The sequence below is a fragment of the Erpetoichthys calabaricus genome, chromosome 12 (genome assembly GCF_900747795.2).
Source record: "Erpetoichthys calabaricus chromosome 12, fErpCal1.3, whole genome shotgun sequence".
NCBI classification, from domain to species: domain Eukaryota; kingdom Metazoa; phylum Chordata; class Cladistia; order Polypteriformes; family Polypteridae; genus Erpetoichthys; species Erpetoichthys calabaricus.
In genome coordinates this window covers 144393967-144458313 of record NC_041405.2, presented here as the reverse complement: position 1 = coordinate 144458313, position 64347 = coordinate 144393967, and the positions used below count along the sequence as shown (strand labels likewise).

Here is a 64347-nt window from a genome sequence, read left to right as displayed (position 1 = left end):
CAGTGGAGACTTAAAAGGAGATAAAGGAATAAGAAAAAGAGAGATGAACTAAAGAAAGTGCAAGGAAATGTCATTCAATCCAGGAGATGTTGAGGAGCAGGTCAGAAATCTAAAAAAGAGGGGGGTTGAGGAGGAAGAGCTGGTCAATTGCAGTTTAAAGGAAGTCTGCAGAGTCTTGAACTGTTTATTGGTATCATGAATCTTGAAAGAGAGGTGAAGTCCACAGGTAGAATGGATTATGGGATAGGAGCAGCAGGAGGGTCCAAGAAAGTCTTGAAGAGAAGATGACTCCATTCTGAAAATTAAATGATGTTTTGAACAAGTGGTATCTTTGTTGTCAGGAGAGATGAGAAGAATGAATAAAGATGGGAGCTGTACTTTTCCAAAAGTGATACAGTCTATTTACACACACCTTAATAACCTGGTTATTCACAGAAACCTGATTTCTAAAATACCATGTAAACCTTTACTCCCATTTGAGAAACAAGGTTATTAGTCATTGAGAAACATGATTAACAAATATAGATTTTTCAGTTATGTGGCCATGTGAATCCTTAACCGGGGTACAGTTAAGGATTTTGTAGTGCGCACATGTCCGTTGTGTAGCATATGGTAGCTTAGCACATGCTTTTAGAGGCCACAAGTACAAGCGTGCACAAAGATCAATTTCCTGAGGCAAATGTTTGGGCAATCACATTATTCCTCCTCCTGGTTGAAAAACTCTGTCTCAATATTTCAGAAATTGTGCAGTGCTAAGTTCAGCAGCACAATCTCAGGAACAATAATGCGTTAAAAGAAACATGCATTAATGTAGTTCAAATACTTTTTAAAGTAATGAGTAACCTAATGCAATACTTATTTTACTGAAGTAAAAGTACATATGTTATAATTATTGCAGCAGCACTGGACGTATGACAAGAAACACATACACTGGGTCCTTTGCGGGGCTCAATAGCACAGCCAGGCAGAAAACAGTGAGCTGCATGTAATCCAGTAACAAAAAAAAAAAAAAAAAGTGTCAGATTATTTTTCAACGAGTCATTTGCTATAGATATGTTGAAACAGTGCAATCAGGTTACGTAGCAGCCAGTGTCCATTACCACAAATCATCAGGGGCTCAGGTCAGAGATGTAAAATTATTAGATGGACTGGTGGCTCTGATGCTAAGGAGCTGTGTTAGTATCTGGAAGGTTGCCGGTTCAAATGGCATTACTGTCAGAAGAGATCCTATTCTGATGGGTCTTTGAATAAAGGTCCTTAACCTGAAAATCACTCCGGGGATGCTACAAAATGGCTGACATTGCACTCTGACACCCAAAGGTAATGCAAAAAGACAATTTCCCCTCGGGGATTAATACAGTGTACCAAAAAAATTAGATAGGTGTTATGTACATAACAGCACATGAAGGACTACATCTGTCTATATATATAAAAGTCAATGTATGTTTGTATGTATGTATGTATGTACAGTATGTATGTTCCAGGATCATTTCCAAATGGCTGGAGTGATTTTCATGAAACTTGGTACACATGTTTCTCATTGGTCAACTGAAAATACTGTAAGGTGAAATTAACCCTAACCCACCCCCTTCTGGGTAGGGTGGGGGATGATCTTGCCATCTTGTATGCATGTACATATCCTCTTAACATTCGGAACGACCACCAGAGAGGGAACTGGAGGTGACTGCCAGCATTCTTTATGTTTGAGCACCACCGCGCACCAGTTGCTTTTGAAATTAAATAGAGTTGGCTAGGTTGGCATTCCAGCTATTTTTGGGACTCATTCTGTATTTGTGACTCAAATAGCCATATATATATATATATATATATATATATATATATATATATATATATATATATATATATATATATATATATATATATATATATGTATATATATATATATATATATATATATATATATATATATATATATATATATATATACACAGTATATCTTATATATAAAGCAGACTGTAACAATCTTGCGGTCTTGTATGTATGTTATCATCCAGTTGATGTTCGGAACATTTCTGGTGTGCTCCGTAAGAGCATCCAACAGTTCCATCATGAAAAATCCATCACAATACGAGGCAACACGATCAATTTGTTTCATCATTTAAATCAGAACACAAAACTCTGTATGATGAGTGCAAAGCCAGGTCTGAATGTCGTCCAAAGCAAAGAACTATTTTGGACACGTTTGCCAGTGTTACACCATACGAGAGGGGTCTCAAATGGCAGAGAGAAATCATTGATGCAGTAATATTTCACATCACGAAAAGACATGGTGCCAATTAGCACAGTTAACAAAAGGGTTTAAAAAGATGATCCAGTCACTTGACGAGTGATATGTATACCATCATGCAACTTGTTTTCTTGTGTCGCTATTCCAGAGCTTTATGAGAAATGCAAGAACCACCTGCAGTCAGTCAGTCAGTCACTCATTGTCCAACCCATTATATCCTAACACAGGGTTATGGGGGTCTGCTGGAGCCAATCCCAGCCAACACAGGGCATAAGGCAGGAACAAATCCCGGGCAGGGCGCCAGCACACCGCAGCACCTGCAGTCAGTACTATCAAAATTGGAATATTTTGCAGCAGCAACGGATTTGTGCTCCATCTGCACCACGCCAGAGCCCCACATAAGTCTGACCATCCACTTTATCAATGAGGACTTCCAACTATAAAGTTGCTGTTTACAAACAGCATTTTCCCTGAAGAATCATACAAGCGAAAACATCGCAACAGATTTCAGAGAAGTATTGACCACTAGGAGTCTAGTAGAAAGAAGTCTAATCTGAATAACAACAGACCACGTAGCAAACATGGTGAAAGTTGCATCCCTTAACAGGTGGACCAGGGTGCAGTTCTTTGGCCACAGACTGCATCTCGCAGTTGGTAAGTTTGCTGTATTTACTAAGCTGTTTTACTAAACAACATGTCCTAAAATTAAACACAATAAAATTGTTGTATCAGATTCATCTCATTTATATATGTACAGTATTATACATCTACTACTGCTAATTGCACATACTGTCTTAGCCATACTGTAAAAAATGTTTTATTTACAATGACACTGTCTTCTAGCTTATTGTTTTAATACCCTCATTATTTTAATAAAACAGTTTTTTACTAGTCCTCTCTTTTAATTAGCACGATCTGGAGCTAATCAGACCTGCATTTCACTGCATGTACCACCTGTAAGTCTGTATGTGAAAATTGTTGAATCTTGAATTGAATTTTAAAATATTAGTTTCATAAACAATTTTTAGAGACAAATTAAACTGAAACTGGATGGCACACCACTAATGTAAAACTAACAAGACAGTAAAATTCTTTGAGTATAATTTAGGTTCTCATAGATTCTTGTAAAAAACATGTAAAGAAATCAGGCAAAAACTATATAGTTCATCTTTAAATAATCCATAGTTTATTCTATTGCAAAAACATAGTTATTTGTATGTATAAGCACTTTAGTTTTAAAATGATAAATATAAATGTTTCTTCTATTTACTCTGTATTTTGTCCCCTTAGAAAATGCATTGAAAAAAGATGAATACACCAACTGTGTAACAGGGGTCTGGAAGAAGCTGGTGGGGCACTTCTGTCACAGCTGGAAGGCCAGATGTTCTTAAGAAAAAGCCCAGAAGGAACTCAATCTATCATTAAATTCACTCATATTAGAATGCCAAACAAGATGGGGTCCAGACAGATGATGATCAGCTGGATTCTAGAGCAGCAGAAAGCTTTAACTCAGGTCCTGTCTGTAGACAAGAAGGTGCAACATCTAATTCTAACCTGGCAAGATATAGATGTCTTGGATGCCATCAACAAGTCACTCGGTCCACTGTTGGACTTCACAGATGCACTTTCAGGAGAAGACTATGTTAGTGTCACCTATGTGAAGTCTGTTGTTCACCTCTTTAACACTTCGTTGTTATTAATGCAAAAGGAAGACACAGACCAAGAAGATGAAGGCTACCTTAATGATAAATATAAAGAGGAAGCTACTCAGGAGCTGCTAGATAAGACATCTTCTTAGGACTCCTGGTTCAAAATGAACTTCATCAGTGAAGATGGCAAGATCAAAGTCAAGGCCAGAGTGACATCAGAGATGATTGAATTCCAAGAGACCTCAAGCTGCAGTGCTGAAATTGAGCTCATAGTCACTCTCATGTCCCAGGGGAAAAAAAGCCAAGAGATCCTTGGGAACTTTCTTTAAACAAAGTGGAGCTGCAGCAGAGGGTGATTCCTCTCTGACTCTTAGGGAAGCTGAATTCAACAAGTACCTGCTAACCCCTCCCATTGACAAAGAAGAAGCTCCACTTTCGTGGTGGAAATCACACAAGATGAACTTTTCACAATTTGCAAAGCTTGCCTACAAATATCTGTGTATTCTGGCTACAAGCTCCCCATCAGAGTCAATGTTCTTGTCTTAAGCCAGCAGTGGTAGATAGACTGGTATTCTTAGCAAAAAACCTCTAAGCTAAGTAGTCTGTTAAAAAATAAACCAGATGTTATACAACAGAAAAGTTTCATTTCATCTTGTTTAGCTAAGATGACCAACACTTTGTTTTACTTTGGCACAGTTGCTAATGAGAAGTTAAATTTAAAAACAGTTAATATGACAAAATGGTTCTGTGTCGATATTTGTTATTTATTACAGATTGATGTTGTTATTTTTAGTTCAGTTTAATCTTTTAAAAAATTTTTTATAAGTCATATTTTAAGTTGTTTTTTTAAAAACTACTCAGAGGACTAGTGTATAGCTGCTACTGTATTTTTATAATTTTGTTTAAAATGTTTACTATTTTGCTGTTTCCCAAAAAAGAGGTTTAATTTTGAAATAAAATGGTAAATGGCATATTTTATTACTCATGTTAATTTGCTATGTGAAAATGAAGTTTCCTTACTCCTTAGTTTAATGCTCTGTTTTAACCAGGAGTACAGATATATAGCCTCCTGTAATCTTCTTTATCCCTTCTATACAGCATCCTGCTTCATTGACAGATGGGTAGTGACTGACAAATGAAGCTTCATGAAGCATTTGCTCTATTTTCTGACTCCACTAAATATACACGTTATATAGCATTACAGATAAAGACAGGAAGGTCACACAATCAAAAGTCTTTAAGAGTCATTTTTCATTTTTTAAATTCTTTTTATTTTCTATACAGCAGATGCACTCACCTTCCAAGATCACCCCAAACATTTCTAGTATGATTTCTCTCTATTATATAAAAAAAACCTAGGGACAAGACAAGACTTTTTCAGAGAGACAAGACGAGATATTTTCAGAGAGATAATTTCATGTCCCGCAAGACAAGACTTTGTGCCAAGAGATGAACTGAAAACCTAACAGGTTCAGGCAGGAGCGGAAATAAAAGACAAACAGTAGAAATGAAAAGACAAAGAATAGAAGACAAAGTAGAACGTCGTAAAGAGATTCAAAAACATTGGCGCGATACACATGCAGAGCAGGTTAAAGACTATGAAAGTACTAAAATTCAAAAGTATCAAAAAACTGATACTAAAGATCGCATTAGCGCTAACAAATGGAAATTATTACTCGGTGAAATAACGGAACAGCGAAAAGAGATTGAATATATGGACATAGGTGATATGACAGAAGTATGTAGATATTGTTTGGCTTTAAACTTTAAGTCAGAGACTTGTAGATCGTCTAATTCATGTTGCCATCAGGGAAAAGTAGTATTTCTTCCCAATGAAGAGGCGTATCCAAATTAAGAATTAAAAGATTTTATTTGGTGAAAGTGAAATCCACAAACACTACTGGCAAAATATCTGAAACTACAATAATCTGTTTGCATTCACATCATTCAATGCTCAAAACGTAGATTTACACAATAATAGACCATATGCTATGGGAATCTGTGGTCCCGTAACAATTAAAGCTCCTACAAGTTTTACTTCAAAGAAACCACAATTCGGTCAGGTTTATATTTATAATCACTGAGAAGCGATGCAGCACAGAATCGAAAGAGTTAAACAATTGGACATTTTAGAAATTCTACAGCCAATAATGGATACAAATCCATACATCTAACACTTTACACGAAATTTATCTGAAAAACACGGACAAATAAGTTTTCTTGGATTTCTATATGAATCCGAAAGATCACGCTCGCATTTATAATAAACCAACATGTGACAAATTGTCAGCGATAATAGTTTAGAAAGATGGAAATATCAAAGAAAGAGTTGATATTCATGTTTATCCAAAAGCACAGCACGATTCGTCGCAAGTGGCAGATCCGGGAAATGACAAGCGCGTAGGGCCCAAACGGGGGTTGACGAGCAAAGTGAGCAGGGGGCACAGCCCCCTAGTATTCTTTGAAAATTAAGCTATTCAGATCATCTGGTGAAAGTTTCTGGAATTTTTTATGACACAATAAATATCACAGAAAAGAAAATATTATAATGTCAGTTTTTTTTTCAATATTGTCCAGCCCTACTCCACAGCATTCATCTGCAGCAAAAAAAGGAGTTTAGCAGGCAGTTGAACAGCAGAGTAAGACCAGAAGGTGAAATTGATATTGAAAACTCAAGTGGTGGTCAACACCAGAAGGGCAGAATGATTATACATCAAAATCTGATAAATAATGCAAATTCAAATTATCAAGAAAGTAACTAGAATTCTGAAAAAGCATAGAATGACATAATTTCTCTCCAAAGTATCTGAGCATCCAGAGACACACACGCAATGCTGGCTTAAATATTTTTGCACTAATAATGTCACATGATGCAATGTCTTCGGCCAAGCCACTGGACCATGAGCCATTGTATCATAGTAACAGATACTAAAAGTTGTAGCTCCCACTAAAAAACAAGATGCCATCATGTAAAACCCAAACAAAATTAAAGTAAGAAATGAAAATGAAAACTAATGAGGCACTCAGAATGAGGAGTTACTTCAACGAATGAGGACACCCTTCTCATGTTGTGGACACGGCCATCAATCAAGCCAGCAGAAGACTTTGTAACTAGTGTTCCCTCCCAATAATGAAACTTGCACCCCACTGGTCCTCTCATTCCACCCTAACACTCTATCTCTCTTTCTCTCAGGTTATCAAACAACATTTCCCAATTTTGCAGACTAATCCTCACAATTTAATCTTTTTTCAAACACTCCATTGATCTCCTTTTGTTGAACCACCTACACAGACTTCTTGTTCTCAGTTCACTCCGTAGACAGCCACATTTCTCACTAGGCACATTTTCTGCTGTAACAATATCCACTGTGTTACTTGTAAATATGTCAGCAACAATACTCTTGTATCTGGCCCCTCTGTAATTTCAATATTAAACAATTGGCCCCCTGCAAGACGGAAAATCTTATTTACTGCATTTCTTTCAGGAAGTGTTCAGTCTTCTACAGTGAAGAAAAGGGGACACAGTCAGCAGAACATTTCAGGGAGCACTGATTGAATAAATTCACAAAGACTATTGAAGGACTCTTCACCTGTCTGGATCATGGCCATGCTAATCACTCTGTTTATGTTCTTTCACAGGGCTTCCAAGACACTTTGTAATATTTCTCTCTTCATCTTTTCTAATGGAAGCTTTTTCACACCTACTTTCATGTTTTCTCCTTCCATCTGCCTTGGTTTTGCTTAATTTTTTCCCCTTCTGTATATATTACCTGTTTTTTCCTTGCACATCTGATGAAAACTATACAGCTGAAATGTTGTGCCTTTAACAGTCTTTCCTTTTCAGTGTGGAAACAGCCTTTAACTTAGGTTCCAACAAGTCCAAAAGAAAATGTAAATATAAACTAAGCCCTAGAAAAATAAAAAGTAATACTGCTATTCTTTACAAATGTGAGCAGTTCTAAAAAGAACAGATCCTATTAAAGTATAAGAATATCCTATTATTAAGAATAAATCCTAAGTTGCTTTGTAAGTCACCTTGGATAAAGGCATCCACTTAATAAATAATTATAATAATAAAGATTGTGTATTCCTAATCCAAAATGCCTGGGACCAGAAGTATTTTGGATTTCAGATAATTTTGGATTTTAGAATATTTGCATATACATAATGAGATATCTTGGCAACACACAAAATCAAGTAGGGAAATGAAGCTAAATTAGCAAAATGACAATTCACATGTATAATAATTCAAATCACCAAGCCGTTATTATAATGTGCGGTGACACAACAAACACATTAATCTCCCAAATGTGATGAATATGATATACAGACTCTACTTTAGTTCCCTTATAATGCGCATTTGCACTGAAGAACTTTTCAGCTTTCTCATCGGTTTACTGTATATTGGCTACCTATTGTCACTTCTCAGGGAACCGGCCAACAGGTAATGAATATCTAAGCCAACCTCCACACCAACATATCCACTGTGCTTAAAGTCATTAACCGACCAAGAAGGCACTACATTCAGTTTTCGTATGCTGCACTTATATTGTAATAAGGGTACCTAGTGAGTACAAAGCTGCTTTTGTTAAATGTAAGCAGTGATATTTCATTAAGTTGTAAGTAATCTTTGATGTCAATATGAATTTTGAGGCACATTCACATATGCAAATTTAAAAGATGATTGTGATGTATAAAAGTAAATTGTGTACAAATGTGCTCACACCAGGTTTTACAACTCATTTTTTTATGCTGTGGACATTTGCCTGTTTTTTTTTTTTTGCCAAACACATATTTTCACACTTGTATCCAAGCAGTTTTATACATGATACACCTGGTGTGGAATTTTCCACTTGTGTCCTATTGAACTGCTGTGCAAGTATAATCATCTCCCTGAAGTGCAGCATCAGACCCATGTCAATGTGTTTCACAGGTGAACACTGAGAAATCAAGTGATGGTGCTTTGTGGCTCTCACTGCTTCATGGGAGACCCTAATCCTGATCATGAGTCCTAGCTTTGTGGCACTTCACTGGGGACCACCATCTGCCTACAAACCCTCCTTCTAGCAAATGTTCCAAATGCCGGTTCCAAATGCACTTGCAAAGTATATTCAGATGCAATTTCTGTCTATAGGTTGTAAGATTATTGAACAACTAGTTATAATGACAAATACTACACCAACATCTATCTATCTATCAACATGTGTCATGTACATATACAGTATATCTATATATATAACATATGTTACATATTACCTGCCAAATAATACAAAGAGTACACAACACATATATATATATATATTGGTCTGGACCCTAGATGGATGCACATTCCCAGGTAGCCCCCTGAGAAGCACTTAAAAAGATGCAGACACAGCAGTTGCAAAAGCCAATTGGCCTGGATGCATGGCTGCTGGCAAGCCTCAGGTGTACATCCTGGGTTTGTGTTGAATAGTATGTGGTATATAGGTTAGCTCTGTCCCTAGGTGAACAAAGTGAGGAAGAGCCGGACGGCATGTATGAGCAGACAAAGGGACAAAACAGCTGGGAGTGCATAGTGCCACGGAAGACCTAAGTACAGTGGCACAGAAGATGACACTGGTAATTTTTAGGGCCACTTACCAGTAATTGATGTAAAGAGGCTTGGGAGACAACTTCAGGGCTTGCCTAAATGTAATTTCACCCCTTGTTGGGAGTTGGCACTGTCATCTAATGCCCCTCCTCTTTTTTTACTACCAGACCAACATAACAACAACATAAATCACCATGTTATGGGAGTAGATAGGACTCGCTGACATTCTTATTAATAAAGTTTTTTTCTTCAATCAATTATATGGGCTTCATCTTCAGGTGCCCCAAAAATGTATTTTCTCTCATGTGTTCTACTTACTATATATATATATATATATATATATATATATATATATATATATATATATATATATATATATATACAGTATATATATATATATATATATATATATATATATATATATATATATATATATTTGCCGTTGGAGATCCATGAAGGGAGAAAAAAAAAATCACATATCATCAAATAGTTTTATTCCTGAGCTTTCAACCCCTATCAGGGGTCTTCATCAGAGGATAATGCTTAGACTTACAAGAATCAAAGGCAATATATAGCAACACATTCAGTGGGGGGAGTGGGTGGAGGTGACACCGTCTGTATGATCAAGGGGGGGGTTGTATAGTTTAATTATTGTGTACATGTCCTTCTTAAGTTGGCATATGCTGGATTTATGTCCAAGTGTCTGTTGATGGCGTTTTCATCTGATAGCCAAGACTCGGCCAACTCTCTGGCACTTTTAGTACTGACCTTAAATTTTACTTTTACGTTGTCCCAATTGAATGTGTGTCCTGTTGATTTGGTATGTGCATATATCAAAGATAGTGCGTCCTTTCTTCTGACGGCGTTGCGATGTTCCTGTACACGTGTTGAGATTCTTTTTGACGTTTGTCCTATGTATACCGCTGAGCAAGAATTGCATGGAATACTATAAACTGCGTTTCGTGTTTCGGCTGTCGATTTCTTGTTTTTAGCATTAAACAGGACCATGCGCAGATTGTTCGTGGGTTTATATACATATATATACACACAAGGGGGCTCCGCCCCCTGCTCGCTTCGCTCGCCTACCCCCCGGGGTTGGGTAACTCGAAATACATTGATGAATGTATGAGATATATTGGAGTGTAAAGGTGTAGATGATGAACAAAGGACGTAAAGAACCCATAGCATGGCACATTAGAAGGATCTATTGGAATACTTCTTTATACACAACATTTGTAGTAAAATCGTTGATAGATTGCGTCATCTGGATCTAACATGCAGATCTGTGCATATTTGCGTTCGTGATTTGGCTCAGGGTGCACTGTTCCAATCCGATGTAATATTTGTCCACATACGCGAAAGCAGTATGGGCCATTGCCAGCTGGTGGCCTGATATTTACCCCGGTAGATGCAAAAGCAAATGAACTATTGTAGGATCTAATGCAGTCCATAATGTTTTTACTTTCGGGTACATTGTTAGTTAGAAACATCCGTAGATATTCAGGATATTCATCTAAAGGAGTCAGTCTAACCTGACCCTTTTGACAACAACGTGTAAACTCATTAGTTGTATTGCCAGTTGTTTCTTCAGGGAAGTTAAGTGAATGACAATGCCAGCAAATGATATTCATTAATCCTAATGAATGTTCATTAATAGTGGACGCATTACAGAATGCGTTGTCAGCTAATTGGCGGAATTGTTTAGCAGCTGTTTGTCGTTCCTTTCTTTGCCGTTTATCTATTGCCTCTGCTGTTTGAGAGGCGCGTTGTAGGCTCCTGTGTTCATTAATTGTATTCAGGCGGGCTCGTTTCTGTATGTCCGTTAGTTGAAAGTTTTGTTTTGGAGCCGGAGCCGTGACCGTGACTCCATTAGTTATCCGTTGTCTACCATTATTAATATGGATAATTGCACTTACAGTTAATACGGAGCGTTTTATGTGGTTGTACTGTTAATAATGCATCACTGTAATGTGATTCACATATGCTATATGGTTTGGATGTGTGAGGATGCCATATGTTTAATACGGAGAGTTCGTTTATTCTCATTACCCGGACCATGCTGTGTAGTGTGGACGTTTCGCCTTTCGTACTTTCACGCGCCTTCCGTACTATCTTTTTGGACCTGTGGGGCCTCCGTAGCCTCTTCCATTCGACTCTGGGGTGCAGCGCAGAATCCTCTTTTTTGTGTGGCTGTGTCGTTAGTCGTTAGCTATGGGCGCGTTGTTGCTTCATTTCTCATTCACATTAGTTGAGCTCTTTCGTTTTTGGGCCGTGACTCCTTTGTTCGCGGTGGATCACACTTCGCTTGCGGTTTATGAAACGCACGCTGTGCACTATGTCTCATGGTCCCATCGCCGTGTACCTGCGTCCATGCCTTCCGGTTTACCATTCTCAGTTAGTAATATGGATATCTATATATATATATTTATATATCTATATATATATATATATATATATATATATATATATATATATATATATATCTATATACTGTATCTATCTATCTATCTATCTATCTATATATATATATATATATATATATGTATATACTGTATATATATGACATGCCCATAAGAATATCATTATGCAATGTACACATGGCAAAATTTTTTTTACTGGAATATGTTCCATAGAATTAAATGCTGTCATTATTGTTGAAATAGATTTTGCACATTTTGCACGTCTGCATGGGTTTTCCTGTAACATTCCAAAAACATTTCTATTAGGGTAATTAACTACTCCACACTGGCACAGTGTAAGTGAATGTTGGTGTGTGCATGCATGTGCTGTGCAATGGTATAATGTGACCTCTCTATAATCCTTGATTACACTAAACAGGTATGAAAACAGATGTCTTAATTAATTCCCATTTTTGATGTTATATGTAAAATAACTAGGTGGACAATCTGTTACTGGAACTGAAAAAATGAATTTTACTTTTTCCCATTTCACAAACAACACAGTGTATTTTGAGTGATTGTAGGTAAAAGACTACTCCAACACAAATTTTCATGTCTGGTGTGCTACGCATTTCCTTATTGAAACTAAATCATCTTAACTGTCATTTACAAACAATAGAGATCCGCTCCAGCTACTGTCTGTTTCCAGTCATTCACTCTTACCATATACAATCCTTCCAGTGTGACTTATGCTTACCCTCCCTTTTTTTAAGCAGTATCCTGTAATCATATCAGCACGTTAGGTTTTAGAAGGTTCTAGACAAAGCAAGTTCATTGTTTGCCAAACCTTTAAGTTTGAAGGTCTTATTTAACATACTCCGTCTTGTTTTACGCAGTGGTTGCTAGTAAAACCCGGATTGTGGTCCGGCCTGTAAGGATTGATCTTTTCCTGCCTCTCTTAAAGTTTGCACTGTAGCACTTCAGGACTATCAATAATATCTCAAATTCCATGCAGTTTCTGCCTCTGCTCAATGTTATCGTGAGAAGTCGGTACAGATTCCACGATGCCGTGCTTGTTTCTGGGGAGTTCTGAACCCCGAGGCCTGTTCCATCGCGGGGTGCCTCAGCTAGTAGCGTCAATTTTTTGAAGGCGCTCTGTACCTTTAAGACTTCAAGACCCATCTTGTCCACGCCCTTTTAGGAATACCTCTTCTTGATTGGCTGAGTGTGGCCAGCATCACGTGATCTAGTCGTCTGTCATTGGATGTTGGTTCCATCCTCCCGGCTGTGGCTCTCGCGCGGTTGCAGCGGGAAGATGGCGGGGGAGCTGGTGGAGGCGATGGCAAGTGGGGCCGGAGGGAATGGGGGACCGAGCCGGGGACAACGGGTTCGGCGGGTTGGGGGAGAAGCTGGGCCACGACATACAATGGTAGCGGAGGAGGGACTTGTCAGCTGCGGGTTGCCAGAAAGTGTCTTCTACCGGAGATGTACACGCTGCATCTTGCATAGGGACACGAATCAAAACATTGAGCAAAATCGAGCGAGTGAAGCTGCCCCCCTTCTTCCCCTCCTCCGTGCTCTCGCTGGAGGCCAGCTTCCCCTGAGACGGGAGGGGGGCATTAACGGCCTTGATAAAAAAAGAAAAATGCCGGGAAGAGGCCTGCGGGAGACCACGGTTCTAGTGACTTTACCGCAGGCCGCCCCCGAGAAGCTTCGGTCTGTGTTGCGAGGACCGGGGAAACAATAGGCCATTAGACGCAGTGCATCTGGGCTGGTGACATGCAAGAGAAATGCAATTTGGGTATCCTGCTCTGTTATAGATGGAAGTGGATAAAAGAGTACAGAAAGGAATATACTTGACTTGGTCCGGCTGCCGCTCTCTACGGGTGTCAACAGTCAGATTAGTTCGAGCGTGCGGACCGGTCTTCTGGATAACTGGTGCAAAGCGCAGCAACGCTGCCCTGCCTGGCTGGTTATACAGGTGACAGATGTGCTTAAGTGTGCCAACAGCTGGATTAGCGGATTTGCCAGGAGTGAGGTGTACACGGTAACAAAACTAACTGAATTTCAACAGCTTGAAGTGCAGAAGTGTCTGGTATGCAAACGGTGCAAGGATCTGATTGTAAAGCTTGCTAAGAAACTATGCAAGCCATTAAACTTGGCAGAGTGGACGATGAACTCGGAGATTCAATGTTTGTTTATTGAAATGCATGGAAAAGCAGCTCGTGCGGAGGTAGAGTAATAATACTGATGTTGATGAATGTAGAGGTAGGCGTGTTTTAATGAATGATCTGCTACATAATTGTAAATAATAGAGGATCGTTTGTTCCTTAAGTTGTGAAATCTTAGAAGTCGAGGTACTTGTTTTGGTCCAAAGTCTGGCTTATTTTTACTTTGTGGAGTGCAGCTTTAGTCGTTGGTTTAAAATCATACCATACCATTTTCAAAGCCCACTGTAGATGCTGAATATAAAGTGATGCCATTGTTGGAATAACAGTTAATTATGCTTGGTGTGTGGATTTTGCATCTTTTAAAAAGCGTGTGGTCTTCAGTGTTGGTTGGAGGGTTTCTGTTACTTAGGACAGAGGTTCTCAAGTTCAATCCAGGGCACCCCCTGTTGCTGTAGTTTTTTTGTTCCAACCAGTCTAACACTGAGGAAGTCGTGTTTACTGTTAATTGATCTCATTCTTTAATTCACCGTCCATTTTATTTATCTTATTTTACATTCAGAAAATGTATTAGTATAAGATTTGCATTAATATGAAATTAAGAAATATTTCTAATTTTGCCATGTCTTTCAATGTTTAAAATTTTCTTTTTACTTCACTCTTATTTTGTAGGCAGCATGTGGCACAGTGGTAGCAGAAAGGAGACCATGAAGCATCTCTGAATTACTCCTAGGAATTGCACTAAATATCAGACTAGGATGATGATGATGATAATAATAATCATTTTATTTACAAGCACCTTTCATGACACTCAAGAGACTATAAATAAATATGGCTTAAAGCAAGCAATTCAAGAAGACTGTCTTAAGATATAAAGGCAGAGTCTTCCATCATCTGGGCCTTTCAGTAATAAAATCTCAGTCACCCAGAGATTTGAATTTAGTGTGTGGGACAAGAAGAAATTCAACATCAGATGTCAAAATGCAACTGGTGTCTATAGTATATTAACATGTTTGAAATATAGATAGGACCATTCCCATGAGGAACCTTATATATTAGCAGAAGTATCTTGTAAGACATCTCATATTTAACAGACAGTCAGTGCAGGGAAATTTGACCTACCCACAGAGCATGACATGAGAAGTTGTTATGAAATGTCCTCCACGACTGAGAATAAGTCACTTTACAGCCCCTGTTACCACAAAGTGATACTCATTATATCATTTTCTGATACCAACACTCAGGCTTCACCTCAAAGATAATAATTGTTATAATAACAATAATATTGATAAGCAAAGAAGGAAAACATAATGTAGGATAGTGCATTAAGCTGCCCGTAATTGTTGCCTCTGTGCATTATCATGAGTAACATTGTGATGTATTGTAAGATAGAAAAAACCAAGACACACACACACCGAATAAGAGTTAAGACCTTTAACAGGCACATTTATTTAACAATGAATGATCCATACCTGCAAGACATTTCTCTGTCAATCCCCAGTCCAACCCTGTCTGTCTGCAGGGTAATAGTTTTCATCCTTGACCACCTGTGTGTTAATATCACTTGCAATTCACATATGTGTGCTCATCCACACTTGGGGCAATGATCTTTATGTGTGTGCTGATTTGCATTGACTTCAGCTTGCTGTAAGAGTATCACATTTTGAGTTGTGGACAAATATATAATTTATGTATTACCTTGCATGTCTACGTTTGGTGTAAAGTTCAAGAAGTTCTTGGTTGTGACTTATCCAAATCATCTTTATTGCAGCTCTTTCCCTGTGACCAAAAAGCATTACATCACCAACATTTTTTTTCGACTGGCATGGCTTCTCCAAGTAGATGGATTTATCATGTAGTGTACAAGATTTGTAGTGAATATTAATCTGTCTTTGTCATATCAATATCTTGCTGCGAGTTCATGGTTGTCGAGTGTTTCTAAAACATTAAGCCTTTCCTGGGATGTCTGTGCAAATCTCTGCCTGAACATCATATTCTGACAGCTCCTAACAAATTCCTGGTGACGTTAGGAGTACTTTTCCAAATTAGGAAAACTGGTAAAATTCTTTTACTGCTAAGAACAGAATAAAATTTGGAGTCAGTTTGTGACCATTTTCCTACTACGAGACTGTTGATAAATAAGAGCACAGGGTTCATGTCCCAGGTCCTCCTTGCGTGGAGTTTGTGTGTACTCCTTGTGTCTGCATGCATTTCCTGCAGGTGCACCTGTTTCCTCTAACATTTTAAAGACATGCAGGCTTGGTGGGTTGTTGATGCTAAATTGGCCCTAGTGTGTGTCCGTGTATTCACCCTGCAGTGGACTGCCAGCCTGTCCAGGTTTGTTCCCACCTTGTGTCTAAAGCTTGCTGGGATAGGCTTCAGCTTGCTTATAGCCTTATAAACCAGCTCAGGATAAAATGGCTTTAGAAAATGAATGTTTTCTATGGAATTTGCTGTTTTAATTATAACAGAATACTGACAATAAATGACAAGCATAGGAGTCATAGCAAGGTAAGTAACATTCCCTGCCAAAGGGCAGCTAATTAGGTGTTACATATTTTGTAAAACCGAAAACCTGCAGTTTTTGGGGAGTTTTCCCCAAGACTGGACTTGAGAACCACTGCCTTGGAGCACCAGTGACTAAAGTGTATATTGTAAGCCTCCTAATGTGTATTTATTTAATACAGTCAGATATGTTCTGTGGTTCAGGCTGTTGGTTGGTTGGTGATCAGTTAATCAGGTCAAGGCCACTTCAGTGTACCACTAATATGCACAAGCTATCGGCAGTTAACTTTGGATGGTCCTGGCTTTTAACCTTTCTTTAACAAGTAGAATTTTGAATCATGATAGGGAATTCATAAGTTTTGGAACAAGTATAAGGTGTGCTGTTTTTGGTGAGTCTTTCTCCATTGTGTGTACCTGAAACATTACAGTAAGACTTGGAAAAATTTTCTTTTCTTTTCTTTAGAACATGGTGAAAAGTTTCCGTGTATCGGACCTCCAGATGTTACTGTCTTCAGTTGGCCGCAGCAAGAGTGGCCTAAAGCAGGACCTTGTAAGCCGTGCGCTGCGTCTGGTGCAGAGTGAGTGCAGCCCAGACCTGCTAAAGAAAATACGTCAATTGTATGAATCACGATTTCCTAAGAAGGTGCCCACAGTGCCAGCGGCAGTTGTGGTTGGTGGGCAAGGTGGGCTGGCCCCAAGGCGGGTGACTGAACTGCAGGCAACTGGTAGGGGGGTCCCTACTCTTGGAGTTTCCCTACCACCAGTGCCTGGAGGTCCAGATTTTATTTTGTCCTACCCTTCCTCCACTACTTCAGCGCCTGCTGTGCAGCGCAGTGGGGCACGCACTCCAGCTGCCCCCTACATCAACGGTCTGGACAAGACTACCCAGAACAGACAGCCTACGCCTGTGGTTCGTTTCGTCAATTTACCTTTCTACCATACATTAGAGGTGTTGCTGTCTCCCACAGAATTAGGTGAGTAGTAGCAGTGATGTCTGTGTAGAGCATATGACACACACTTTATGGGTTGGATTTGACACTGTTATTTTTATTGTTTATTGGTATTGAAATAGTGAATGTTTAGTTATTGTACTGTTTTCTCAGACTTGGTTCTGTAGGAACCATGATGTTTTCCTACTAAGAATTCAGATCACAAATTTAACTTATTTTTGATCAATAATACCCTTTTTTATTTTTTAAGATTGTGGCTGCAATAATAAATGTTGCATAGTGGACTGGAATGGTCCCGTTGATCTTAAGAGTTTGCTTTGAGAAATTTGATTAGATTAGAATTAGAAGTGTTTATTGTCATTATATCATGTATATTGAAATTACAGAGCACCTAATCCTTCAGATGCAATGGGGAAAAAAGAAAACAATCATTTTTACAGTAACAATAATGTACTACATATAAAACTGCTAAATAAAAAGAATATTAAAAAAAAAAAAAAAAGCTAAGAGGTAATAATGTAGAATTGCTAAGCAAAACATTTGGTATTACTAAACAAGAAATATTACTGATCGTGCAAGTATTGCACAATGAATTACCAATGATATGAATATTACTCAAAAAATACTAATGAAATAAATGTTGCACATGGAATAAATGGAGTAATATTGCACTCGACTGTGTTTATCACACAGAGGATTATTGCACATCTTTCTATATAATACGCTACCGTGGCTGTTTGTTTGTCCAGGATTTTATACCACCTGTAGCTCGCAAACCATTTGACCTGTTGACCTGAATTTGGTACTCATATATTACGTGATGTCTACTATGCCCTTTCAGGGTGATGATTGACCTCCAAGGTTAGTCCTCTATTTTTATTTTATTTTATTGTAGAATTAACTCTCGGCAGCAGCCAGCAGGGCGGCCGTTCTCACCCTACCTCCTTCGCTGTCACTTCCCCTACCTCTTCATATCTTAAGTTATTCTTGAGGCAGATTGAAGACTTAAGTGCCAGCTTAAGTGAAAAATTAAAGAAAATGTACTAAGTAATTGCAACACAAACACAGATTTAATCAGTTTTAACGCGAAAAGGTGCAGACGAAAGAAGAGAAGAAGCGGGACGCAAGGGTGGAGAAAAGAAGAGTTGCTCAGGAAGCAGCAAGTGTATCAACCTCTGAGCAAATGAATGCTAAATGTACAGAGAAAGAGGATGAAACTATGAATACTCAAGTCAAGGGTATTCACTGCATGTTATCGTGCAGTGTGCCATTACTGGTCCAAAATAATAGGTGAATGTGAGAGAGACAGAGGCACAGAGAGAGATGCTCAGTGTATCTTGAGATTCAATGTAGTTACTGTATGGCTGTGGGAAAGAAACTCCATCAGTCTATTTGTTCTTGATTTGATAGACCTGTAGTATCTACCAGAGGGCAACAGGTTAAAGAGGTTAATACCTGGATGTGAGGGGGCCTTCAAAATGTTTTTTGCCCCACTAAGGCAGCGGGAAGTATACAAGTCTTGTAGGGAGGACAGTGAGCAGCTGACGGTCTTCTGAGCTACATTGATGACATGCTGAAGCTCCCTCCTGTCTGCTGCAGCACAGCTTCCGTACCACACTATGATGCAGTATAATAATAATAATAATTCATTACATTTATATAGCGCTTTTCTCAGTACTCAAAGCGCTATCCACACAGGGAGGAACCGGGAATCGAACCCACAATCTTCCACAGTCTCCTTAATGCAAAGCAGCAGCACTACCACTGCGCCACATGTGAGGACGTCAGCACGCTTTCTATGGAGGAGCACTGAAAGTTCACCAAGAGCTTTTGATCCAGATTATTCTTCCTAAGAAGTCTCGGGAAGTGAAGTCGTTGTCGTGCCGATTTAATGATCGCTTTGGTGTTTGCAATCCAAGACAGGTCAACAAAGATGAATGCACCCAAGAATTTGAAGGCTGGAACCCTCTCCACAAAATCACCATTGATGTAGAGAGGGGCCAGGCCTGTGGTGTTTTTTGTGAAGTCAAGGATGATTTCCTTTGTTTCCATGGTGTTCAGTGTCAAGTTATTTGCTCAGCTCCAAGCTGGCAAATTCAGGATCTCCTCTGTTTGTAGGCAGACTGGTGATGATGATCTTATTAAAGTGGGCTGGACTGCAGTCATGAGTGTAGAGGGCAAACAGTAATGCACTCTGCACACAGCCTTGTGGAGAACCGGTGCTGAGTGAGTGAATTGATGAAAAATGGAGGTGATTGATAAGAAAGTCCTTTATCCAGGCTTAGAGGAATTGGTGGGGGTTTAGACAGTTTACTGACTAGAATATCTGGAAGAATAATATTAAAAGCTGAGCTATAGTCAATAAAAACATCCTCACATAGCTCCCCTGGTGCTCCATATACCTCAGTGCAGTGAGGTGAGCTAAAGTTGTGATATCCTCAGTGGACAAGTTGATGTATGTCGAAAGCAGGAGGGAGACACGCTCTTCTGTATTGTGAAGCCAACCTCTAGAAGCACTTCATGATGTGAGATGCAAGTCCTCTTAGGTGATATTCATTGAGACTGTCAGTGGCTGATTTCTTGGGTGCAGGAATAATGGTGGCTGACTTCACACAGGGTGGAATGAAGGCTTGTTTCAGGGAGTGATTGAACATGCTGGTTAAAATGATTGAGAGCTGGTTAGCACATGCTTTTAGCACCTTCTCAGGTATTCTGTTTGGGATCTGCAGCCTTCCTTGAGTTCACTGGCTTTAACACCCGCCTCACTTGATGCTCCTGTAAAGTAATTTTCTGGGCCCTAGAGTCAATGAGGAGCAGCAGATGTACCATCTCAAATCACACAAAGAAGCAGTTCACTTCCTGTGCCAGCGAGGCCCCCCCAGGTCTACAGAATTTGTATTTCAGCCCCTCTAGTTCGTGATGTCTTCTGTCTCCTGCCATGCACGCTGAAGGTCTTTTTCTGTGTCTTATAAATTACTTTAGCTTTTTTAATTCTTCTCTCCAGCTTGGCTCTGGCAGCACTATACAGAACACTGTTGCCTGATCTGTAGGCTGTTTCACAGTCTTACTGATGTATTTTAAAGTGGCCCTTTGACTGATGACGTTAATCTACTGAATTTGAAAATAAGAGAGAATTGGATACCTGTTAATTTTAATGTGTGGAGCTTTAACCAGAAAGAAAATTAAATACATTATACATTTGGCTTCCATGTATTTTTCTGTACTCTTACCAAACTGTCTCATAGATTATGACAACATGCACAAGGCAAGAGTTGAGACAGAGAGGTTAGGAGCAGGTGCTGATACAGCGCATTGCTGCACCCACCACATGACATATCAACTCAGGATCCCAAATTAGGACCCAAGTGCAGCCATGCAACGGGCGACACCTCAGCACCACACTAGTTCAGATGGAATGGAACACTGGGAGTTTTTTTTTATGGTGGCTGGAGTGCCAATTCTGTCACCAACCCCCAGGTTTTGTCCCTGCAGGTTGGAGGAATGCAGATTAATGTCATCCCCAGGACAGAGCATTTGCAGATTAAGGGCCTTGCTTAATGGCCCAACGAAGTAGAGATGTTTGGCGTTTACAGGATTTGAACCAGCAACCTTCCGATTGCCAGTGCAGATCCCTAGCCTCAGAGCCACCACTCTGCCTCAGTCCTGAATGTTGGCCACCTTTTAAAAAACAGTTACACTCACAGCGGAGAAGTTTGGAACATCTGTTATCTAACAGCATGTCTTTGGGCATAGAGTGGTTCAAGCTAAAGTCACTTCAAACAAAACAACTCCAACAATGAGAATATGTAATCGTCTTGTGGAAGGCACATGTTGAACTTTCACAACACCTAAAAGGAGCTTATAGTGGTGTTTAATATAGCAGTGCTGTCATTTTTCATCTCTTTAATCAATCGATTTTGTCCTTTTTATCCTTGATGGTGTCATGGCTTTTTTACTAAATCCTTAGTTTCCCCAAAAATTAGACCACAAGATATGATGTAATTCCAAGTATTGAGTGTAGGATTAGTGATGTTAGTTTTAAAAAATTGTGTTAAAGTGATCCAGTTCCTCAGGTGATGCTGGTAAATTTGCTAGTTACTGGTTTAGACCTAACGATGAATCCATATTAAAAAATGTAGATGGGACCTTCTTATCCTCAGTGCATGATTTTAGAATATTGGTATCTGCCAAATTGGCCTTTAAAATAGGAGAAAAAGAGGCTTCTGCAGGTTGGAATGAAATAATGTTAAGCTTACACACTCACAAGAGTTTTGTAAAATGCATAAACATCATTTACTGATGCTCAAGGGCAACATTACTTTTTCGTCTTTGCGTTAAAAGTATTTGTGGCAGTCAATCAATAATTTAATTTTGTTTTTAAATTAAGTGCCATTTCTATGTGTTGTAGACTCCAAGATAAGATACATAATGTTATTCTCGAGTACCTTTTTTGCTCACTTACAATAGTTTTGCATGCAAGTGACAGTTGATAATTAAGGGCCTAGGGCCTGGTGTCACAGGTGGTTTTTAGAAGAAGCCTGTCTGACCACCAGCCATTTCATTACATCTTTTGTAACGATAAGTAAATACAGTGCCCTCCAAAATGTTTGGAAGAGAGGCACTTTTTTTTTTTTTTTCTTTTTGCTTGATTTACCCCTCTACTTCACGGTTTAAAATTACAAATCAAACATTCTTGAAGTGATTAAAGAGCACATTGCAGACTTAAGTTTTTTAAAAGGGTATTTGCGTACATTTCAGTCACACCATATGGGAATTACAACACTTTTTCTACTTGGTCCCCCCATTTCAGGACTGCATAGTGTTTTGGACTATTCATGTCACAGGTGTTTGTGATTCCTCAGTGGTATTTCATTGCTTCATAAGATACCTCAGTTTGCTTCTACCCTTTGGAGTCTGCAGTTGCCATTTTTCAGTATGAGAAAAGGAGTTATTCCAGTGAAAGTCAAAGAAGCCATAATGAGGCTGAAAAAGACGAATAAAACCATTTGAGACGTCTGTAAAATCTTGAAGATGACCTAAATCAACTGTCTGGAATATCCTTGAGAAGAAAGAACACACAGTTGAGCTCAGTAATCACAAAAGGACTACTAGGCCAAGGAAGACCCCTACTGCGGATGACAGAAGAATTCTCACTGTGGTAAAGAAAAAGGCCCAAAAGCCTTTCCTACAGATCATACACAGTCCTCTGGAAGCAGATGTGGATGTGTCAGAGACGACTATCGCAGAAGACTTCATGAACAGAAATACAGATGCCGCACTGCAAGATGCAGACCACTAGTTAACCGCAAAAACTTGAAGACCAGATTACAGTTTTCGAAAATGTACTTAAAAGAGCCTGAAGAAATCTGGTAAAAGGTCTTGTGGACTGACGTGGCAATGATTAACTTGATCAAAGTGATGGCAAGAGCAACGTATGGAGACGAAAAGGAACTGCGCAAGATCCAAAGAAGACCACCTCATCTGTTAAATATGGCGGTGGGGGTATTCAGGCTTGGGCATGTCCAGCTGCCACAGGTACTGGCAACCGTCTCTTCATTGATGATGGAACTGCTGACAGCAGTTGCACAATGAATTCTTAGGTGCATAGAAAGATCTTATCTCTTCATGTTCCAGTAAATGCCTCCTAACAGATTGGATGGCACTTCATCCTATAATAATATAATGACCAAATATATTGCTAAGGCACCACAGGAGTTTTTCAAAGTTAAGAGTGGAAAATTCTTGAATGGCCAAGCCAGTCACTCAATTTAAATCCAATCGAGCATGACTTACAAGGAAACGTAACACAATAATACAATACAATTAATTTTTGTATATTAATATATAATTTTTGCCCAATATCACACTAGGAGTACCGCAATGAGCTTTAACAGGTCTTGCCTTTTGACAGCCCCTAGGCTTGACTCTCTAAGAAGGTAAGGAAAAACTTCCAAAACTACCCTTTTAGGGAAAAAATAGAAGAAACCTTGGGAAGGGGGTCAAACTTTAAAGGGGACAAGCTCCAGAAACAAGCAGGAGTTGAAGATGGCAGCATTGGAGGCTTGGCAGAGAATCACAAAAGATACTCTACACCTGGTGATGTCTATGAATCGCAGACTTCAAGCAGTCATTGCATGATATAATGAATTATGAAAGAGCTAAAGTGAGATTTTATTTTGGACGATATCTCTCTATTATAATAAAAAAATCTTGGGTAGAGACGTGGTTTTCTCGGAGACACTTTGGCGAGACAAGAAAGTGAGACAAAAGGACAGCTGCTGTACAGGCTTTTAAATGATCGACATGCTGATCACGCAGCACGGCACAAGCAGCAGCAAGCCAGCTGATCGAGCATAGAGGAGGTTAAAAAAAAAAAAATTTGTTTCCCATTGTATCACCGTTTTAAGAGGGGGTTTCGGAGGAGTGATCACATCTTAGCGTGCATTCAGCTCCCCTCTTCACAACGCGAAAGGCAGAGATGCGAAGTGGCTGGCGCATAGCGCACCCTGGGGGCAATAACTCATTCACTACAGCTTTATTACTGCCAAATATCAAGAAAAAAAAATGAATGAAATGAAAATAACAATCTCTTTAAATTGTATATCCGGTTAACCAAACCCGGGGGTTGGCGAGCGAAGCGAGCAGGGGGCAGAGCCTCCTAGTTCTACAAAATTTTCAGTAGTTGGATATGTTTAATGATTTCAGTTTTCTCAAATAAAGCATTCAGCAGTATATATTTAATTGTATTTTTATTTTTGCAAAAAATGACTTATTTTTTCCTGCTTAACACCTCACATGAAATTGTAAACCTGATTTTACTGGTAGAGTGCTTTGTGAGTTGTCCTGGAAAACCTAACAATTGTTACTTGGTGCTGCTTTTGTTTCATCAACAGTTTTGCTAATTAGACTGTAAACAGTATGAAGTTGAGCCATACATTTTGAAGAAATGTATAAAATTAACCTATGGTAGATAAATGTTAGTTGTGCAGCTAATTGCAGTCAGTCAAGTTTGTAAATATATTTTATGATGCCAGAATTATTTTCATGTTTTCCTTTTCATATTTTTCTTTAGTAATCAGAACAATTACTAAAGTAATTTAGAATCTGTGTGATTGGTTTGAGCCCTGTATTTGATAACCTTCTGAGCTAGGCTGGTGAACAAAGCGCTGAGAAGTCTGTTTTTCCATATCTGTCCAGCACTAGATGATCTTCATCTGTGCTCAGGAAACTGCTGAGTAGCCCATACATTTTAGCCATTAAGTGTGGGATTAAAAAATAACAACATTGAGGGTATAATACACAAGAGGTCACCAGCTTAAATCGGCACTGTTTTGGTAATTGTTATGAAAAGTTGCTCACAAGAGAGATTTGTGTTGATACAGACTATGGTGTATATAACTGGGATGTCTGTGCTGTTTCACACTTTCGAAATTGCCAAAAACAGAATAAATATTCACACATGTATGCAAGAAACCTTATATAATTGGTTGGCATGAAACAACAGTTATTTAAAAAGGCAAAGAAAAATGAATTCACTGTTTAGCTCCTGTTTAGCTCCTGTTTACTTTGTGCAGATCCATTTTTACATTTAGCATTGTTTGAAATACAAATGTACTGCATTGCATTGTCATTGTTTGATATCCTTATTTATTGTTTAAGTAATATTAGGCCATCCCGGAATTCTCACTTGTTAAGTGAACCACATGCTTAGACAGCAATTAAAGGGGATTACATTTACTGTAAGGTGGAAAATGGGAAGTTCTTTGTTAAACACAAGGAGGTGGAAAATTGAAACAATATTTTAGAGTCACATAGTTGAACTAGAAACCTTAACAATTTAAAAAAAAAAATATATCTAAATGTAGTGCTGGAAAAATACTCACTAACCAAAGAAGTGACATGACTGACCTTGGTTGTCAAACCTCTTTTAGTTTATATGAAGCTTGACTAGTCGAGAGGGTTGAAGTCAGTTGTTTTTTCTGTTATTCATACCAGTTAGTTAAAGGAATACTCCCCCTAATTTTGTAGTTTAGTGATGGTTGAAAATGTTTTAATCTCCTGTGTTCACGTTGAATAGAGAGTAAGAAGTTTGACAGAATAGATGCCAATACTGACCAAAGCTGTACAACAGCAAATGATGTGAGATGCATCCTTGAAAAAGAGCAATAAAGAAGGAAAAAATAAAAGCATTGCAGTAGAATATTAACATTATTTTTCATTTTGCAATTGTGGAGTTTTAACTGGATTTTAAGGTCATTAAAGTAAAAATGTGCAGTAGTTGGTGAGATGGCTGATGTTTATTGTGCGCACTTTAATAAAGACATGGAGAGAAATGGGCTTTCTTTGTGATGGGTAAGCAGCTTGTTGTTCAACAACCTTTTGGGAGTCTGCTGCTTGTTACAGTAATTCAAGAGAATAAGTTTGTGTTAGAAATATTTGAAACCCGTGAGGTGTCTGTTACAGCAGGTGGAATTCTCAATGTGATCTTACCAATAAGTACTATACAATATGTTAATTTACTGATTTGATATGAAAGCAAAGCACTTAGTGTTGGAATTTAAAAAGAAAACAAACTACTACAAAAGTATTAGCAGTTTGTTGGTGTTCAGTTGAAATACTTAATGGAAATCATGCTATATACAGTAAACACAAAATACAGGTGAGATTCACCAGGAGCGTTTCTTTAAAAATAGACTGATTATGCATATTACTTTATGTTGAATACTGGAACACTCATATTTTTAAATTTAAATTTTCTTTACAAATTAACAAATTTAATTTGTTTTCTTCACATGTAAGTCACTTAAAATGTAAAATAGTGAGGCATACCTAAAAGTTAAGGTTGCTTATGGATGCTAATAGTGACTGAGCATTTTCTTAGATTTAGAGAAGGATTGCTCAAGTTTGTCATTAAATGACTACACTTCTGACGGGTAATTTAATTTGCAGTATTTCAGCACTTTCTCTCTTTTTCACTGTCCAGTACCACAAAATAATGAGAAGCTGCAGGACAGCCCTTGCACATTTGAGTTGACCCAGAGTCAAGTGGACCAAATCAGGAACTCTAGGTAAGTGGGGTCTTAGTCCATAATAAGAGGTCAGAGATGTGAATAAGCAGCTGTGTTTTTAATCCAACTCATTATACTCAGTTAAATGTCAAAATAAAGATCTCGATTTAAAGGCTATTTTTTGGATTTTCCAGGTTAATTGTGTCCTCACCCCTCCCCCAGATAATTTTTCTCCACTCGCCATGATCCTATGCATTCTTTCGGCTAAGAACTATTCTTTTCATTTCGCTTGACCTCCACCCTCCAAACATTTTTGGTTGGCCTCTCTGTAGGCCTTGTATCCTCCATCTTTGTGTACCTTTCTGTCATTCCTTGTCTGCCATTCACCCCATATTTCCAAAACACTTTAGTCTGTTTATCCTCAGCATAACACCTATAACCACCATGACCAGTATTTCTGTTAACTTGGCATTAGTTCTCTTCTTGTTCTGACACTCCAAACAAATAATAAAGTTCTACCTAAGCAATTGGGGATCCCCTGGTATTCAGATATACTTTAAGGCTTTGTGCTTAGAAAATATGTATTGTTTCTATCTAATCTTTTTTGCCTGATTTTCCCCCCAGTGTTAAATTGATTTTTCCTTTGTTCGCTGCAGCTGCATAAGACAGAACACTGGAGGTCACTGTTTCATAATTAGTTCATATGTTCAATTTTACTGTACTGTTGCCTCTGCTGATTTCTTAATAGAAGAACCCTGAATCATTTTAGTAGTTTGTCTACTTGCAGAAACACTTTACTAAAAGGAAGTTAAGCTGTCTGATTTTTTTTTCTTTTCAGTTAACCAAATATCTGGGTTTCTCTTTCAGAGATCTGCGGCCTGGAGTTAAGTCTGTTCAGGTGGTGCTTAGGTAAGCATGTTTTTGTGTGTTTGTGATCCTTTGTGCCTAATGAGGAGAGATCAGTGCCAACTATAATTAATTCATGATACCAATGATTGCAATATTGTCTGCCTGCTATGTCTACTACATTTACATGAAACTTGAATTCTTCCAGCATTTTGTTGGAATCATTTCATCAGAATACATAAGGTAAAATTGAGGTTGTATACTATGTCTTCAGCATTGTTCCTAAGTACTGCCCAAACCATGTGTGCCACAGTTGGCCTGTTGGGAACTTTCTTTTGTCCCACAAGACAACTTCTAAAAATAAGATTATTTTATATGGTATAAATGTAAGCCATCTTTTCTGCTTTATTCTTTAAATCTTGACTGCTAGTGACTTTTTAGTCTTTTCCTGTGTGCAGACATACAATTTAGGTGTCACTTTTTATTCTTAAAAATTCTTGATTTCTCCATATTTTACACTCGACTAATTTCTCAGTTCAGTAGTTTAAACAGACATTTGACTATGTCTTAAACTGCTCAAAAAAATTTAAGGGAACACTTAAATCACACATCGATCTCAATGAACGAAGTATTCAAGTGGACAGTTTTTACTGAGTAATACTCTGTAATTTATTGAGAACAAAATTATGTAGCAACAGTCAATGAAAGCCAAAATCTACAACCCACTGAAGGCTGAATTCAACATCACAACGAAAATCAGGAAAAATCAGGAAAAATTAATCACCGGCTGATCCAACTTGCATGAGTTTCATCACAGCAAGTCATAATGTGACCCAGTAGTGTGCATGGCCTTCTGTATGCACTCGCAGCAATGCCTGGGCATGATCCTGATGAGACAGTAGATTGTGTCGTTTTAGATCTCCTCCAAGACCTGGGTCAGAGCCTGGACAGGCTGTTGCGCTACTTGGTGGCATCGGTTGCACTGATACATAACGTCCTAGAGGTTCTCAGTTGGATTCAGGTCTGTGGAACGTCTGCCTACACACTCTGGCAACATGAGGCAGGCATTGTCCTACACCAGGAGGAACTCAGGGCCCACTACACCAGCATAAGGTCTGACAATGGATCTCGCGTACCTAACGGCATTGCCTAGCACTGTCTGGCTCCCCGTCAAACCGGTCATGCTGGATGATGGTGCAGGCTGCATAATCTCCAGACTCTCATGTCTGTCACATGTGCTCAGTGTGACCCTGCTCTCCTCTCTGGATAGAACTGGGCACCAGTGACAGAGCTAGCAATTATGTATTCTCTGGTGAATGCCAATCAAGCTGCATGATGATGGGCTGTGAGCACAGGTCCTACAAGAGGACGTCGGGAACTCATTCCACCCTCATGGTCTTGTTTCTGGCAGTTTTGTCAGAAAAATGCGCACTAGTAGCCTGTTGGTGGTCAGTTTTTAAGGTTCTGGCTATGCTCCTCCTGTTCCCTCTTGCATAAAGAAACAAATGGTGGTACTGCTGCTGGGTTAATGCTTTTCTATGGCCCTGTCCAACTCTCCACCCCTTGGTAACTCCTCCATGCTCTTGAGACTGTGCTGAGAGACATAGCAAACCTTCTTGCGACTATACATATGGATGTGCCATCCAAGAGGAGCTGGACTACCTGTTCAACCTGAATCGGCTGCAGGAACCACCTTATGCTACCAGTAGTGACAAGGACACTAACAAAATGGAGAAGAATCAGCCAGGAGTAATAAGGAAAGAGCAATTGTATGTGGGTCACCACCTGCAAAACCATTCCCTTTTGGAGGGCTGTCTTGCTGTTGCCTCTCCAGTGCTCCTGTTGTCACTTTTCATTTGCACCAAAGCAGATGAAGTTGATTCATAATCCATTATGCTTCCTAACTGGACAGATTGATATCCCTGAAGCTTAATTGAGTTGGTGTTAGATTGGGATGATTAAGTGTTCTCTTCATTTTTGTTGAATAATCAGTCATATCAGTTCCACTTAAAACAGCTAAGATGTGATCAGTTGAATATCACATAACTAATATGCTCATGCTTAAGTGAATTACAAGTATGAACCCTAATAAAGGTTAAAAATATCTTTCTCAGATAGAGATGGAACAGCTGAAAACCTCACAACTAAGAAGCTGTTCTGTTTTTGGAAGCTATAGTCCAGTTGTCAGTGATGCCATGGGTAACATTGCTGACTGATGAAATAAAACTTTTTACCCTTTGTGTGTAGTGGTCTACATCCTTTTCTCAGTGTCTGTGTCATATTTGATTTAACACTAGAATTGCCAATGCCTACGAAAAAACTCGTAGATCCGTCCCACCTTAAATCGCTTTGCACCTCTCCATCAGTGTCTTTTGTCCTGTCCAGATCTAAACAATAGCGTGGAGAGTCGCTTGCGTACTGAAGAGTCTACAGCTGCAGGTGGAAGCTGCCGTCACTGTACTTTGTATGTAAGAACCTGATCGAATGTTATTTACTTATTTACCTTTATTTATTTACTTGCTTCGTACAGCATAAAGTCACAAGTAGACTGCAGAGCTTCCCGCGTACATATACAAAGTACAGCGATGGCAAAAGTGCGACGTGCATTCTTGCTCCGATGTAGAACTGTCGTCATCATCTGAGTTCAACTCTGTTTATGTGAAAACAGCAGTGTCAAATGCTTGAATGCAACTGAGAGAATAAAACTGAATAAAAAAAAAATAAAAAAAAAGCTAACCTTAACAAGTATCATAAATGTACACCGGCTGTTATAGACTGAAATCAAATGTATGTTTTTATTCTAAGATAGTAAGAATAAGAGTAGCTCACTTCTCAAAACGGACTTGTCCAGGGTCGAACCCGTGAAGTTTTGATTACCATTCAACAGCTGATACTGTTGCACCACCGAAGCAGTAGTAGCAAATGCATGTCAATGTCGCACCCTGACGCGGGTTTTTTTTTCTGCAGTTATATTCTTGAATAGAAGCGCACTTGTTCTGTTATATTTGTACCCTTTGTGAAAGTGTTTATTTGATATTTGGAATTCAGGCTTCACACAGTATACACTTCATGTCTACATTTTGTCAATTAGATAGATAGATACTTTATTAATCCCAAGGGGAAATTCACATACTCCAGCAGCAGCATACTGATACAAAAAACAATATTAAATTAAAGAGTAATAAAAATGCAGGTAAAAACACAATAATTTTGAATAATGTTAACGTTTACCCCCCCCCGGGTGGAATTGAAGTGTCGCATAGTTTGGGGGGAGGAACGATCTCCTCAGTCTGTCAGTGGAGCAGGACAGTGACAGCAGTCTGTCACTGAAGCTGCTCCTCTGTCTGGAGATAACACTATTTAGTGGATGCAGTGGATTCTCCATAATTGATAGGAGCCTGCTGAGCGCCCGTCGCTCCGCCACAGATGTCAAACTGTCCAGCTCCATGCCTACAATAGAGCCTGCTTTCCTCACCAGTTTGTCCAGGCGTGAGGCGTCCTTGTTCTTAATGCTGCCTCCCCAGCACACTACTGCGTAGAAGATGGCGCTCGCCACAACCGTCTGATAGAACATCTGCAGCATCTTATTGCAGATGTTGAAGGACGCCAGTCTTCTAAGGAGGTATAGCCGGCTCTGTCCTCTCTTGCACAGAGAATCAGTATTGGCAATCCAGTCCAATTTATCCTCCAGCTGCACTCCCAGGTATTTGTAGGTCTGCACCCTCTGCACAAAGTCACCTCTGACAATCATGGGGTCCATGAGGGGCCTGGGCCTCCTAAAATCCACCACCATCGCCTTGATTTTGCTGGTGTTCAGGTGTAGGTTATTACTAAAACATGAAAAACGTTTCTGTTTTAACAATGTGTTTACATAGATTGTTGTACACACGGAACACACATGAAATGCATGTGTTCTTAATAACCATATAGTATTTATAAAAGGTGTCATTTTGCTTGACTTCACTCTATACAACTCTAAGCAACTAACGCGCAGGTAAACAGACTTGAGCTGAGAAAACTGTGTGGCGGTGGGGGGATGTGATAGCAGGCTGCTTGCTGCTTATTGCTTATCGTCACATTTACAGGACAAAAGACGCTGATGGAGAGGTGTGAAGCGATTTAAGGTGGGACGGATCTACAAGTTTTTTCGTAGGCTTTGGTAATTCTAGTGTTAATGTGTTTGGCACGTTGTCTGTAGTGCAGTAATAATGTAGGTAAATTTAAGATATGTTTTTGACCTTCTATTGCCGGAGTTATGAAATCGGTAGCAGAGTATTGTAATACATAAGACAAAATCTAATCTTATGTATAAGCCACCCAACTGCAGGCACAACTCCCTCCCCCCTAATTTAAAATTTAAGTTATAAATCCAACAAAATACTTTTTCACAGATATAGGAAAGTGCTACAGCAATGAGGAAGAATAAAACGACAGTGACAGCAAAAAGTGGAGAACATATTGCTGAAGATGTGCCTGTTGCAAAACATGATAGTTTACTGCATTGATGATCTGCCACTAAACATTGTAAGGCAGAAAAAACAGAACAATGTGTAAGATTGATAGTAAAAGTGAGAGATACCTAGGCTTTATGAATTTTTTTCAGTTAAACAAATCTGTGGTTATCCAGTCTGCTAAATGCATTTTGTTTAAACAAGACAGATACAGTGTACTAGTAACATTTGACAATTTACTCCCAAACAATTTTTGATATCCATGCACATGTGAATAAACAGAACCATTATTATAAGCAGCATTCCAATTGTAAGCTTGGTCACAATTATGAAGTGCACATTGGCCCGCTGTTTTAGAAGCTTCAGGTGCTTCTGCTCTACAGAGTTCCCAACTGGTTACTTACTGATACTATGGATAGTAATTATCTATAAACCAATAACAGCGCACTGCATGATAACGTGCAGTGCATACACTTGACTTGAGCGTTAATAGTTTTCATACTCTTTCTCTGTACATTTAGCATTTCTTTTCTCCACCCTAGCTGCCTGCTTCTTCTCTTCTTTCGTCGGCATCTTTTCACGTTAAAACTGATTTAAATCAGTGTTTGTGTTGCAATTACTTAGTGTGTTTTCTTTAATTTTTCACTTAAGCTGGCACTTAAGTCTTCAATCTGCCTCAAGAATGATTTAAGATATGAAGAGGTAGGGGAAGTGACGGTGAAGGTGGTAGGAATGAGAACGGCCCCCGTACACATGCGTCGCATGGCCGCCCTGCTGGCCACTGCCGAGCGTTGATTAAAAATAAAAAAGGAATAACCTTGCCTGTCAATCATCACCCTGAAAGCAGATAGTAGACGTCACGTAGTATGTGTGTACCAAATTTCAGGTCAAACTGTTTGCAAGCTACAGGTGATTTAAAATCCTGGACAGACAAACGAACAGCCGTGGTGGCGTATTATATAAGAAGATTATACTAAGACAAGTGTGCCATTTCGTTTGACTCTTTAGTAGCAGGTAGAATTATATTTTAAATTCTGTTTTGCAGATTTGTTTATCCATTGTATTTTATATAAGCAAACAGTTGTATACCTCATAACATGTAAATGTTGGGAAAGTTCAAAATTACTAAACTGTAAAGAAAAAAAAATTCAAAGTAGAGCACTTGAACTTTAGTAGTAGAATATTAGAATACTGAATGAGTGGAAAAAAAGAGAACTTTAAAGAAGCTTTGCTTGTTGGTTGGTTCAATCGTGCAGCATGTAATCAAGTGAAAATAACTAAACAGAAGTTATAAGTATATGTTTAATACTGATGTTGACAATAAATCAATATAGCTCCTTAAAGATATAACTGTAACTTAGGTCGCTTAAATAAGTTGAATGCCCCAATACAATAACAAAATTTGATGCAATCAAAATCAGTTAATATTTAAATTTACATATACTGCAATTTTTGTTTATTATGTCCATGCCATCACACACAAAAAATGCAAATCATCACCTACTCAGTATATAAATTGTCAGAGTTTCTCAAAAGAGAAGCTGACTATAGAAAACATTTTATTGAACCAGATATGAAAGTGAAAAGTGTCATCAATCAAATCATAGATGGTAATGAACAACAAAGAATTTTTGCCAATTTTATGTGCAAATTTTATTGTAAGCCCATTTGGGATACTTTTATTTTTTTGACTTTGAATTAAATTAGGCTTTAGCAATTAATTCAAAGCCTAGTTTTACAGTCATGTGGATCATTTAGTTATATTTCGCTTTGTCGGCCTCTCTATTGATACTTCAGATGGAGTATTTTTATAATTGTTGTTGTTAATTGTTGTGGTTGTTTTCATTGTAAGAAAAATTAATATACTGCAAATGCAAGTTTTAGGCAAGAAATTTACCCTTTTTATTCCAGATGTTTCCAGTTAATTGAATATGAAAAATGAAAATCTAAAAGTAACCTACAATGTAGTGCTTGACAGTACTTTGACAACAATAGAATACTGAGAATGAATCTAAACAGCAAGAAGTTGCACTTTTCGTTTAGTGTGTGTGGGGGAGACCCTCTGAAAGCAGGAACTGACTAATTAGACTTGTGTTTTTCCTTTTTAGAATTTGTTACACTGACTCCAGTTGTCCTCAGGAAGACCAGTACCCCCCTAACATTGCTGTGAAAGTGAATCACAGTTATTGCCATGTCCCGGTGAGCATGTTTTCAATGCCTGTCTACTTGCTAACTAACTTTTCATTGAAAGAAGCTGGTTTTTTTAATTTTTTTTTTCCCCCCCCCCCCCCCCCCCAGGGATACTACCCTTCCAACAAACCAGGAGTGGAACCACGGCGCCCCTGCCGCCCCATCAATATCACACCTTACTTGTATCTTTCAACGAGCACAAATCGCATCACTGTTACCTGGGGTAATTTTGGCAAGGTAATTTCCAGATTAGCTGCCAAGCTCTATGATTAACCTATCATTTTTATTTCTTGTCTGACTGACCATTATCTGCCACATGTCTTGCTTGCAGAGATACTGTGTTGCCCTCTACCTTGTCCAGGTATTTACTTCAGCAGAGCTATTCAGCAAACTGAAACGCTTCTCAGTGGAGAGTTCTGAACGATGCCGGGAACTAAGTAAGTAGGAGGATAGACTTCCTAAAACTGAACTGGGTTGCATTTTTCTTGAAGTAATACACCTGCTTGCTTTCTTGATTATTTACTTAGCCTACAAAGAACAGGGAGAAAGTTATAAAAGAAAATGGTAGATGGTGAGGATGGGTGATGCTCAAGATGAGTTGAGTGAGCAGCAGAGTAAATTATTGAGCTCATGCCTAAGGAGTTCTTTTTTCCCTCCTCAGTCCAAGACAAACTACGATATGACCCTGATAGTGAAATAGCAACAACAGGTCTTCGAGTGTCTCTTATTTGCCCGGTAGGTGGTTCATTAGTTTGGAGTGAATTAGAGCATCCTAGACTTATTTTATTTTTCTTTTTTATAGCTGTCTTCTTTTTGCTTCTCTCTCTCCATGTCTACAGCTGGTAAAAATGAGATTGAATGTGCCGTGCCGTGCTCTTACTTGTGCCCACCTGCAGTGCTTCGATGCAGTCTTTTTCTTACAGATGAATGAAAAGAAACCTACATGGACATGCCCTGTGTGTGACAAGCCTGCACCCTTTGAACTTCTCATTATTGACGGGTAAGTGTTTATCCCTCCCATTCCATTGTGGTGTTCATTTACTGTGAGAAGCGTAGAGTGTAACCATTGAAGAACTGTTAAGATTTATTATTATGCTTGCTTTACTTCATAACGTTAATTACATGCAGTCTGATTTGATGAAAACATCAACTGTATAACATAGATCACTTTTGCTGGGGGCTACTCCAGAAATTCACTTAATCCTCTGTTGTGTTCTCATGTATTTTTTGTGTGTTATTTCAAATTAAACTGTAGGGATCACACCTGTAAGATATATTTTGACACACTTGACATTGGATTTTGTTAGGCAGTTGTCTTAACATAATTTAGTCTCCTTTTCATTGTCTGTGTCTGGACTTGTGGGAATCTACATGCAGCCTGACATCAGTTGGAGTTTTATTTTTATACCTTTTTCTCCATGAAGGGACTTGCATGTACAGTGCATCCGGAAAGTATTCACAGCGCTTCACTTTTTCCACATTTTGTTATATTTACAGCCTTATTCCAAAATGGATTAAATTCATTTTTTTCCTCAGAATTCTACACACAACACCCCATAATGACAATGTGAAAAAAGTTTACTTGAGGTTTTTGCAAATTTATTAAAAATAAAAAAATTGAGAAAGCACATGTACATAAGTATTCACAGCCTTTGCCGTGAAGCTCAAAATTGAGCTCAGGTGCATCCTGTTTCCCCTGATCATCCTTGAGATGTTTCTGCAGCTTAATTGGAGTCCACCTGTGGTAAATTCAGTTGATTGGACATGATTTGGAAAGGCACACACCTGTCTATATAAGGTCCCACAGTTGACAGTTCATGTCAGAGCACAAACCAAGCATGAAGTCAAAGGAATTGTCTGTAGACCTCCGAGACAGGATTGTCTCGAGGCACAAATCTGGGGAAGGTTACAGAAAAATTTCTGCTGCTTTGGATGTCCCAATGAGCACAGAGGCCTCCATCATTCATAAGTGGAAGAAGTTCGAAACCACCAGGACTCTTCCTAGAGCTAGCCGGCCATCTAAACTGAGCAATCGGGGCAGAAGGGCCTTAGTCAGGGAGGTGACCAAGAACCCGATGGTCACTCTGTCAGAGCTCCAGAGGTCCTCTATGTAGAGATGAGAACCTTCCAGAAGGACAACCATCTCTGCAGCAATCCACCAATCAGGCCTGTATGGTAGAGTGGCCAGACGGAAGCCACTCCTTAGTAAAAGGCACATGGCAGCCCATGTGGAGTTTGCCAAAAGGCACCTGAAGGACACTCAGACCATGAGAGAGAAAATTCTCTGGTCTGATGAGACAAAGATTGAACTCTTTGGTGTGAATGCCAGGCGTCACGTTTGGAGGAAACCAGGCACTGCTCATCACCAGGCCAATACCATCCCTACAGTGAAGCATGGTGGTGGCAGCATCATGCTGTGGGGATGTTTTACAGCGGCAGGGACTGGGAGACTAGTCAGGATAAATGGAAAGATGACTGCAGCAATGTACAGAGACATCCTGGATGAAAACCTGCTCCAGAGCGCTCTTGACCTCAGACTGGGGCGACGGTTCATCTTTCGGCAGGACAACGACCCTAAGCACACAGCCAAGACATCAAAGGAGTGGCTTCAGGACAACTCTGTGAATGTCCTTGAGTGGCCCAGCCAGAGCCCAGACTTGAATCCGATTGAACATCGCTGGAGAGATCTTAAAATGGCTGTGCACCGACACTTCCCATCCAACCTGATGCAGCTTGAGAGGTGCTGCAAAGAGGAATGGGCGAAACTGGCCAAGGATAGGTGTGCCAAGCTTGTGGCATCATATTCAAAAAGACTTGAGGCTGTAATTGCTGCCAAAGGTGCATCGACAAAGTATTGAGCAAAGGCTGTGAATACTTATGTACATGTGATTTCTCAGTTTTTTTATTTTTAATAAATTTGCAAAAACCTCAAGTAAATTTTTTTCACGTTGTCATTATGGGGTGTTGTGTGTAGAATTCTGAGGAAAAAAAAGAATTTAATCCATTTTGGAATAAAGCTGTAACATAAAATGTGGAAAAAGTGACGCGCTGTGAATACTTTCCGGATGCACTGTATATAAGTGAGTGTGTGTGGGAGGGGCTCTTAAGGGGTGACTAGAATTAAAATAATTTCTGGGCTTTTGATAAAATCTTGTCTTATGTAGTAATTGTATTTGCCAGTGACCCTACAGTGCAGTATTGTTGCAGTATTTTAAATATTGCATTTATTCTTCCTTTGACTGATGTTTAGCTAGAAATGTTATCCCTTTGGGAAAAATGTTAATTTATAGCACATAATAAAAAAAAAACATCTGTCCATTTATCTCACTTAAATGTTTTTATTACTGGAAAGGGACTTCAAGTGTGACAGCAGTCTCAAGAATAAGACTCCATTTTACCATATATATCACACATATTGGTACATTGTCCAAATTAAGTTTTGAGGTGATGCTTCTGTGATGACCCCTTATGCTAGTAGTGGGGGGATTAATTAATAATTAGTTGGTAATGTAGTGTATACAAATATGTTTAAAATTCTGGAGTGTGCATTCTTGTACATAGCTATATGAGATACTTGTTGGTAGGAATCTATTACCGTGCAATTTTTGCTTAATAGTTTATTACTTTCAAACACTCATCTGTTCGTGACACATATGTCAAACAAGGTGTTGAACACTCCTCAATCCCATATTAATTAATCATTTGAGGAAGAAAAAAAATCCTCTGATACTCTGCATTCCCTTTTCTTTCTTAGTTTGCAGAGCTTTATTACAGGCTAGATTTACATTTTACATGGAGGCAAAAGATAAACGCAGCAGAACGACATAGGTTTTCCTCCTGTGACTTGCTCAAAATCAATGGAATAACTCCTTTCATGCTAGCACTTGTAGTCCACAAATGCTCACTTTTACATTGTTAATGGTATAATAAAGAGTCTAGAGGTTGTGTTAATACATTTTTAAATAGACACTCCTTTCTTTATCATAAATGAATTACAATTTTTCTTCTGTACTGTACATGTAGCACAGACTTTGATTCATTATAATAAATATATGTCAACAACCTCTTTATATGGGTCATCAAAAAAGTCTGAGCTTGTTCTTTTAAGAGAAACACCAATAAAACCAAACGGGCTTTAATACTTACTAGCATTCCTGGGCACACCCATACACGTTATAACAGTCACACCACACATTTTCTCCTGCTTCTACAGCCACTTTTGTGAATACTTGATATCTTCATTGTTGGCATAGCATATTCCATTGGATGTTATCCTTCAGATTGGAGACCTAGTAGTGATAGGCACACAGGGCCAACTCTACAGAATAGGGTGGGACTAGCATCTCTTCAAACTCAGTTTTGCAGATAAACGTTTGCAGTCTGTACAAAATGGTACATTGTCATGAAGTAAGATGGGGTAGTGATAGAAAACATTCCTCACTGCCTTTTTCCAATTTTTTTTTTCACATGACAAATCAGTGTGATTTCAAATAATGTTATGGGGCTTTCGAGGCAGATAATCAACACAGACTACGTCCATAGCAAAGTTGTACGCATGATCTTATTGGCACTGGCTTGCATCTTGAATTTCTTTGGTGCTGGTGAAGCACTGTGCCTTTGTTTGGACTCTGGGTCATAATAATCATATTTCACCCTAAGTTATAAATCTCTTCTTCAATTTCCCATAATTCAAATTCATTAGCATAAGGTTCTCCTTGGAGCACTGGATGTGGTGGTACTTCATTTCATGGTATCCAGCATATACAGAACTTGCTCTCATTGAATTGTTAATAAACAATGGATTCAGTTGACTCATAACTAATCTCTGTTATATCGGGCACCTTTACGACTTGCTCCGTAGTGGAAAAATGTCATTTTTGAAGACTACTTAAACCTGTGTATTGCATGTGATTGATATATGGACAGGACTGGTCCTGGTATAAAGTTGATTAGTCAGAAATACATTTCTAATGGTATGTTGTTCACTACATACTGATTCATTCCATTTTATTTTGCCTCCATGTTGGCTTAGGTAGTAACCAGTCTGGCATTTATTACTTAACTGATGTGCAAATATCTAAATACAGAAAAAGACAAATTACACTGGAGCAAATATTCGTGATATTTCATAATATTTTTATTTAATATTTCCTGAATAACTGTTATATTCTTGAATTCTTAATTACTTTAATTTTATGTTAATAGAGTTCATACACACACACACATATCCTGTGGTTTACATTATAGTTGCAGCTCTGGCTGCAACACTTTTGGGAGTCCTGTAAATTACAAAAATTCTTCATATTTCGTCAGTGCACTGTAAATTGTAAAGATTCTTTCGAATTTTGCAGTTAAATTTGTTTTTGCCTAAGGAATAAACTGAAAGAAAAATCTCAGATTCATTAACATTGTTTATTCTATTGTATACAACTTATCAGCATTAACATTAAATCTTGTTAAGTAAAAATTTAAGTATGTACTGCACAGTACTGCATTAGTTATTTAAAGGAAGATTGAAAGGTGTTACAAGCAAGTGGCTCCTGGGGTTGTGAGTGGGAGTTGGTATTGGTGTGAGAAACTCAGATTAAGATTTTGGAGACCCTGAAAGTCTGGTCCTTTAGAAATGTGCTGTGATGTTATATGGGTTTGTGAAAAAAATATTACAGCCTCCATACAGTATCTTCACGGGCTGGGTGAGGTAGATGAAGAGATGATGGAGTTGCAGCAGACTATCTAGCAAGGATCTGATGCATGTCCTTTGACATGCCTCAGGAGGATTTGAGGAAGAATGCAGAGAAAAATAATAAATAGTAACCCACACAGCAATTAGGTCTTTTCTTGGACTCTGCCTTTCCTTTGGTATAGGAAACTAGAGAGCAGTAAATGACAAAGACTAGTGATACAGTATTCACCTAGCAGGACTACTTTACTCTCAGACTGATGCGGTTCTGCCTTCTGTGCTTTTAACTGACTAGAGCTATGGTTCATCTGTGTCAGGGTGGTGAATTCAGCAAGCGGTTTCTTTAATCTGCACGATGAAATGGCCATTTTAGCTCTACACATAGCCCCTTAAAGTCCTACATGACTGTTCTGTAAGATGCTGGTCAGAAGCACAAGGTGTCATGGCTTTGGGCTGCAAATTTCATATCTGTATATGATGTAATATGTTCTCTTAAGATATGCATTTTCTAAGTGATATGCATATGTTGCATAGCTTATTTGTACTATATTGTACAGTTAGGTCCATAAATATTTGGACAGAGACAACTTTTTTCTAATTTTGGTTCTGTACATTACCACAATGAATTTTAAATGAAACAACTCAGATGCAGTTGAAGTGCAGACTTTCAGCTTTAATTCAGTGGGGTGAACAAAACGATTGCATAAAAATGTGAGGCAACTAAAGCATTTTTTTAACACAATCCTTCATTTCAGAGGTTCAAAAGTAATTAGACAAATTAAATAACTGGAAATAAAATGTTCATTTCTAATACTTGGTTGAAAACCTTTTGCTGGCAATGACAGCCTGAAGTCTTCAACTCCTGGACATCACCAGATGCTGGGTTTCCTCCTCTTTAATGCTCTGCCAGGCCTTTACTGCAGCGGCTTTCAGTTGCTGTTTGTTTGTGGGCCTTTCTGTCTGAAGTTTAGTGTTCAACAAGTGAAACAAGTTGTTTTCTGAATTTTTTTGGATTGCCTGAACTTTTTTTTTTTTTTTATACCTACATTTAATTTTTTATTTGAAAAAGAAAGCTAATAAGCAAACAACATTGCAAATGCAGAAGAAAATCACTTACATACCCATTTACCCTCATATAACCAGAATGAAAGAGTTAAAGACAGGCCTAGAGTCTTATATAAAATTTGGGGAATGTCTAATCATCTTTAGTAACAGTTTATTAACTACGTTGCATGTTTTATTTTTAACTGTTATTTAACTTACAAACAATGCAAAGAAATTACATGGTACAAGCATAAAATAACACCGTAATTGAAAAGTGATCTAATCAGGTAAAAAAAACTATCAAATAAACTTGAAATTTGAATAGGTACATGTTTTGTTTCACAAGTTGACATATTTATACAATTATTATATAATCTCGATGTATATGTATACAGACATATACAGATTTTTTTATTCTAAACGAATGGCTATGTCCTTATATGTTCCCATCTCAAGTTAACAGGCCTCTTCGAATACTGTGCTCATAATGCTATTTCCTTTTTGTTTCTCCAGACTGCTGTGGGAAATTTTGAAAGACACACAGGACGTTGAGGAAATAGAGTATTTATCTGATGGCTCTTGGTGCCCAATTAAAGCAGAGAAGGAGAAGGAAAAAGAGAGGGAGCAGAGCAACACACCAGAGTATCCTGTGCTGGAGATTGGTAAGCAGTTAGAGGGCGGTTGGGAGCATATTTCTGAATTTAGTGTCCGGGTGTTTGTAATTCCTGATCAAAACTTAACTTGCTTTTTTCCAATCAGGGTCCCCTGAAGAAAATGGACACTCTCCAGCACATAGCAGCACAAGCCAGAATGGGAAGTCTGCAGTTGGTGTAGTGGTGGATCTAACGCTGGACTCTTCATCTGAGGAAGAAGCAAATGGGGACAGTGAGGGGGAAAGTGAGGAAAGCGAAGAGAGGCCACCTCAAAAGAGGGGACGTTATGACTATGACAAGGACTTGGTCACTGCTTACTGACTACCGAAGCGTCCACCAGTCTGGAATCTGTGAATGCGAACCTCAGTCCACTGGACGCGCTGAAGTGTGTGAATTGGGCACTGGAGACAAATACACCACTGCAAATAATCCCAAGTAACCCCTCCACACCTAGCCTAAATTCCCAACCCTGTACTCCCATCTGGACCCTTTTTGCCCACTCACAGGGTGTCTAGCGCCCAATAGGCTTTGTCTCCACCTGTCTGTCATCCTCAAAAATGTCCACCCTTTGCTCGACGTTCAGTTTTCAGGGCTTTATTATTAATGGTTTTTAATTTTACTTAACTTGAACAAATTATTTTCAACAGCATGTTCAACTTAGATTTGAGAGGCCTCTCTGGAAACACTGGTCTGAGACATGTAAATAAGTAAGTAAATTAATACAGACTGGTCCCAGCCTTTCTGAGGGGTGTAAGTGGGGTCAGGTTTTGGAGAAATGAGGTGGTGTAAAGCATGGCCCTGGATATGAGGCTGGTGGGCTTCTGATTTTGAGGAAGGCTGTGTTGGAGCAACAATGCATTTTCTAATTTTCCTTTGACCTGCCTATGTCCACACACCTATCCAAGTAAATGGATTGCGCAGCGTCTTTCAAAACCCTTGACCTCTGGTATCTTAATCCCCCTGCCCTATCCACCTCCTAACCCCCCCACGTAACAAACTCCACCATTGGAAAATGAAGCCAAGCAAACGTGAGCTCTGAAAAACAGTTGCAACGTGAAAGCTACTCGTTTTGCTTTTATGAGAAACTGATATCTACCTCAGGAAGAACATGGAAGGTGGTGAAATGTGTGCTGAGCATTTAAAATCTTTGCTTTTATTTAAAAAAACAAAAAAAAAAACAACAAGAGAAGAAGTTGGAAAAAAAGTTTCAATGTATCAGGGAAGGGGATGGAGTTTTATTTATTATTATTATTATTTTTTTTTTTTTTTAATCGTAGCATGATTTTTGCATTCAGCATTCCTTGCTGGTCTGTCTGATTTGGATTTCTGTTTATTTAATTTCCATCAATTTAGTATGGGGCAGTTCCTCCACCACTCCTCCATTTTCTCATTTCTTCTCTTTACTTTTAATTTATCCTGTTGATTGAGTGAGAGATGTTTAACTTGTGTTGGACAAGGGTGCAAAGTCTCCTTGGTTGTGGACTGTGAAGGAGCCTTTGGAGGATGCTGTAGTAGTTGGAGCGTATCTGATTATACCTTAGAAGAGAATGTAGAGTTCTGCTAAGTGACAAGAAGTGGACTGCAAGCATGCAGGGACAGGGTGGGTATGCATTTGAGAAGCCAGGTGCCACCCAGACTGTAACATACATATTTTTTTCATCCCTCTTTATTTCGGAGACAGTTAGTGAACCATAAGCCTGTTTTTGTTTTTTACTTTTCAGATGATTTTACTTTTTTGATCTCCCTTCCCTGACTAGTAGCAACTCTGATTGCGCTGTTTTTTGAACAGTTGTTTGAATGGCTATTCAGCAGTTTTGTGTGGAGTCGACGTTCCCCAAAGGACGTGATCTGTTCTTCTGTTGTGAAAGAATTGTCTTTCTATGCCTAGAAGCTTTTAATTCTTAGAAGCATTTTAAATAAATGCTAGAGAAATGTTGGTTCCAGGTACTGAACACTACGAGCTTGTTTGCTTGGGGTGGGGTGGGGGGGGGTGGTACGGGTGGGTAGGGTGGGTGGTTATTAGAATGTAGTTGGCAGGAACGTTGGGATGATGGTGTGGGGATTACAGTGTTCATTTCCTTAACAATAACACAGCCAACACCCCGGTGTAAATGTTTCAGTGTCTAGTGTTTTTTCTTTTTCTTTTTTTTTTTTATATGTTCATATAAAAAATAAATAATATTTTATCAAATTCTGACATTGTCTTGTGATGGTTCTTTATACAGTCCAACCAGTTGGGTTTTTGCTTATGTTTTCATACTGTATTATCTCTCACTTGGTATGAGTCTAGTTCTCTTTTCTGACCGCCGTGTACTCTGGCATCCTACTTGTCGATCCTTTTGTTTGCTTCTTCTTTACTTTGGTGCTTGGCTGTTGGTTTATTCAGACAGTGCCTCATTGGGGTGAAAAAATATTGTTCTTTTTACAGTTTGTTAAATAAGATTTGTCATATTTAATTTGTGTGAATGTTTTATATCATTATTTAGTTTCAGCTTTTAGATAGATAGATAGATAGATCTATCTATCTATCTAAAAGCTGAAACTAAATAATGATAAACATACTGTATTATCTCTCACTTGGTATGAGTCTAGTTCTCTTTTCTGACCGCTGTGTACTCTGGCATCCTACTTGTCGATCCTTTTGTTTGCTTCTTCTTTACTTTGGTGCTTGGGTGTTGGTTTATTCAGACAGTGCCTCATTGGGGTGAAAAAATATTGTTCTTTTTACAGTTTGTTAAATAAGATTTGTCATATTTAATTTGTGTGAATGTTTTATATCATTATTTAGTTTCAGCTTTTAAGTGAATAAAAACTGTGTAAACAAGTTGTAACTCTCAAAAGAAAAGTTAGCATAGTTTATGTGCATCTAAACAGGAATTTTGGGCAGAGCGATAGGTTACTGAGCACATAAATTTTGAGTTTTAGGATGGCAGTGCATTTTTCTTCCTCCCATAAAATAAATTGGAGAATGTTGGGAAATATGGACATGTAAAAGCAAATACTAAGTGTAAACTAACCAATGTGTGTGTGAGTGTACTTGTAAGAAGATATGAAATAAGTGATTTAGACTTTGTATTCAATGAACTGAGAGTAGATGGTGGTCTGTGATCCTGGCCTTTGTTAGGGTATTTAGTGCAAAACTTTTGAGTGTAGCCTGTCCTTGTTAAGTATACTACCAGACAAAAGATTTGACACATCTAAGAATTCTCATGTTTATATTAGAAATGTATTCCTTTTTTGGTCAAGATAAACATTAAATTGATGTTTAAAAAATAGCCAAGATGTTATTCCTGGTTTTAATAGCTGTTACTGTCATTTCAAGCAGTAATACTACTAGTAATGTCTTGGCTATATTTTAAAATCAGTTTAATGGTATCTGGATAAAAAAAGTTAATTTCTATCAAAAACATGAACGCTTCTCTGTGTTGCTAAACTTTTGTCTGGAAGTTTCTATCTGTGTTTAAATCTTTTCAGGGTTTCAGTAACTGCAGCGGGAGAAATTGAGAGCAAGTTTGGTCTGCACCAAGGTAAGTATTGCGGAGTGTACGTGTAAAACGAGGTTAATAAGCTCAGAAACATTTCTTAGGCATTTCCAGGATTAACAGTCAACTGTTAAAAATAACCATTGGAGACTAGATTGCCTTTCATGGACACTTTTATGATTAAACATGTAGATCATTCTTGCTTTCTGTTTATTGACCATGAGCCTCAATGGTGTTCCAGTTTGGGTAACTCTAAGTTGTACCTTCAGTTTTCTAGTCTTGATATTTTTGTTTAGTTTCTGTGGACTATAGCGTGGCAGTTGAGATTGCTCAAGGTCTATGGTTTCTTGCTTGCTTCTTTTTCAGATGGTGCAATGTCCTAGCTGGAATAGTTCCAAGTAATGTCTCTTCTTCCAGATGATTTCTTTTCTGATGTCTGCTGTCAGTGGCGTATGTGTATTTTCAGTTTTATTGTGTTTGAATGATTGTTTTTCATGTCTTTATGTAATTTCTGCTAGTACACAAATAACAAAAAGCAAACCTATGTTTTTAATTGGGTCTGACATTCCTTGTGCTTTGCGGATGGAACCCTAGGAGGTGAGGCCACCCTGCCATCACTGCTGTTGGGTCCTTCATCTTCTTTTATATTTGATCAGAGACACGGTGTCAGAAATGGATCATGGGGTGGTGTTTATGGGTTACTGTGAGTATTGTTTTCTTTTGATGTTTCTGGTTTTTCTTGATTAAACTTTGTTATTGGATACTACTTTTTTTGATTGGGTTTTAGGCCTAATTTGCCTTGGATTGACTTTTAGGCAAATCCTCTTTCTAATCCCCCCCCTTTTTTTGATTTATTTATTAAATTCTCACTTTATAAAGATACTTTGCTTTGAGTTTTAGCAAGCCATATGATTATGATTATTTTTTTTTAACTTTAAAGCTAGTCTCTCATTTTGGGCATTGACATACTAAAGCCTGCAGGTAGTAGTTTAGGGGCTAGCTGCCTGGGTTAAGGCTTTTTTTTTTTTTTTTTTTTTTTTTTTTTTTGGACATGCTGGAGGAGGTCTGGATCTGCCTGTGGAACTGACTCCTGTTGACAACAGTTTCTTCAGATTTGGGAGTGACTTCAAATTACTTTTTTCTGATTCGTCTTACTAACCATGTAATCTTGATCACAGGTAATAGAATATATAAAAAATATTTGATATCTCCTGTAACTTTAGTGTTTCTCTTAGGCCTTTCTTCAATATATGTGTGTGTCTGAACCTCTCTTGCCCAGTGTTACCTTTCTCATGTGCATTCCTGTTAAGCCTTCAAGACTTCTTGCTTGCCTCCTGTCCACTTTTTGACTATGTGAAAACATAAAAAGATGTAATTGAACAAAATGCATGTGTGTATAGAAAATAGGACAGAGTGATGAAACTTGTTTGTGTTTTGCGTGCGTGACAAAAAGCATGTATACTTTCTAGAAGTTTCTTTTGATGATGTGTGTGACAAGAAAATATACCTTTAGGGTAATGACTTTACAAAAACTGGAAAAGTACAATGAGTCAGGATGCTATTTTTTGCTTACATGGTCAACGATCAGGAGATTAGAAAGGTATAAAAGAACAAGGACATCTGCGCTCGAGGCAGATGAAGCGCGGTGTCCTGGGACTGTGTTTCTCTGACATTTTACCCTTGCCTGGTATGTATTAATAAAAGGTTTTGACTAATTTTAATTTTCTTCTCTGTCTTCAGTCACAAAAAGTGTCCACAGTTTTTGGCGCCCGGACGTGGGGCAAGAGACGGCCGGTCGACTCCTCCGGCAAGACCATTTCAGTGATCCGTCTTACCAGCGGACTGCCGTCAACTTCAGCTCCGGCAGCAGAGCATGCAGCTCCGGCAAAAGTTAGGACTGCCCTGTCCTGAAACAGTTCTTGCGTGAGGAGCCCCTGGTCTCCTCTTTGCTACATCCACGGTGACTGAACGGATTTCCAGACAGAGCTTGCACACTTCCAGGCTGGGGTAAGCACCGGGGGATTTCCGAATATTTTTTATTTTCTAAATAACGGGAGGGCGAGTTTCCTGTTGACCGTCTAGTCATACTCATATCTCAACGGGTTGCTTAAGGTGATGGAGACTTGACCCAAGCAGTTTGACGCATACGAAAGGTCTGACGAAAGGATACTGGCCTCACCCATATCCTAGACTCGGCTGGACGTATTGATGTAGTATTCTGCTGAACCGAATCGGACACGAAGTCACCTGAGCTGGAATCCGGGGATGTGAGCGGACAGGCTAATGGGACGAGTAACGGGGTGGTATGGAAATATAAACCGAAAAGAGCACAGATTACAGGATTGCTGTTAGGACGGAATAAATAAATCTACATACTAATAGCAACAATACCGTGTTCTCCTGGGAACTGGGACAGGACCGATAGTTAGGTGTCTCCCCTTGAAACTAAGAAGGGAACAGTTTAGGTTTAGTGAGTGGCACACTTAATGCCTTGCTGATTCATACGTACAAGGGATTAGGCGAATCAGTATATAGTTGGAAAATTAAATACAGAACCTGGGAGAGCAAGGGGACATAATGGGAACTTATAACAGTAAGCCTGTTAATCGCCGCACAGGGGGATCAAAATCATTAGTGCTGGAGGGATTATTTTCGGAGGATCAACAGACGCCCCGTAAAAATGGGTCTCCTAGAAAATTTATAGTAAAGAAGACAGGTTTAGATTTATCCTATTATTTTTTTCCCCTCCTCAGAACCAACCTCAGGCACCTCTATTATCCCCTCCTCTATTCCCCATTCCGACTGCCCCCCCCCCTGCACTACAACTAGCAGAAGTTTCCCCTGATGATTCCCCAGGCACAGATCACTATGACTCACCCTGTACTACACAAACCCCCGTCTCCAAATGCACTCGAAGTCAAACCTCCACTCACAAACCAGCTCCAACTTTTTTCTCCTCTAATCCTTCACCTTCACTTACTTGCCCTTTAATAGAAGTTCCCAATCCCCATTATAACCCTGCCCATCCAGCTGGACCCCAAAATCCCACAACAGTTATGATAAATCGGATTTGGGACATCCAAGAACTAAAAGATGTCGTGAATGCACTTCCAGATCCAAAGGAAGTAGGAGGACTAAAATTTGTTGAACAACTTGATCAGTTAGATAGCATGTATAAGCCTAATGCTGCTGAATGGACCCAGGTACTTCGTCGAAAGTTTGGGACCACATGGGCCACTGTTAGCAGGGGTGTCCGCAATGACATTCCATGGGTATGGAACCCAGCTTTAACTCGAGGACAGGGGATAGGTGGAGAAGGCGAATTTAACCCACAATGGGAGGCGTTGAGACAAAATATTGCAGAAAAATATAAAAAAGGAACGGACTGGTCCCTTATTTCTGCTGCAAAACAAAAGAGACACGAAACAGTTGATGAATGGGCACATAGGATTCAAGACCTTATGGCTAATCACTCGGGCTTGGGAAATGCTGATGACCGCACCCGAGCTGCAATTCCACCTTTTGTTTCCGGTTTGCGCCTTGATATACAAAACAAAGTCCGCACTTCCTGTATTGAGTGGGAAAGTGCCACGTTTGATGAAGTCAAACGACATGCTGAACAGGCCGAATCGAACTCTCATGCCAAATTATTGGCAACACAGATGAACTATTATACCAGGAATGCTCCTGACCAAGGTCGAGGATATGGCTTTAGAGGAAGGGGACGAGGACGAGGAAGAGGACGAGGTGGTTTTAGAGCTCCTCCTGTTGACCACACTAAGAATCCTTTTATTCCCTCTCCCTTTAATTCCAATGTTAATTCCTACTCTTGTTACGCCTGTGGTGAAACTGGACATTTTCGTCGAGAGTGCCCTCACAGACAGCAACAGCCCCCACCTCCCCTTATTCCACCTGTTTCTTCTGACACCCCTGACTAACAATACTGGCCATAGGAAAACACTGGGACCTCCAGCCACTCTTTTCAACTACCTTTGCTCACTCATAATTCAGAGACTGATCCTTTACTGACATTGTTCGTTGATGGCACTGAGACTGTTTTCTTAATCGATACTGGTGCCACTCGCTTGCTGGCAAAGGTCCCTGCTTCGAACGAAACTGTTACTGTGCTTACTGCTTCTGGACAACCTCACCTTTTTCAAGTTTGAATCAGCTTTGTTTTTTCTGTTCAACCCCAAAGTTGTTGTGTCAAATTACCCCTTACCCCAAACCCTCTTTTGCAGCATGGACTTTAGATATTTCCCTACACACCATTCTCCTCAAAGCCCTACACTCTTTTTCCCCTTGTCTTTTTCCCAATTTACAGGCCCCTGCCCAATACTTCCCTATAGAAGTAGACACCACCTGGCTAGAATCTTTCCTTACTTCTGGTACTTGCCCCGAAACCCTTCACATCTACTGTGTTTTTATTTCATCCACAAAGGCAGCTGCTTCTGTTCATTTTACATGCTCACAGCACATATATTATCTTGGTAAAATAGTGCCTCATATTTTTCCTTAGCTAAATCTCACACTGTTAAATGGGAGAAAATAGGACCATGGGAAGAAAAATGTCTTGAAAGAACAGACTGGTTACAAGTTACTCCAGGTATTTTTGATACTCCTGACCATTTAATAACTAAAGTAGTGTTTCAAAGGATAGCCCACTGTGAGCCTCTGGTGATCCACCCGAAATCCTCCTTCCGCCCGCACCGTGCCCAATATCCTTTGTCTCCCGAAGCAGAGGCTGGCATCTCCGCCGTACATCCCGATCTCGTCAAACGCGGTACCGCCGATGGACATGGACCGTCATGCCTCAGGGATACAGAGAAGCCCTTTGTGTTTCTGGTTAAGCTCTTGCCCAAAAATTTAGAAGGCTTTTGGCCGGACGGGATACAGTATGTAGATAGAAGGCTTTTGGCCGGACGGGATACAGTAGCGCTACGAAAGAAAATTGTACAATAGATACCCAGAAATTGTTGCTGTTTTTGGGGGACAATAGATACCCAGAATGTTTTTGGGGGACAATGGCCATAAAGTTTCTAAAAGTTAAGCTGCAGCTAATCAAAACAACTGTAAAATCGCATTACAGCCACTGCAGACAGTGGGTTCTAAATTTTACTGAAAGAGCACAGCCGTTGCAATGACTGGCTGAGAAGGCTCTCTGTGACCGTGACCTCAAAGCTACTCTTTTATCTGCGCCCGCGCTAGGTTTGCCTGATCATTCTCGTCCATTCACTTTGTTCGTGGACGAAAAGCAGGGATTTATGAATGCAGTACTGACGCAACAATATGGAGATAAACAAAGACCGGTGACTTATTTTTTCTAAAAAACTGGATCCAGTGGCCGCAGCACTTCCTCCGTGTCTTCGTGCTGTGGCTGCAACAACAGAAGCTGTATTAGCAAGCACGGATGTAGTTCTCATGAAATTTCTTCTGTCCTTTTCTTTTTTCTTGTGAGTTAATATTCTCTGTGACTGTAGCCTTTTTCTGGGAATGCGGTCTTGCTGTGGTATCGTACCGTGTGGTTTCTCGATAGTTGGATTTGTCCTTGTTGTCGTAATTGGATCGCCACGGAAGTTTTTCTTCCTTGATTGTCGCTGACTCAGTTCGCCAACGAAGTCTCCTTGATCTGGAAACCGGCGCCGTTAGCTGAGCAGGATTGTGTTAACACCAGCTAACATCATGAGAGGCTGTTTTATGTTTGTTTGTCCTGAAGAGTTGAACTTGCTTTTCTTCAGAGTCCATTTGTTTCTGTTTCCTTTGCTGCATTGTTTTCAAATATAGTGTAAATATAGAATAATACTGGGGTGAAGTGTGTTGAAAATGGTTTGGGTGATTTTGTGTGTTATAGAGTGTATTAAAGGGATCCCTATGAGTATCAGAATGTACTCTGTACTTTGTCAAATGTTACAATTGAAAAATGGAGCGCCCTCAACCAGTTACGCAGTGGTCCAAGGGGACCGCCTGCTGGAAGCAAATCAAATTTCATCAAGCTAAGTGCACAAAACAGCTGAACTCGTAGCACTCACTCAAGCATGTCAGCTGTCCGAAGGGAAGATCGTAACAATTTATACAGATTCCAGGTATGCTTTTGGAGTCTGCCATGATCATGGAACACTATGGAAATTAAGGGAATTTAAGACCAGTCCTGGAGAGCTCTAACTAAAAACTGAAAAAGATAATTATCGATTTGTGTGATTGGTTTAGCGCAAATGAATGTCTCCACTTTTGTTTAAGGCTTGTAAATATACAAAAGTATTTTTCCTTTTAAACCCTGATCAAGTTTGAAGGGAAAATGCTCTTTTAATAATATTACATGAGAAGGGAGACAAGTTTTTTGGCGATAAGCGGAATGTGTCTAATTGTGATATGAATGTGTGTCTAATTGTGATATGAATGTGTGTCTAATTGTAATATGAATGGAAGTTGTGTATTTTAGGTACTATAAAGGAAGAGCATGGTGACGCAGTGGTCAGCACACTTGATACGAATAAAGGTTCAAGCACGTATGTTTTCCTTGTTAATAATAAGCATGAAGGAAAAGACGCGTTTAAGTATGTTGCATAGATAACCTTTAAGCACAACTTAAGACCAGTACTGGCAAACCCATCCAACATCAGAAATTGATCGAATCCCTTTTAGAAGTTATAACCAAACCATCGGAGCTAGCGATTGTTAAATGTCAAGCTCACACAGGAAAACAGGATCCTGCTAGCAAAGGGAATGATTTAGCTGACCACTTTGCTAAAGAGGCTGCATATAATAACACACCAATTTCTTTATTCCAACAGAGAAATGACCAGGACCCTGATAATCAAATTATTTCTTTCCAGAATGCAGCCACGGATATCGAAAGGAGAAAATGGTCCAAAGAAGGGTCCCTCTCTGATGGAGTCTGGACTCATAAACACACTAACAAACCTTTTCTCCCAATGATTTTCTCTCTAGTCTTGCAGGTTTGCGAACCTCGTTGAAAGAAATCCACCAGCAGGTTGATCAAGCCTGGAGGACCAGTCCCCTTTCCAAGGATTTACCAATTCCTTTGGGCACCTGGATCCTGGTTCGAGATACTCGGAGGAAAACACTGGCATCAGCCTAGGTGGAGAGGACCATTCCAAATTCTTCTATCCACACCACACGCCGTGAAAGTTGAAGGATTGCCTGCCTGGATTCACGCCTCACATTACAAGAGATGGCACCCTTGATTGCTGTGCTACTATGTTTTTCTTTTCCCTTGTCTACTGCCCTGGTCACCTTGACTTTCCCGTTGGGAATTACCACATCAGTGCAGTTTGATTTCTGCTCTATTATCAACTGTGGGACTGGTCGACAAGCCCAGTGGACCGGATCTGACAAATACGTGTGTATGAGGGGAAGTGACTGCGACTACTGGCAATGGGTTTTTGCTAACACTGGAACTGAGGACTGGGGTTATCAACCTTTTGAGGCCCAAAAATACGGTTTGAAAAATCGGTTTTCTATCATAAAAGGACATGCCTCTCATTGTATGTGCTGACAACCATTGTAACTCAGGTATTTATGTATTAGGGGTATATGTATCTGGAACAGACCCTTTAGGGAGATTTCTAATTAAGATTAAGTGTTCTAATCTATCTATTCTTTTTTCCCCCACCCGTCACATGGATACCCCTATGTTTCAAACTCACGAAGGAAATTATACATGTTTCAAATCTTATGGAACGACATGGGTAGGAGAATTACCATTTTCTTTCTGTTCTCAAACTTTTCAGGTTAACTTTTCTCTGAACACCGTTCTGTCTTCCTTTCTTCTCTCCCAAACCACTCCTAGATCAGATATTTGGTGGATGTGCTGTAGGTCCAAATTATTTGCCACCCTTCCCCCTAATTGGTCTGGTACCTGTGCTCCAATCCAATTAGTTATGCCTTTTAGACTTCTATCCTTACCTCCCTCTCACTCCCCATATTATTCCACACCTCCTTTTTATTTCCGACATACCCGCTCTCTTTTCCATATGCCTACTGATATCTCCTTTCATGGCCCTGGAGTATACATAGATGCTATTGGAGTCCCTAGGGGTGTCCCAGACAGATTTAAAGCTAGGGATCAAGTCGCAGCTGGTTTTGAATCTATCATACCCCAAATTACTATTAATAAGAATGTAGACTGGATTAATTACCTTTATTATAACCAACAACGTTTCCTTAACTTCACCAAAGACGCTATTGAAGGCATACATGAACAGCTTGATCGTACTTCTCTGATGACTTGGCAAAATCGTCTAGCCTTGGACATGTTACTTGCCGAAAAGGGAGGTGTTTGTGCTATGTTTGGTGATGCTTGTTGTACATATATTCCAAATAATACCGCGCCAGATGGATCAATAACTCGTGCATTGGCAGGCCTCACTGCTCTCTCTAATGAACTTTCCACTAATTCTGGCATTACAAATCCTTGGGATCAGTGGTTTGCATCCTCCTTCGGATCCTGGGGACAATGGATAAGATCTGTTTTCATTTCTTTGGTTGTGACATTTTGCCTCCTCCTCCTGGTTGGTTGTTGTATTATCCCTTTGTTTCGCTATATAATATCTAAGTACTTTACCGCCTCTATGGAAAGGGCATATATGCTACATGATGAGCGCATGTCTCGTATAGCTTCTTCCATTTTCTCTCCCCCTTCCCCTTCATCAACCATTTCAAGATAGAATTATATAGGCCCACATCATTTTTTGTTCAAAAAGGGAGGAGTGTGAAAACATAAAAAGATGTAATTGAACAAAATGCATGTGTGTATAGAAAATAGGACAGAGTGATGAAACTTGTTTGTGTTTTGCGTGCGTGACAAAAAGCATGTATACTTTCTAGAAGTTTCTTTTGATGATGTGTGTGACAAGAAAATATACCTTTAGGGTAATGACTTTACAAAAACTGGAAAAGTACAATGAGTCAGGATGCTATTTTTTGCTTACATGGTCAACGATCAGGAGATTAGAAAGGTATAAAAGAACAAGGACATCTGCGCTCGAGGCAGATGAAGCGCGGTGTCCTGGGACTGTGTTTCTCTGACATTTTACCCTTGCCTGGTATGTATTAATAAAAGGTTTTGACTAATTTTAATTTTCTTCTCTGTCTTCAGTCACAAAAAGTGTCCACAACTATCACCCATGACAGACAAGACCCCATTACCTTCTACTAAGACACTTGTTTTCTCACTAATACTTACCTTTTTAAAGGTGACTGTCTGCGTTCCCATTACATCTTGATTCCTCCTTGTGCATCTTAGCCTGTCTTGCCCAGAAGTTCCTGTCAGTTGTATCACCAAAGCTAAACTGACCAGTCTGATTGATCAGAGCGACCATAAACACGTAGGCAATAGTGTTTTATTTATATAGAAGATTGTACTGTGTGCAGACTTTGCAGCAGACCAAATCTCGGGATGCAACAGTGATGTAGTGGTTAGTGAAACTGCCTTGCCAGATCTACTGTAAATTCCTGAGTTTGAATCTTGTGCCCATGTTTTGGACAAAATTAAATAAATGCACAAATAAATGTATTGTGAAACGTGACTAACGTCAGCATAAATAATCGAATGCATAATTAAATGTTTCTGTTGCTTATTCCTTTATGTATTATTTCTTTATTTATTTCCACACAGCATGAAATATGCCTTGAAATGAAAACTTTTGCTTTTCTCCCATCAAAGGTGACAGGGTAGGCTGTAGTAAGTACTGTATTTTGATTGGTGAGTTATCAGTAAAGAGCACCTAAATCTTTGGCCATCAAGTGCTTCACTTGTAGGCAGACACTCCAGGTGCTGAATCCTGAGATGATGATGATGAATTCAGAGCTTCCTGAATTAAAGTAGCTGTTTTGTGCGGTAACTGTGACCAACTTGTTCTTGCAGTCGTGGCCACAATTGGCACGCACAGTCACAACTTTGCTCGCCTTGGGAATCGTGGCTTCTAGACATGTCAAAAGTTGAGAACATGTGTGACCCCCTACTGAGAGAGAGGTCCTCAATCAAAACAGTCTTCGCTAGAGCTTGAGCACGCCCTCTCACCTCTGATGGCTGAAAACAACAGTTTTTCATTTCAAGGTGTATTACACGTTATCTGTGGTGTCACTGAAGTAAATGAAGAAAACATTTTCTATACTGTATATAAAACAAAGCAACAAAAACATTTCATGGAATTTATGTTTGCATATTGTTTTTATTTGTTATATTTCACATTACATATTTATTTGCGTATTTATTTAATTTTATCTGAAATACTCCTCCATATTTTATGACCTTGCCGATTCTCCTTATGACATTGTGAGTTTTATTCCAGGTGCTTTGGTTTGGTGTGTCATGTTGATTGGTAATTCCAAAGTGTGATCATGAGCGGGCCTGCACTGGAGTGGCTGGCTTAGGACGTGTGCTTGAGGTTGCTGTGTTAGGCTCCAGCCAATTGAAGATCATGCACTGGTTAAAGGTTACGCTAGAAACTGCTGCACAGTTTTGATTTTATTTACTTATTTATTTATTTTTCCTTTTTTTGGTGCTGAAGTGTTACCCGTTGCATGGCTGCACTTGGGTCTTAATCAGGGATCCTGAAAGTTTGTCATGTGGTGGATATAGCAACACACTGTATCAGTGCCTACTCCTAACCTCTCTTCTCTCTCCTCCCCAGTCATGTGATACCTTTCAATGTTCTGCTATGTTTAATACAAACACACACGTAACTTGACCAGTGTCTGGACACTGTAGTATATTTAATATTTTTCTAAGAGAATCTGGCAGCCAGGGGTTGACTTATGTAATCGAATGCTCTTCCTCAGCATTTGATTCTGAAATTACCAAACCACTGTTTTGCACCTACCTTTCCACATCTCACTGTTTTTTTTTTGTGTTTAGGATCTGTTTCACCTTCCAGCCAGGACACCAGAACTGTAGGCACATTTATATTATATACACTATAAGAGAATGAAAGGAAAACAAAGAGTTGGTGTACCAGCCTGGTAACGCCGTATAATTTAAATATCAAGCAAAATGCAAAATAACACACAATAATTGCAGAGAGGCCTTTTCAAACTTGATCAGGACAGAGCCAGCAAAGACGGTGGAGTTTCTGGTTTTTCAGTCCTCCCAGCAGGAAGAGATGGGTCCAAGTGGATTGACACTGGAAGCGACGTCAGTAGTTTTATAGCCATCAATATTCCTCCCTGTAGAGGGAGGGAGGGAGAGGCATTAGGACACAGCACCAACACCTAGTGCGGTGGTAGAATTAGTCACTAGAGCCCTTCAGCTGTTCCCTATACGCATTCACGTGACAATATAATTTATGAACAATGTTCATAAATTGGTGAAAGTCCACCAAAAAAAAAAAAAACTTTCTCAGTTTGTGCTTCTGTGTGGTGATAGATGATTTTACAGCAAATGACCCAAAAATGCTTGTTTCAGTAGGCCAAATAATGTGATTTATTTATAACATAAGATTAATAGAAGAAGGATATATTTTGACGTCTTGAGTCGCTGTCTTGCACCCCAAAACATGAGGCTGAGTTACAGTACTTTAGCAAAACCAACTTTATTCCACTTGAAACAGGAACAGCATAGTTATTTATTGTAATGGAATTTACCACTCTCTTATATGCAGACACAGCATTCAGGTAGGGTCATGGTCATGTCAGTGGCCATGTAATATTGTTCCCAGCATTTACAATGTTTCTTGCATCACCCATTGACAGCAGGTGCTCATAGCACAACCACAATCTTTTGGATTTGTTTTCGCGGTGAGCTGCTCCAGTGCTGGGAGCCCATGGTTGCCCTGGCAACCAATAGGCTGTCTTCCGTAGACGTGGCGATCGCATTTTGGGACCTTTGTCCCATTGGGGGGGGAGCCCCAAAAGAGTTTAGAAACTTTACAATATGCAAACAAAGGATAATAAATAACAACACAAAACATAAATTTACATTAGCTTAGTCTGATCTTTTTCTCTCCTATAAAAAAAAGGCACATAACTTATAAATTCTGATCTTTCAATTAATGTGGTCAAAATGTGTAGGTTCTTAGCTAGTTAAGTTTCTACTGCCTACACTGTGATGGTGGTATTGATTTGCTGACATCTAGTCTGCCTTGGTTTATCCCCCATGCTGAGCTCCTCTGTGTGTGTGTGTCTGTGTCTGTGTCTGTTTGTGTGTGTGTGAGAGAGAGAGAGAGAAAGTGAGGGGGTGCTCCTCTGAACTTTACAAATGAAATTAGGAAGATAAAGTTATAAAAGCAGAAAAGTTATTTTTCAGTTACAGTGACACCAATAACCAGAATACTTAAGCTGGCTTTACCATAACTACCAGGTTACAGTCGGTAGTTCTCGGAATCAAAGTAGGTGTACTTATGGTTTGGGTCCTGTTGACTACGTGTGTAGGCGATGTTCCTGTCCTTCTGGGTCAGATTTTTCTGGCACGCGTGGATGGATGTTCATTGAGTTCCTTCCTCCTTTGCTAAGAAGTACCTCTTCATTTTTTGCTTGCACCTTGTAGTTGAGGACATTACTGCAGTTTCTTCTGCAGTTTCACAAACACTGGTACTCCTTTGCTACCATAAAGTTTACATCAGCTGGGTAGCTGGTGATCAGTCAACACCCTTCTTTAGCAAGTCAAAAGTGTTCCTTTACGTACAGTCTCTCTTGCTAATGCTTTACTTTAGCAATGCTTGGACTTATGGCGCCCTCATCTGACAAAGATCATCTTCCACTCTTAGGGCCAGTTTATACTTCACGCTTACGTGCATGCATCATGTCTGCCGCATGTTCCCAGTGTTCTTTTGATGCGTCCTCTGAGTTCATTCTCAGAAATTTAACGTGACATGTGCGTGAGTTGCAGTACCAGCAAAAAATGTGGGTGGCATGTGTGTTCAGATTTGGTATGTGACATCAGCATTGTTGCTTGCTATCAAAATGTGACGACAGACTTGTTGTGCTTACATGTTTGATGAATGGTTCGATACAGTGATGCAAATCATCAAACTTCAATGCTGATATCCAAATGTCTTCATGGTTCTTTTGTTCATCCATTTCTTTCATAGGCAATACAAGCGTTGCATAGTCCCCATTGAAATGACACGTAACATTTAAAGGTATCACATACTGCCTCGACATTCTGTCAGAATGCAAATAATTTTATTTTTAACATCTTTCAGTGAAACCAGACGTTTTCTCCCCATGATGATTTCTTGCGCTGACACCTGGTGGAATCCTCCAGATTTAGTTAAAGTATGTGCGCAAGTGTGGACAGTACATTGCTGGTGTACCAACAGCATCCTCAAGATCATGCATCATGTAATGCTAAGTATATCCCTGGTTGTCCTTCGGAGTAAAACGGGTCACTTTACAATACAATACAATACAGTATTATTTTTGTATAGCCCAAAATCACACAGGAAGTGCCGCAATGGGCTTTAACAGGCCCTGCCTCTTGACAGCCCCCCAGCCTTGACTCTCTAAGAAGACAAGGAAAAACTCCCAAAAAAAAAACCCTAGTAGGGAAAAACGGAAGAAACCTTGTCAAAGGCAGTTCAAAGAGACCCCTTTCCAGGTAGGTTGGGCGTCAAAAGAAGAGGGTCAATACAATACAATACACAGAACAAATCCTCAATAAAATTTTTTTAAAATTTTTAGAAGTATGGAGCAGAATTTAACAGTAGATAATATCACATAATAAGATTTGGCTAGTTTTAGACTCCTGGAGACCTCATCCATCAAGCTGCCTCCCCCATTTGGCCATTCCACGGCTGAAACAGTGTTGGGCCTGCCAATCCGATGAAAGAACCCCTCATTCTCACGATTCCTGCGATCCTCCATGCAGGGATGACTACCTTAGGCAGGCAAAACAACTTGGCAGGTGGGCTGTGGCACCAAGTGCCACATTTGAGTACCGAGAAGAGAAACAGAATAGGTGAGGGTTAGTATCCAATTCTAACTATCATGTTACTTATGTTTTAGTGCTAATGACTAACAACAAAGATGCAGTATGTACAGTTAATCAGCAGCTCTAGTCAGGATATGCTAAACTGAAGTAGTGAGTCTTCAGCCGGGATTTGAAAGCTGAGACTGAAGGGGCATCTCTTATAGTAGCAGGCAGACCATTCCACAGTTTAGGGGCCCTGTAACTAAAAGCTCGACCTCCCATTGTTAATTTATTAATCCTTGGGACCATAAGCAGACCGGCATCTTGAGATCTTAATGTGCGCTCTGGTTTGTAAGTCATGATAAGTTCAGACAAGTAAGCCGGACCTCAGCCATTTAATGCTTTATATGTTAAAAGAAGGATTTTGAAATCTGCCCTAAACTTAACCGGGAGCCAGTGTAAGGATTTAAGAACTGGAGTTAAGTGTTCGTATTTTCTTGTTCTTGTAATAATTCTTGCAGCCGCATTTTGTATTAACTTGAGGCTGTATAAAGAACAGTTTGAACATCCAGTGAACACTGCATTGCAGTAGTCAATCTTACTAGAGATAAATGCATGAATTAATTTCTCAGAATCCTGTTTATTTAGAAAGCGTCTTAATTTCCTAACATTTTTAAGATGGAAGAAACATGTTTTGGACAACTTTGTAATTTGCGCTTTAAATGACGTGCTAGAGTCAAAGATAACTCCAAGATTGCGGGCTGATTCAGTAGAATTAATTGGGATTCCAACTGAGTTAAATGATGACAAAATATTGTTATGATCAGCGTCATTCCCTCCAACAATTAACATCTCTGTTTTATCTGTATTTAAAGACAAGTAGTTCTCATTCATCCACTCCTTTAATTCACTAACACAACTAAATAAAGACAACATCGGAGAAACTTCATCTGATTTAAATGAAAGGTATAACTGGGTGTCATCTGCATACGAGTGAAAATTAACATTGTTTCCTAGTGATAGAACCCAGTGGAAGCATGTAAAGTGAAATCAGTAAAGGTCCCAGTACTGAGCCCTGCGGGACACCATATTGAACTTCTGTGTATAATGATGGAGTACTGTCAGCACATTTCTGTACATATTGGAATCGATTTGATAAATAAGAACTAAACCAAGCGAGCACGGTGTCTGTAAGCCCAACATCATTTTCATTTTAGACTTTGTTGTAACCACACTCTAGTCAACAGGGGCTCATGCTATAGGGCAGAGTTATGGCCAGTCCAAGGATAGTGAGCATATACAGTAGAGAGTACAGATCTAGTGCTTGCAATGGGTTTTATAGGACATGAACATTTTGTCATTGGTTTCTTAGGTCCACATAGGGCCCAGCCATTTTGTTGACAATTTGTGCAAAGTTGTGGACATCATGGTTGTCAGTCATTGAGGTATGGTTCTTGGTTAGTAAACAAAGTGATTAAATAATGCATTACAGACATCTCTGGATGGGTTTGCCTGTGATTGATCAGAAACTGTTTTCCAAAGAAGACGCTCACCCTGTGACGAGAGCTTACATTTGAGCTGAAGTTAAATGTCAATAGGAGGGTCTGGCAGGTGCTTCTTAAACAAAAGACTTGTGTGCCAAAGCAAAGCATTATGGCTGATGCCAGTCTGTCCTATTACAGTGCATCTGGAAAGTATTCACAGCGCATCACTTTTTCCACATTTTGTTATGTTATTGCCTTATTCCAAAATGGATTAAATTCATTTTTTTCCTCAGAATTCTACACACAACACCCCATAATGACAACGTGAAAAATGTTTACTTGAGATTTTTGCAAATTTATTAAAAATAAAAAAAATTGAGAAAGCACATGTACATAAGTATTCACAGCCTTTGCCATGAAGCTCAAAATTGAGCTCAGGTGCATCCTGTTTCCCCTGATCATCCTTGAGATGTTTCTGCAGCTTAATTGGAGTCCACCTATGGCAAATTCAGTTGATTGGACATGATTTGGAAAGGCACACACCTGTCTATAGAAGGTCCCACAGTTGACAGTTCATGTCAAAGCACAAACCAAGCATGAAGTCAAAGGAATTGTCTGTAGACCTCAGAGACAGGATTGTCGTGATGCACAAATCTGGGGAAGGTTACAGAAAAATTTGTGCTGCTTTGAAGGTCCCAATGAGCACAGTGGCCTCCATCATCCGTAAGTGGAAGAAGTTCGAAACCACCAGGACTCTTCCTAGAGCTGGCCGGCCATCTAAAGTGAGCGATCAGGGGAGAAGGGCCTTAGTCAGGGAGGTGACCAAGAACCCGATGGTCACTCTGTCAGAGCTCCAGAGGTCCTCTGTGGAGAGAGGAGAACCTTCCAGAAGGACAACTATCTCTGCAGCAATCCACCAATCAGGCCTGAATGGTAGAGTGGCCAGACGGAAGCCACTCCTTAGTAAAAGGCACATGGCAGCCTGCCTGGAGTTTGCCAAAAGGCACCTGAAGGACTCTCAGACCATGAGAAAGAAAATTCTCTGGTCTGATGAGACAAATATTGAACTCTCTGGTGTGAATGCCAGGTGTCACGTTTGGAGGAAACCAGGCACCGCTCATCACCAGGCCAATACCATCCCTACAGTGAAGCATGGTGGTGGCAGCATCATGCTGTGGGGATGTTTTTCAGCGGCAGGGACTGGGAGACTAGTCAGGATAAAGGGAAAGATGACTGCAGCAATGTACAGAGACATCCTGGATGAAAACCTGCCCCAGAGCGCTCTTGACCTCAGACTGGGGCGACGGTTCATCTTTCAGCAGGACAATGACAATAAGCACACAGCCAAGATATCAAAGGAGTGGCTTCAGGACAACTCTGTGAATGTCCTTGAGTGGCCCAGCCAGAACCCAGACTTGAATCTGATTGAACATCTCTGGAGAGATCTTAAAATGTCTGTGCACCGACGCTTCCCATCCAACCTGATGGAGCTTGAGAGGTGCTGCAAAGAGGAATGGGCGAAACTGGCCAAGGATAGGTGTGCCAAGCTTGTGGCATCATATTCAAAAAGATTTGAGGCTGTAATTGCTGCCAAAGGTGCATCGACAAAAGTATTGAGCAAAGGCTGTGAATACTTGTGTACATGGGATTTCTCAATTTTTTTATTTTTAATAAATTTGCAAAAACCTCAAGTAAATTTTTTCACGTCATTATGGGGTGTTGTGTGTAGAATTCTGAGGAAAAAAAATGAATTTAATTCATTTTGGAATAAGGCTGTAACATAACAAAATGTGGAAAAAGAGATGCGCTGTGAATACTTTCCGGATGCACTGTATATCTTCCCCATTACTCCTGGTTGCGCTCTTACATACAAAGGTTTCTTTTTATAGATATGGCAGTATTAATTGTGCTAAAAGCAACAGCTTCATACTTGTCTTTCTAGCTGCCATTATACGTGGATTAATTCTCAGATATCCTGTCCTCAAAATGATGTGAGGGATCATAGAAACCAGCAAGCTGTTTGCTGCACAATGTAGTCTATAGGTCCAATCTACAGGATGAATTTTGCTTACTAAATTAAACCGTCAAATGTGGTTGGATATGAGCCAAGAATGCAAATGGAGTCACTTTGAGTTGTAGTATGAACGTAGCTTAAAACACAACTGGTTCTTCAGATTCCAGTTTGGAGATTTCTCAAGTAGACCTCCATGGTTTTGTACCAGTGATGCTCCTGTCTTTTACCTTCTCCTTCTGTGGATTGTCAAACATGATACAACTATTTAATTTATTAACTACACCTAACTTCCCTTGAATTTCCTCTTTGCTTTTCTCCTCAAACCCTTTTTGGTCTACAGGGTTTCATGATCTTGAATTGACATCTCTTTCCCACAGTTTGAGATTCTGTTATGGCAGTGATTTGTGTCCTCTGGTGTGATCCTGAATTCCAGTGGAAGTTCCTGTCATTGCCATCTTTGGGACTTTAGTTGCCTCTCCAGAGGTTACTTGCGCTCCTTCACTTGGAGGCCATGATGTTCACTAGATTTCCCTGGACCCTATGTAGAAGGTTGGCTGCGTTAATGTTGATTCTTGAGATTCTTCTCAGAAACAGCTAATCGTCTCAGGTGTAAAGTAAATGTGAAATTTGGCTTTCTGGTGGTCTGATTACATTTTGGTACAGTTTCTTGATTGCATTGTCTTTGCTTTCTCAGAAGTCAATTCATAAAATTCATGTGTAAATGTGATTGTCGTGCTTTCACGTTGGAAGTGTCATACTTGACTCAGAAGCAGCCCTTGACTTTGTTTAAATTGACTTCCCTCAGCATTAGGCTTCCACCAAGTGTTTTGTGGAGATTAACACCCCAATCCTTCAACAAAGCTGCTTCGGCAGTCAGAGCCACAACCTCCCTCTGTGGTGCCGCACTTGCAATCCGGACTAATTACTATCCCGTCTCAGGCCGTACTCCTCCATAATCTCTGTCCAAGCTGATTCTGCTGTGAGGGAATTAAAGGGAATATTCTCACCTAACAGTCCCACCCTTGTGCCCCCCCATCCCCTGGTCACTTTCTTGCCAATATATAGGGGTGTTTTAGAGGTTATGTGTTCAGTGAGTTGGGTATTACCAACCAGCTGAGGAACTGGGAAGATCCAAATCTGAGAGCTTCTGGTTGGCCGAGTTTGAGTTGTTGAAGCTACAGGAACTCAGAGTTGGCGTTTGTTTAAATTGCTTCTGGAGTCATTGACCAGTACGGCCCAATTCAATTTGTACATAGTTCGGGGTGTGGCATGCCCACATTGTAAAAATCTCTCACTCGGAATCTGGTTGCCTGTGAAGTCGGAATTGTGAACAATGCAGTGCATGAGTGACACTGGGACAGAGAAGCCGGGCATGGCTTTCACAATTGATTACCTTCTATATGACAAGGGCAAACGGGAGAGAACATTTAAGAAACTACCCTCGCATGTTGATATTCGGGAGGTGCCTGGCACCCAAAATGAGAACCAGCTGCATCATTCAGAAGCAAAAGTAGAAGAGGGATCTGTAAAGGGTGAAAACCCTGGAGTCGCGGGCAAACCAGCACAGTCCTACATCGCCCTCATCTCCAGCGCGATCATTTCATGTCCAGAAAAGAAGCTGCTGCTTAGTGACATCTACCAGTGGATCATGGACCATTATCCTTACTTCAAAAGCAAGGTATGACGCCTCACTTTTAATGTATCAAAATACTGACTCCAGTAGAGCAATGCTGTAGATTCCAGCAGAACAAAAGTCCTCAAGTTCAGTCCAGGCGGTGCCGCAGGGGCTCAGGGTTTTAATTATAAGCCAATGGCTGAATCCTAGCCTGCAAGGGAACTTATTTAATTCAGTGGCTTGTTAGTGTTTTCATTCTTGCGTTGTAGGTTTTCCCCTTTTGAGGATACACAGTGGCATGCAAAAGTTTGGGCACCCTTGCTTAAAATGTCTGTTACTGTGAATAGTTAAGTGAGCAGAAGATGAACTGATTACCAAAAGGCATAAAGTTAAAGATGACACATTTCTTTAATATTTTAAGTAAGATTTTATTTTTATGTTCATCATTCACAGGTACAAAATACCAAAAAAAATGAAAGTGCCTAAAGCAAAAGTTTGGGTACCCGACATGATCAGTGCTTA

The 64347-nt window shown here is 39.5% G+C and overlaps 2 protein-coding genes across 2 annotated transcripts in view; both read left to right on the top strand.

Moving 5' to 3' along the window:
- Positions 1-13097: 13097 nt before the first annotated feature.
- Positions 13098-43554, top strand: pias4a (protein inhibitor of activated STAT, 4a). The gene is made up of 11 exons (XM_028816448.2): positions 13098-13207; positions 17002-17512; positions 26472-26556; positions 27364-27405; positions 33902-33992; positions 34092-34220; positions 34315-34420; positions 34645-34718; positions 34823-34983; positions 41221-41369; positions 41467-43554. The coding sequence occupies exons 1-11, from the start codon at positions 13130-13132 to the stop codon at positions 41679-41681; spliced, it is 1641 nt and encodes a 546-aa protein (XP_028672281.1). The 5' UTR covers positions 13098-13129; the 3' UTR covers positions 41682-43554.
- A 19807-nt stretch (positions 43555-63361) lies between these two features.
- Positions 63362-64347, top strand: part of foxq2 (forkhead box Q2) — a 20761-nt gene continuing 19775 nt past the window's right edge. The window contains exon 1 of the mRNA XM_028816932.2: positions 63362-63888. Within this exon, the coding sequence (XP_028672765.2) occupies positions 63544-63888 (345 nt within the window). The 5' untranslated portion in view covers positions 63362-63543. The remainder of the gene's footprint in view (positions 63889-64347) is intronic.

Bases quoted from the DNA above. Each gene is read 5' to 3' on its own strand.
- pias4a (XM_028816448.2), top strand. From the start codon at position 13,130: ATGTTGGTTCCATCCTCCCGGCTGTGGCTCTCGCGCGGTTGCAGCGGG. The intron at 26,557-27,363 runs GTAAGTGGGGTC...TTTCTCTTTCAG, and splicing joins GACCAAATCAGGAACTCTAG to AGATCTGCGGCCTGGAGTTA. The intron at 41,370-41,466 runs GTAAGCAGTTAG...TTTTCCAATCAG, and splicing joins GTATCCTGTGCTGGAGATTG to GGTCCCCTGAAGAAAATGGA.